The sequence below is a fragment of the Cupressus sempervirens genome, chromosome 8, assembly GCF_028749045.1.
Source record: "Cupressus sempervirens isolate cs-2001-9-10 chromosome 8, ASM2874904v1, whole genome shotgun sequence".
In the NCBI taxonomy this organism is placed as follows: Eukaryota; Viridiplantae; Streptophyta; class Pinopsida; order Cupressales; family Cupressaceae; genus Cupressus; species Cupressus sempervirens.
This window is the reverse complement of record NC_143125.1, coordinates 455,127,534-455,199,622: the sequence shown is the minus strand read 5'-3', so window position 1 is coordinate 455,199,622 and position 72,089 is coordinate 455,127,534. Positions and strand designations below refer to the sequence as shown.

General features: G+C 35.1%; 1 protein-coding gene across 1 annotated transcript; it reads right to left on the bottom strand.

The window, feature by feature from the left end:
- Positions 1-23,489: 23,489 nt before the first annotated feature.
- Positions 23,490-52,053, bottom strand: LOC149543193 (26S proteasome non-ATPase regulatory subunit 7 homolog A). The gene is made up of 10 exons (XM_089798066.1): positions 51,773-52,053; positions 47,752-47,844; positions 47,540-47,621; positions 47,290-47,386; positions 47,103-47,178; positions 39,798-39,856; positions 39,564-39,686; positions 24,215-24,272; positions 24,040-24,125; positions 23,490-23,954 (listed from the first exon to the last, which is right to left on the bottom strand). The coding sequence occupies exons 1-10, from the start codon at positions 51,957-51,959 to the stop codon at positions 23,883-23,885; spliced, it is 933 nt and encodes a 310-aa protein (XP_089654192.1). The 5' UTR covers positions 51,960-52,053; the 3' UTR covers positions 23,490-23,882.
- Positions 52,054-72,089: the final 20,036 nt, after the last annotated feature.

The following is a 72,089-nucleotide window of genomic DNA, read 5'->3' as shown; positions in this document are numbered from 1 at the left end:
AAGAGCATGATCAAGATAAAAGACATCTCAATTAATATTAGAGTTTTTGTATGTATGTATGTATGTATATATATAAATGAAAAACCAAATCATGAATGCAACACATAAGTCAATCCAAGTTGCAACCACTCAATCATCTCTCCCAACATGCTAACAACATAGGCTAGATCTAAGAATTGAGATGTCTTTTATCCTGATCATGCTCTTTGAAGGTGATTACAAATGTTGATGCAATGCCATGATTCATATATGTATGTATGTGTATACATACATACATACGTATGTACGTACATATAGACATCAATGACAAACCAAGTCATGAATGGAACACATAAGTCAATCCAAGTTGCAACCACTCAATCATCTCTCCCAACATGCTAACAACATAGGCTAGATCTAAGAATTGAGATGTCTTTTATCCTGATCATGCTTTTTGAAGGTGATTACAAATGTTGATGCAATACCATGATTCCACAAAAACCTAATAGAAAACCATAAAAATATGCATGGAAAAAGGTTTTTCAAGCTTACCAAAATGCTAAAGCTAAAGAATATGATGGGACAAAACAACTTGAATGATTTATGCTTGAACACTTAAGTGCTTGAATATATTGACATTGATTGCTTGATTGTGGATTGAAGTGTCTCTCTAAATGAGGTAGGGAAACTTATTTTTATAAGTCCAAAACATTTTGGGGTGGAAATTTTAGGACAAGCCAGCACATGTTTAAAATTCTTGCTTAAACAAGTTGAACATTATACACTTCCACTTGGGGATGAATTGATCAAGGCGCCTAAGAAACTCACTCCCTCCAATACAATCTCTAATTGGGATCTAGGGTCCAAAATTAAAATAAGTTATAATTTAATGCATAATTATGTTAGAACTAAAGGCACTGGGCGTGGGAGGCCATGTGTGCTAAAAAAGGTCCTTACTAAGCAAAAAATTGCATAGGGATGCAATTTACAATGTTATAGAATCATTTTTTGATTAACTATGGAGTAATGTCTAGTTTAGTTTACACATTAAAATCTTACAAATATACAAAAGATATCAAAAAACTCTATAGTATTGCTTCTAAAAGATGTGCATGAAATAACAAAACACAAAAAGATACTCATATAGTTTATTTGTCTAAAGATAATTAACATATAAGGTTACATGGTAATATTTATCTCCCCAAGTACCCACTAGGGTATCTAGAATGATCAATATAAATAGGATTTGACTAGGTGGGTTTAAGAAAGCCTCATATTCAAAGTGAACTTGAACCATGAGCTAGTAACATGCTAGAAAGAAAAAATAATAAACCATTAGTTGATTGCAATGAGTGAATGCTTTAAACAACCTCTATAAGGCAAAATAGCCTATGGGAACTACGTATAGGAAACAAACAAGAGAAAGTGAACCACAAAATAGGAGGACCATGTTGGTGCTGATAGGGGGGCGAATCATTACTAACTCTAAAACTGGTTACTTTTTCAACTGCTCTAATGTATTAACTTACAAACACTTGAATACTAACATGAATGTGAATGTAGTAAGATAAAAGTAAACAAATTCACACACAAGAGCATTCATCAATAGAAACAAGGGTTTCGTACGTGGAAACCCTCGATGTGAGGACGAAATCCATGGTGGAGATAATATACCCACTAGCTTTTTACTATAGATAAAAGGTTGTCCAATTATGAGCTACAACTTGTTCCTGCTAAGATTGCATTTTTTCAAGAATGTTAGTAACCTATTAGGATTAGAAATGGTTTCTTAAGGATACTTGGTTGCAGGATTTAGTACTCCTTTTGAGAGGCACCTAATTAGAGGATTTAACTTATCCTTATTGTTGAAGCAAACTTGGTTAAGAGCTTAGAAGATGATATATTTTGTATTACTTGGGCACACTTGATGGTATCTTTTGTATTACTTGGCTTCCACTTTTCTACTCAGCCTTGACTACAGTGTATACTACTGCATCTAGTTGGATTTGGCTCTTTGTCTTTGGGCTTCTCCTTAACAACTTTCATATATTGTTCTATTCTTCCTTCTCACTGATCTTATTGTAACATTCTACCTTCTTTTTGGTCTCTACTATCTTCTCCAGATCTTAATCTCTTCATTTCAGCATTCTTACTTATTCATTCCAACCACACACTTGAGTGCATGAAGTCTCCTCTTATTTATGGGTGTCAAAAACCTAGGAGGATATCCCATTCAAATAAATGAACTCAAAATTTGAATTCAAACTACAAAATAGTTCATGAGTAACCTGTAACACCTATGATGTAGGTTCTAGACTAGTGGTGTAGTCTATCTACTATGGGTCTCATCTGAACTCAATTGTCCTTTATGTGCTCTCTCATTCTTGTCAAAATACTAGCTATTTTTAATTCTCACCATAATTGATCTACCATGTCATGGTGATGACCCCTCATGCTAATTATATATACCTTTACTTGATTGGAGTACTGTAAAATCTTTACTAGTGAGTGGACTTAACCATTTGTTTGTTCCTTTTGATGGAAACTACAATTAAAACAATTTTTGTGTTGGCATTGATGTCAAACCTATTGGTAAGACAATTTTTATCTGATCTATGTGTCATATCTATTTGATTGATGATGAGGATTTGAGAAGCTACTCATAAAAAAAGCACCTAGAGGAAAGGTTGAGTTATGAAAAGGAAACCAAAAATAGACACTTAATTAGTTAGAATTTGAAAAGATGTATTGATTATGTAAATCATTTTACAAGAGGAGAAGATAGTAATGTACAAGACTTGAAAGTCTGAACACATATAGATCAAAAGTATAGGCCCGGCTGAGTAACAAAGTAGAAGACTAAGAAAATTTGATGAACATGCCAAGTGATGCTAGTGTCAACCAAGCCATAGTAAGTGTAAAGAAAATTTAGTATTGACTAAGCATTAGTATCGACCGAGTGATACTATATGTGCCAAACAAGATGTTTAATAATGACTGAGTAACCCAATGATGACCGAGTGTCAAAACTTAGTGGTTGTCAAGGAACAACATTTTAACTATTTGTGAGGAATAATAATTTCCAATCAACTAAATTGATTTCTTGGGATATGGAAAATGTGTTGAAGATAAGAATTGGTGAGTTAGCTTATTTAATTCCATGAAAGGATTAGGTAAACATTCTAAGAGATGGATTCCAAGATAAGTTTCTAGAAAAGAAAAGAAAAACAAAATGGTGAACATATACAATGTATTTGACAGATCTAATCATAAACCCTAAGATCTATGATGGTGTTTAAGCATAAAAATATTAGAATTGCCTATTTAAGGAGGTATAGACACAAACTTACAGCGTTTGTGTCTATGTGTGTGTTAGTATGTAGATGCTTGTGAAGTTAAAGTTGTGACTGATGTTGTTCATTAGAAAATATAAGCAGGAGGCTTAATCAATTTAAGAAGAAGTGAAGGGTGATTGCTTGAAGAGTTGCACAGAGAATCAGAGATTGAGATGACAATGGAGTCCACATAGTGAATCAGTACATGAAGAGAAGAACATAGATCTATACATGCAAAGTGAGTTGTACTTAATAGATCAAAACATGTTGTTACTTTCTAACCATTGTGAATAATATTTGAAATCTTGTAATCAAGGTTGACCTAACAATCATAGTGACTTAACAATCTATGTAAATCCTTTAACCAAGTGTCATTCTAATAGACTATTCTAAAATCATCTAACAAGGCCACTCCTAATAAGGTGATTAAATACTTTAACAAGGTCACATTCAATAATTTGTATTGTAACATTTAACGGGGTTGGCTCTTAATAGGGCTCACTTTAGAAGAGTGAAAATTGGTGACATATTGTTGGTGGTCTTTTCCAAATTGGGTTTTCATGTTAAATCCTAGTGTCAAACTTGTGTGGATGTTATTATGATGTTCTATTGATTAATGTTTACATTTGATAAGTTAGTTATTTTAGAATAGTGGACAGCTAGCTAATGTTGATAATAATCTACAATAGAGACCGAGCATTGAGATGATAAGATCTAAAGTTGTTTAAGTGTTTTTTGTTTGATTGGTACATCTAGACCTTGGATAATTTATTCCCCCCCCCCCCCCCCATAGTTATTCTAAATATTCTAATAATTGGCATCAAAGCGTTGGTGCTTGTAGAGAGAAGTTTGAAGGTACTCAAAGCTAAAGGTCATGGCATACAAAAGGGACGTACCAAAGTTGAACAAGGAATATTTTCCTACATGAAAAGTGTTGATGAGCCTACATATATCTAGTATTGGTGATGTTGTATTAAATTTTTTGGATAATGCATATGTGAAAATTACAATAGTCCCTCTAATTGGTCAACAACTAAAAGAAAAGAAAGAACACAATTAGACAATGTTGGAGATTGCTTCAGCCCTAAGCTATGTTGAATTTGATGACATAAAAGAGTGCAAAAATTCAAAGGAAATATGGGATAAACTAAAGACCATCTATGGAAGATATGATAGTGTATTAAGAGCCAAATCAGAAAGTCTGTGAGGTAAATTTGATGAAATGAAAATGACAGAAGGTGAGAACATAGTTCAGTATTCAACAAGAATCAAAGAGGTTGTCAACTCTATTCAAGGAGCTAATGGAAAAATTGAGGATGAAACAATAATAAGAAAGGTATTGAGAACTCTCCTTCCTATCTATGTAATTAGAGTTTCTGCAATATAAGAATTGAGATGTACTCCAAGTAATGACCTAACTCTAGAAGGTGTAATTGGTAGGCTTACTACTTTTGAGATGTCTAATTTTGATAATTACACTCCTGCTACTGTTGAATCTTCTTTAAAATCACAACTAATTCTTAGCAAGAGAGAAAAAGGAAAACATCTAAAAAAAGTGACAGTGATACTTATGATGATGAACTTGATGAACTTGAGGCACTTATTGTTAGGAGATTTCAAAGAAGCAAAGGCAAATACAAAGGTAAACTTCCCATAATATGTTTTTCATGCAATTAAGTTGGCCATATTGTTGCAAGGTGTCCTAACAGAGAAGACAGGGATGAAAGGAGGGAGAGAAAGTAAAAAGGAAGAAGAGATGATCGAAACTTCAAGAAGAACAAGGAAAAAGATAAGAAATCTTGTTATATTGCTAAAGAACAAACTAATACTAAATCTAAAAGTAATGATGAAAAAGTTTTTTTTGTTTCTATGAAAGATGATTTTGATGAAGATGAGAAAACTACTTTAATCTCTTATGTGAACAAAAGTGATAGATAGATAATTGATAGTGGTTGTTCTAATCACATGACTAGTTATAGAAGTAAATTTGAGGACGTTGGACCATACAAAAGTGGTTGGGTTCGATTTTGTAATGATGTTCCATGTCTTGTGAAGTGGTAAAGGGTCAATTCAACTAACTAACAATATCAAATGTGACAATGTTTATTGGGTTGAAGGACTTAATTATAATCTGTTTAGTGTTTCACAATTAAACAAATTAGGTTACAAAGTTGAATTCCACCACAGAAAGGCTAAAATATTTGATGTTGATGGTAAACTGATTGGAAGTGGTGATCAAGCAAGAGATAACTTGTTCTATCTAGATTTATATAATGAGACATGTCTATTTGCACAACATGAAGATATTTGGGAATGGCACAAGAGATTGTGTCATGTAAATTTTGACAATTTAGTTAGCATTACTAAAATGAGAAAAGTAAGAGGTTTATCAAAACTGAAGAAACTTGAAAATGCTATGTGTAGACAATGTCAATTGGGAAAAATGACAAAGTCTAGTTTCAAGAGAAAAACATACTCATCTAATGATATTATGGAATTAGTTCATGCTAACTTATGTGGACCTATTGGAGTTCAAAGCTATTGTGGAGACAAATATTTCATTGTATTTGTTGATGACTACTCTAGAATGATGATTGTGATGTTTCTTAAAGAAAAATTTGATGTCTTTCAGTTATTTAAGTGGTATTTAGCAAGAGTTGAAAAAGAGACGAGAAAGAGTCTGAAGTACTTGAGATCTGACAAAGATGGTGAATTCATTTCCAATGAGTTCAACATATTCTACAATGACAAAGGAATCAAAAGACAAATGTTTGCACCTAGGACCCCTCCTCAGAATGGAATAGTTGAAAGAAGGAATAGATAAATCATGGATTGTTCTAGAACATTGATGATGGAGAAGAATGTGTCATATAAATATTGGAGAGAAGTTGTAAGTACAGTTGTTTATACTCCGAATAGAGTGCAAGTCAAGAAAGGTACAAATGCTATGCTTTTTGAATTATGGCATAAATATGCACCTAATGTGAAATATTTCAAAGTGTTTCGAAGAAAATACTAAATACTTAAAGACAATAGAAATGGAAAACTTGATGATAAAAGTGATGAAGATATATTCCTAGTATATTCCACTAAGAGCAAACCTTATAAGTGTTTGAACTCTAACACTAACAAAGTTGTGGAAAGTGCAAATGTGAAGGTTGATGAATATATAGAGAAAAGTAAAGTTGAAAGTAAGATAGAAAATAAGGACTACATTTCATTCATATATGTGAATGATAATGCTCCAAGCACTCCACCTAAATAAGAAAACAAAATCTCAAATCCTCAATACATTGGGAATGTTGAGTTGCAACAGCCAGTTATCGAGTAGCAGATTGTGGGTGTTGAGAAATAGGGAAATGATTTCAAGTCACAGATAGAGGAATCGAACATCAGGAAGGCAATGTCAAGTATGCAGAACATGAATCAGAACCTGAACATGAGAGATAATGAGCTTGAAATTATCTTTCAAGACGAACATGTTGAAGAACAAAGAAGAAAAGAGCTTGCGTTAGAAAAATATATGAGAGGACATCATGCACCTGAACAAATCATTGGAGATAAAGAGTATGGTGTTACGACAAGGAAAAGACTCAAATACATGCTTATTTTTTGAGTTTGAGACCAAATCTATGAAAGATGCTTTGGAGAATGAAGATTTGATACAAGTAATGAATGAAGAAATTGAACATATTGAAAAGAATAAAACATGGTCCTTAGTACCCATACCTAAGGACAAAAATATTGTTGGAACCAAGTGGGTATTCAAAAATAAGCTAAATGAAAAAGGTGAAGTTACAAGGAACAAGGAAAGATTGGTATGCAAAGGATATGCACAAGAGGAAGGTGTTGACTATGGGGAAACATTTGCCCCTATAGCAAGACTATAAGCAATTAGAACACTACTTTCATATTATTCTTATAAAGGATTTAAGGTATATCAAATGGATGTTAAATATGCATTTATGAATGGTTTACTTGAAGAAGAAGTATACATATAGTAGCCTAAAGGATTTGTGGATCCCAGCAAGAAGAATATGGTATGTAAGTTGCACAAAGCTTTATATGGATTGCAACAAGCCTCAAGAGCATGGTATGAAAGGTTGCATAATTATTTGGTGAAGATTTTTTTGCAAGAACAAATGATAGCGGTAATCTATATTTGAAGATTAACAAGAACAATGAGGTATTGTTATTCAAATTTTTTGTTAATTATATCATATTTGGAGGCAAGGAAGCATTATGAAAATATATCATTGATGAAATGAAGAAGGAATTTGACATGTCAATGTTTGGTGAGATCAAAAAAAATTTTGATTTACAAGTATATCAAATGAAGTAAGGTATTTTCATTTCTCAATCCAAATATATCAAGGAGATACTAGAAGCTTTTGGAATGGAAGATTCAAAACCAATGAGTACACCTATGTCTACTAGACATAAACTATCTAATAATGATGATTCTACTAATGTGAACCAAAAACAATATAGATCAATGATTGGTAAAATACAATATGTTGTTCATAGCAGACCAGATATTACATTAGCAGTTGGGATAGTTGCTAGATTTTAAGAAAATCCTAAGGAGAATCACATGATGGTCGTGAAAAGAACACTGAGATATATGAGAGGAACGTATTACTATGAATTCTATTATAAGAAGAATGATATTTTTTAATTGAAGGTATTCACTAACTCTAATTGGGCAGGGAATTTTGATGATAGGAATAGGAAAAGTGGTGGTTCATTCTTTCTAGGAAAGAGATCGATTCCATGAATAAGCAAGAAACAAAACTGCATTTTCCAATCAACAACTAATGCTAAGTATGTGGTAGCAACAGTGAAATTTTCAAATATCATATGGATCCAACAATTGTTAAAAGGTATGAAGGAATAAATTACTGATACAATGGTTATCTATTATAATAACACAAGTACTATTAACATATCAAAGAACCTTGTTATGCACATAAAGACAAAGCACATCACTATCAAGTATCATTACTTGAGAGAGCTAGTTCAAGACAAAGAAGTGAAATTGGAGTATGTGAACACAAAATAGAAAATAGTTGATATATTCACTAAATATTTACCTAAGGATGCTCATAAATATATTAGAGGTAAAGTGGGGATGATTCCCCTAAACAAAGCTACTTAAGCAAAAGTGAAGCATTGCATCAAGTGTCCTGATCAGACTATCTTACACATTGATACAGACAGTTCTACTTTAGGAGTTACCTAAGGTAGTAGTAAAGAAGGACATAATAATGGATTAGTCATATGAAGATATCAAATGAAGAATTCAGAACTAAGATGAAGGCAACTACATGAGAAGGATGTATGAGATAGAGATAATGTCATTGGCATTGTTGTCAAAGAGGGAGAGAATATCTAAAATATAATGAGGGAGAGAATATCTATGACATCATAAGGGACAGATTATCAAAAAGTGGAAGCTGATAGAGATACCTAAGTAAGAGGGAGTGATTACTTAGAGGGAGTTCATAAGATTTACTCGAGGTGTTGCCAAAGATATGAGTCAAAATGAAACTACGGATATTATTGAAGATCTGATACATTGAGAGTGTTTTTCTTGTATGTAAAAGTTTTGGATTGTATGGTAACTTGAAGTATTCCTAAAATATTTTAATAGGTGTTTCCATCAATGTCAAAGAGGGAGAGTGTTGGAAACTACAATTGAAACAATTTTTGTGTTATCATTGATGTCAAACCTATTGGTAAGATAGTTTTCTATCTGATCTAAGTGTCATAACTATTTTATTGATGAAGAGGATTTGAGAGGTTGCTCATACCAAAATCACCTAGAGGAAAGGTTGAGTTATGAAAAGGAAACCACAAATGGACACTTCATTAGTTGGACATTGACAAGATGTATTGATTGTTTAAATCATGTTACAAGAGGATAAGGTAGTAATGTACAAGAGTAAATTGATTTATTGGGATATGGAAAGCATGTTGACGATAAGAATTGATGAGTTATATCATTTAATTCTAAGAAGTTATTAGGTAAATGATCTAAGAGATGGATTCCAAGAGAAGTTTCTAGAAAAGAAGAGAAAGACAAAATGGTGAATAGATACAATGTATTTCATGGATCTAATCGTAAACCCTAATATCGACGGTGGTGTTTAAGTGGCAAAATATTAGAATTACCTATTTAAGGAGGTACAAAGGAAAACTTATAGTGTCTGTGTCTGTGCATGTGCCTGTATGCAGATGCTTGTGAAGTTAAAGTTGTGACTGATTTTGTTGACTGGAAAATCTAAGTAGAAGGCGTAATCCAGTTGAGAAGAAGTGAAGGGTGATTTCTTGAAGAGTTTCCAAGTGAATCAGAGATTGAGATGGCAATGGAGGTCAGACAATGAATGAGTACATGAAGAGATGAACAAAAATTTGTACAGGCAAAGTGAGTTTTACTTAACATATCAAAACCTATTGTTACTTTCTAACCATTGTAAATAGTATTTAAAATCGTTTAATCAAGGTTGACCTAATAGTCATAGTGACTTAACAATCTATGTAAATCCTTTAATCAGGGGACATTCTAATGGAATGTTGTAAAGTCCTCTAACACTCCTAATAGGGTAATTAAATCCTTTAACAATGTGTATTCTAACCTTTATCAGTGTTGGCTCCTAACAAGGCTCACTTCAGAAGAGTGAAAATTGGTGACATGTTGCTAGTGGTTTTTTTCGACATTGGGTTTCCACGTTAAATCCTAGTTTCAAAACTATGTGGATGTTATTGTGATGTTCTATTGATTAATGTTTATTATGCAAGTCAATTATTTTAGAACAATGGACAGTTAGCTAATGTTTTTAATAATCTACAATAGAGATCGAGCAATGAAACGATAAAAGTTGTTCAAGTATTTTTTAAGATCACTAATGTTTGCAATCTTGAGTATGTGCCCTAGTTGATCAATAAAGATTAGTATTAGTATCATATTGCACATTACCAAGAACTCTTCTAATTGGTGTCCTTGCCTTGATCAAGGTACCTGCATGCCTCTTTCTTCGACTCTCTTTCTTTGTTGTGAGTTTCTTCAACAAGCTATTGTGGCAATCAAGTTCCTTACCACTCAAAGCCTTCATTCTTCCAACATACTGTCCAGTTCAGTTCAAACTGACTTAGGATCCTCTACTTCCTAATCGTGCCTCTCATAAATCTCTCCTTCATCTTTAGAGCTTGAAGATGATGACGATGATGACGATGGTTTTTTTCTCCTCTTCATTCTTTTCCCTTTGGATTATTTGGATGCAGTGCTTTTAAGTTGCAACTTCCTTTTTGTAGATGTGGTCTTTATGAGGCTTTGGGACTTCTCTGTTCTGACTTTGTAACTAGTCAGTCATCTTGTTATCTTCCTTCTATGCATCCTCTTGTTCTTGTAGATATTTCTCATACGTGTCCTCTCTTGGTCTTATTTTTCCTTTCTCCTTCTATGACCTTTTCTGATGAGACTTCCTATGTATGTGTACTCTCTACGGGCTTTCTCGGTTGATCATTTCCTTCTTCCCTTCTTTATTCATGTTGAGTGGTGCATGATGTACCTATGTCTAATTTTTGTTGCATCATATTTGTCTTGGGATTGTTTGTTGGTCTTGGTGTCATTGAAGTGTCTTGAGGTTTTACCAGCCCTAGTGTTATTTAATGCTCTATAACGATTGTACTTCTAGTTGTTGCATATCTAGCTTCTCTTGGGGAGGTTAGAGAGTTGAAGTTAATAGATTCTTCATCTATTTCTTTTACATATCCCTTGAATTCTATTGGTATGTTGGTTCCAATAAGATGAGATTGTCTTTTTCTCACCCTTATCCTTTGGATATGGTCATGTTAAGGCTTTTGTTTGTTCTACTGGCCTTTTTACACACACTAAATCTGCTTGGTTTGTTAACCAATTCCATATTTTGATTTCCTTGTCAAACATTTTTCTTTCCCTTCCTGTTGTAATTAATGCAGCATTAGCTTGTGTTAGGAACTCATTGATATAAGCTTCTATGTAGATTTGTTTATTTGAGGGTGCAATTTCTAGTCTAACTTTTGTCAATGCATCATCAAGAATCTATTTTAGTTGTGCAATGTCAATTCGCCAATTCTTGATTATAATATCTACCAATTCTTATGGTAGCACCTTCTTTACCATGTCTCATGTCCTACTGTAAGTCCTCATGCTTACTAGTATTGCACTTATTACTTTGTTCTGGTCCTTTTCACTCATAAGTGCAAATCTATACCTTAATGTATTTTAGTTTCCATTGTGAACAATATCACTAAGTATGTCATCAGTGGAGAGTGGAGGAGTGGGATTGTTACTTCTTCCAGGCTTCACCATTCTTGATGATGATTCACCTGTGGATGGATTTGGTCTTTTCTGTACCAGTGTCAATTTCTCATTGACCACTTCTTCAGTTTTCTTCTCTTTATTCTCATCTTCCTCACTTGACTATGGTTCTAGTGAGGTTGTTTCCTTTCCTAAATCAATATTTCCTTCTTCATGTTTCTTCCTTTTAGGGTTCTTCACCTTGGTTTTGGTTGACTTCTTTCTCTTGCTTGCTCTTTTAATCTATTTCTTGTTCTTCCTTATCCTTTTCTATATTGTCTATTGTACTCCTTACTATGCTAGTACCTCATATCGATAGCTTGTTGTCGATAGGTATTGACAATATTAGATCTATGGCAACCCTTTCCTCCTTTTTTGTTATTTCATACTAGAATATGATGAGCCAGTGGGTTCTTGGCTTCACAAACTATATCATACATGTGTCTGTCCAAGCTAGAAAACATATATCATTTATATATTCTTCTACTAAAGTAAAGGGTATCCTTTCCCTTTTCCTCATTATGTCCCTAAAGCCCTAAAAATGTCTTCTAAACAGATTATACTTATTATCTCCTAACATCATATAAGACGTACATACTTGTTCACAAATTGTATTATCTTAAAATCAACTGATTACACCTTGTCCAGGATATTGATATGCAAAGTAGAAAAATATACATACCAGAAGAGCTCCGAATATGAATGGGTGAACCTTGGGGTTTTCTTTGATCTTTGTTAGGTTCAACACTAGTTGTTCATATAGCCACCCTCTTAAGTCAAGTGGAGGACCTTCACAAGTGATTTGATATGTTGTGTGCATGCAGTTGGACCTTCTTGAGAAGTAAAATTGTATGCAATTTCCATCGCGACATACATCATCTCAGGGTCAGGAATTTCATCAATTGATAGTGCTCACCCTACATTCTTTGTTCTATCAGCCTTGCCACTTCATCGAGTGTGATCTTGCTTGTGTTTAACCTTGTCCCTATGTCGTTCAATCCTTTTACCTTTAGGATGACTCGTTTAGTGAGTTCATACGGCTTGTCAAGATAAATATTTATTTTGTGTACTCTGCTCAATAGAAATCTTACCCAATCCTCATGACTGAAATCAGAGATTTCTATTATGCAATGCAGTGTGCTCATTAGGTGTTGTCATTCTTTCTTCAATACACCATCATCCAAGAATGTAGAGAATTCCTTATACACTTTGTCTACTCCTAGCTCCACAATATTTGCCTTTAGGTATGCACCAACATCTTCTACAACATCTACAGGTAGTGAGGATAGTGCAACTACCTAGTTCCTTGTGTCACCCTTCAACGAGGTAACCACATATTCTGGTTTTGAAAGTTCATTGTTGACAAGCTCAATCTTATGAATTCTATTTGCCATGGTGCCTTTTTGTTCTTCTGTGATTGTTAGCTCCACTGAATATAGTTTTGCACACTTGTTGGTTCAGATATGTTGTTGTTGGCAGAAATGGCACACAATTGATCAACTAGGTTATTCTCATAATTGTTCTTAGCTTGAGACTTGGAGTTTCCAAAGTGATTAATCACTCTTTTCATCTACTTATATCTTTGATGAGTCATTTTTAGTTTAATCGTTAATGAGAAATGGCTAGGACAACGCTTACCTACATGTTCTTTTGCAATTAATACAAGTGGCCCTTGTAGCAATGGCCATAATCTTGACATTTTTTGCATCGATAAAGGCTCCTTATGCTTGTTTCATGTATTATTTTACCAATTTGGATAGGGGGCTAGTGTATAATATGTCCTTTGGTATGCAACCCATTCTAATCTTTGATTAGCTTAGTCGGTCACAAAAGTCTCACCAGCAATAGGTGAGCTTCTTACTTTGTCTGACTTGGCCTCTTTCCTCACATCTGCATTTCTTGCCCTTATCTTGTTGAGATCATTTCTAACTTCCTCCTTGACTGCCACCTTACTCTTCCCTTTGTGGTTCAGTTTGTGTAGTTGGGTTATTTTGATTTATCTAAAATCTTTGGCGGAATGTCTTATCTTGTTGCAGTAGTAACAAGTCATGTATAATATTCTCCATGGTCCTAAGCAATTTCTTTGACCAATTCTTATTTGGCAATGCTCGGTTGTATGTCCTCTGTTCTCACAAGTTGAGCACGTAGGTGTGTTGAACTTTTTTGTCCAGCCAGGATTGAAGGTTCTCTATGTCTTTCAATTTGTCCATTGTCTTGGTATGCATACCTCAGCCTTGTGTTTGTACTTGTTACAATAGTTACAAAGGTTACAATTGTTGAGAGGGGTGACCATACTGGTGTGACCTGCATTCTTGAGAGGGGTGACCACACTAGTGGCATGTAGTACCCATAGAAACTAGATTATTCATTAGATGCAGGTTTTATGTGCCAACATACATTTGAGGTGTGACCTATTCTTCCACAACAATGACAGGTTGGTTTCATAGGTTTCTTACCTTGAGACAATGTTTCCCCTTGTCTTTGTTGGGCCTAGATCTTGCTCTCAAATGTTTCACTGCTTTCAGTCTTATTGACTCCTTTATAGCCAAGACTGGTTGTGTCCTTAGTCCATCTTTGAGCTTTGAATTTCTTAGATATCTTCTAAAAGTTTTCGTTGAACCTTCTCAATGTCTTGTTTTTTTCGTTGGTGCTCTTTAGTTCCTCTGATAGTCTTTGAATCTGCTCATCATTTTGTTTGATGTTCTCCTCTTATGTTCTCTTTTCTTCCATGGCTTCACTTGGTGCTCTTTCAGTGTTTTTCAATGTCAATGCAGCATCGCTTTTCTCCTTTTTTGCTTGACTCAATCTTTCTGACACTTCTTCTAGCTCTTTCTTCAGCTTTGAAATTGACTTACTCACCTTCTTGTTGTCAATAGTGAGGTATGAGATGGTTTCTTTGGATCCATCTAAGCCACTTTGCTCTTCCATCTGCTCAATAATCTCATGGCTCTCACTAAATTTCTTTACAAGCTTCTTTGTTTTTGCTATGGACCTTTTCCTCTTTTCCTTCAGGTCTTATATAGTCTCAAGAGACTCTTTGTATAATTTTTTGTACTTCATGATTGATGTTTGATCTCCCTTCAAGCTATAAGGCATGCAACTATTAGGGTACAGGCTCTGATACCAATTATTGGTCTCAATCGATACTAAGAGGGGGGGTGAATTAGTACAAACTCTAAAACTGATTACTTTTTCAACTACTCTAAATGTATTAACTAACAGCTACTTGATTGCTAACACAAATGTGAATGTAGTAGATAAAAGCAAACAAATTCACATGCAAGTGTATTCATCAAGAGACACATAGATTTTGTACGTGGAAACTCTCGATGTGAGGATGAAAACCACGATGGGGATAATATACCTACTAGCCCTTTACTATAGATAAGAGGTTGCCCTTTTAAGAGCTACATCATGTTCCTTCTGAGAACACATTCTGTTAAGAATGTTAGTAACCTATTAAGATTACAAACAATATGTTACAGCACCCTGGTTATAGGATTTAGCACTCTTTCTGTCTAAGAGGCACCTGGCTAGAGGATTTAACTTATGCTTACTGTTGAAGCATGCTCAGTTAAGAGATTAGAAGATGATTATAGCTGTAAGAAAGCAATCAAAATGTGATCTAGAATAAATAGCACTTCCTTGCTTGATAGATCTCCAGTGTATACCTCTCGAGATATTGTGTTCTCCCCCTATCACTTGGGCCACTTGATGATATATGTTATATTACTTGGCTTTCACTTTTCTACTCACCCTTGTCTACATTGTATGCTACTACATATGGTCAAATGTGGCTCTTTTCCTTTAGTCTTCGCCTTAACAACTTTCATCATCATTCTACTCTTCCTTCTCACTGATCTTACTGTGACATACCTTATTTTTGGTCTTTGCTATCTTTTCCAATTCTTGATCTCTCTATTTCAGTTCTTAAATCATTCCAGTCACACACTTGAGTGTGTGAAGTCTCCTCTTATCGATGGGTGTTGAAGCCCTAGGAGAATATATCACTCAAACCAATGAAGTCAAAACTAGAATTCGAACTGCTCAGTGGTTCACGAGCAACCCCTGACACCTACGACACAGGGTCTCGACTAGTGGTGCAGTCTATCTACTCTAGGTCTCATGTGAATTTAATTGTCATTTTTGTGCTCTATTGTTCTTGTCAAAATACCACCCATTCTGAATTCTCGCCATACCTAGTCTACCACATCATGGTGATGACTCCTCATGCTGACTATGGTAGCTTATGTCTTGTCTTATTCTCATGTGCAGATCGGTGATCGATACACATGAGATGATGTGTTCTCTTCGACCGGATGCCAATCAATGAAAACACACTCATACCAACTCTACTAAATTATGCCAATGTGACTAGTTGGGTCAACAGACCCTACCAACTATCTCTTTTTCATTTTTCTAACTTGGATCTCTTATTGTGTATCTTGGTCACGGTATTCGAAACCCTTACTATATTTTCTTCTTCAAACAACTTACTCGAGGAGTTCACATTTAGTGCATCAATGTAATTGATCTAAATATCCTTGAAGGTTGAACACTCTGTGATGTAAATATCATTTTGTATCCATTGTGGGCAACAGTGAAGAAAAAAAAATTGTTCAGTCTTCTTTACATATCGCCCATCTTCTAGTTTCACATCTAAGCTAGTATAGACTAGCTCTTGTCTAGGCAAATAATATTTTTCTTTCCATTTTATTTTCATTCCTATGGATTTCTTTTAAGTATGATCAAGTGTGAGATTAAGATGTTTGATGTAATGCTCCTTTTCCCTCCCATAATGCCATGTCCACATGTTTCACTTAATTTTCTTCGAACGTATTGTATTATCTCCTCATCCATGCTTGGGTGCTCTCTTATTTTTTAATACTCTACTCATTCAACCATGTGTTGTTTTGCTTCATCCATGTGCTCTTGCTTTTGTCTAATTTATCTTGTACTACCATTTCTGGTCAATGAAGCAGCTCCATGTTGTCTAATCTTCTTAAATAACTTAGCAATCTACATACATCATCCACTTCAATAGGAAAAGCCTCAACCTCTACCAAGACATTTGATAAGGAATAGATTATTTAGTCCTCAACTTATTTGCGATTAGATGTCTTTGTAATCACTCTATTTGTCTATGCTTACTTGCTCAAGTGTTGCTACCCCATACTTCATAGCCATATAGTACCACTAGTATCACTAGAAGCCCAGAAAGAGTTTATTGATTTTTTAAGTGCAAGGTTCTCCATCCTCTTTGTAATTGTTTTTCTATATATGTTTTCCAGCTTCTTATGGATACCAAGGCCCAAGGCAAGGAGTTGTCTTTGAACCTTCATCTTCAAAGTAAAGATCGTAAAGATCATGACATTAGTTTTGCTAGTGTTCACTTGCATCCCTATGTCATGACAAAATAAATACTAGAGCTTTCTACCATTCTTCAAACCTTGTGTTACTTTTACCATTAAAACAAGGCGATCTACATATACCCCTCTTTTTTTCAGTCTTACAAGACTTGTATATTTCCTACTACTACCCACTATTTTGAACATTTTCTTTGTGGCTTTACATTCTCATACTACAGGTTGTTAGAACATTTTGTTTGTTGCTTCTTTCAAGTTTACAGATTTTGCATGAACTAAGGTCCTTTAAAATTATTGATGTCAACATGTTGCTTCCTATTGCCTTCTTATTTAAAAAGGCTACCTCATTAGCTCCCACTTCCAGCAGCTAGGTTTTTTTAGCATCATGTGTCGAGAGGGTTGAATGTAGTTTCTTTATTTTCATTTGTTTTTTATTGGATAAACAAGTTTTACAGGGACCCTGAAACCCAAAAGTAATTACAAAACTATGGTTGATAATAAGCAATTAAAGCCCAGCCAAAAAAGACATGTCTCAAGGCTGACAATAAGCAAAAAGCCCAGCCAAAAACAAAGGCCAACGAAAAGGCCAGAAGAACATCCAATCAAAAAGCCAGAACAATAAAAAGCTAACAAAAAACAACAATCATCAATCAACAAAAGACAAAACAAGAAAATTATTCTTCTGTCTTCCTCTCGAGCTCCTGCATAGTCTGAGCAGCTTCATAGGCTTCATGGGTCTCCTCTGCCATCTTCTCATGGGTCTTCTATGCATCTTGATCCATACTGGTGAAAGTAATATCAGCAGCCACGTCCTCATCAGTTTTGGCTCTTCCTCTGTCCTTGTCATCATCCACATCCAGCATACCTCTGGCTTTTAACACTCCACTCAGGGACAGAATGTTCTCATTGATCGAGTTGAGAATGGAAATCATTTGATTTGCCAGGTTATGGTTGTAGTTTTCCAGGTTTTGAATTCTCCGCTCAGCCAAGCTGAATCTATCCTCTTGGTCCTTCTAAGAATCCTGACCTGGCTCTTTCTTATTTCTCTCCATATGTCCAATCTTATCCCTGAACTCCTCCAACTCGTGATAGAGCCACTTGATTGATCTGAAGTTATCAATCATGTTGTTATACAAGCATAATTCAATAAATTCATACTCGTCTCCCTTGCATTATCAGTTATTGCCACAATTGCAGGATCGATGAGGTCTTCAAACTTGGGTTGGTCCTGATTATCCACCAGAATCTCGAGGTTCATAACCTCTCTTACAATACCCATTGTCGCAATTCTGACTTTGAAGTTCTTCCAAGCTTTTTGCCTTTCCTTCACTACCACTTCACCACCCTCACCCCCAATATCCTCCTTTTCCTGCTCCTGGGGTTGAAACTGGGGATGAACAAGGGAAAGTGGAATAGTCGAAATATTCGGCCCATGGCTCAAAACCCTCTCCTCATCTATACCTGTTTCCCTCTTTCGTTTCTTCCCTGCAAGATCTTCCATTTTGATAACCTTATCCTCCTTTCCCTCTTCATCAGAAACCATGTCCTCCCCTTCCTCATTATAATCCTTATCATCCTGAACTGAAATTTTTTGCCCATGTCCTTTGGGACTCTTCCTTCGAGGGATTATGGCGGAAGGTGACTTTGTATCCTTTCCTTTAACTCTCTTACCTAAGGAAGTGTTCTCCTCCCCCTCTGAGCTAATACTCTGGATGTCATCAAAATCATAAGAAAGACTAGAGCTACCCATGTCTACAATAGCTTTTGTATCATGCGAAAGGTTATTGCTAATTGTCTGAGCTTTGAAACACTCATGAATTAACAACAATAATCCCTCATGCAGAGTAGGATTCACTAAGGGTTTCTTCTTGAAACTAGAAATAGCCTTACTCATAGATGTAAATAAATAGTACAGAAAGGAAATTTTAATATCATGGCAAAAGTGATTAAGAAGAACAAAATGATAAGTTCTCACTCGATCAAATCTAGTATCAAGAGTGATGTACTTGATAACAGCTCGTAAGACATACCTCCAAAGTTTCTTGATGGACTCCATTTCATAGTACGTCTCGCATTTTACCAAGTCGTTCTTCTCCTCTGAGCTCTTCACAAAATCCTTCACCGCATTCGTCAATAGCTTCTTATCTCTGAAGAATTTGAAACCCTCGGTCGGGATTTCAAACACAATAGCAACCACTTCCTCTGTGACTTGAAAAGAAACACCATTCACTTTCACCTTCCCATCCTTCCACGAATTCACCATGTTGTTTGTAACATCTAGGTCAAAACCATGGAGTTTTGCAATGTAATTTGCAATACCTCCCTTCTCCAGTTTTTCCCAAACTTTACCCCTATTTTTCCATTTTTACACATCCCCCACAAGCTCCTTCCTAATTCGTTCACCCACCATCTCTTCACTCTCAAATCCAGCGATTCTCATAAACTCTTCTCTCTACAGACCCTTCTCAAACCTATGGAAAATCTGGTATCTGTTCCTCTAAGAAGCGCCAATTTGTTTTACATTACCCCATAAAAAGCAGCAAAAGAAAATTTCGACCCACAATACGTGTCGAAATGACATAGATAACCTCAGTTGCTTGCATTTTTCATAAACGTCTTTATTACTCGAACTCATTCCCCAATATCCATAAATAATCATAATAGCAATTAGATCTCCATCGTACACCCTTGGATATTTTTCTAGTTCGATGAGACTCTTGGCTTCTATCGAAATATTCCTTCCCAAATGCCATGTCAACAACTTGTCTAGCCTGACACCCTCGTTGGCAAACCAATCCGCCACAAGGTTAGCTTCCCTAAACACATGTGACGTGGACACTTTCAAATTTATCAAGCAAAGCACGGGTCTCTTCAACTAAGTTGGCAATAGACCAAGAAGGTTGAGAAACACGATTAATACAATTAATGATATTTTTAGTCCCCTTCTAACCAAAGTTTTCTTATACCCAAATCAAAGGCCAACTTAACAGATTGGCAAGCAGCACTAGCTTCGGCAAAATGATTGGTTTGGACTCCCAAAGGAATCCCCTTCTAAGCAAAGTTTTCTTTTCATTTGTTGCATCTTCTCTTGGTGCTCATTATCGTTGTGAATATTGATCTTTACATATATATTGCGGTGTGATCTGGTTTCATTTTCATGGAGCAGTTCTTGTCCTCTAGGCTTTTATTAGGCTTACCATAAGTTTCTTTGAGCTTTATAATATAATCCACCACACTTTGAACATTGTAGGTGTGGCACAAAAGGTCCATGCTACATGAAAACCGTGACAATGGTAAATAAATAAGAGAACTGCATAATACAATCATGATACGGTCAAGAAAAGATCAAACACAGTCGAGAAAAAATCAAACAATCATTTAGGAACTCATCATTGTCTATCCCATAAGGTAAGCAGACCACATTTTCCCTTCTATAAACATGTAATTCTACAATGCTCAATATGAGTATTATTTGTTCTCCCTCACACTCCTACAAAACAACTATTGACAGTCATCAACTGGGTTTCCATCGTTCCCAACCATCAACCATAAATGAGTTGTCTCTTCTTCCCTCTTTACTACTAAGGCAAAAAGTTTGGTTATTTTTGTTCTAGCATTGAAATCTCTCGTCGATATGCTTTCACCTTTGCGCATATATCCTTTTTCAAGGCTATGTAAAGATCCTCTTTGTCTAGTTTCCTCTTATAGAATGTTGAACCACAAGGAGCAAAATAGCATGCTGCAAGATAAATTATGAGCTCTCTAGCTTCTATTTCTATCCAAAAATACTGCTTGTTGGGCCTTCTCAATTTGTATTACTTTTCCCCAAGATTCTCTTATATTGAAAGTTATCCTTCATGACCTTTCCCATTTTCAATCATCGCAGTCCAAATTGATACCTTCATGTATCTTTTGGAGTTAATGATCTTGCAACCTTCATGCTCATGTTTCAACAAGGACAATTATGTCCTTTGCTATGGGCCCTAAACCAAGACCTCTCCTCCAAGGGTAACCTCTACAATTCCAGCTTACCATTGAGAGGTATGCCTTGGGGATCACCTTCCTATTTACCAAATGACATTTTGTTGTTGATTTGGACTTCCCTCAATAAATCTATGTTCAAACTCCAATTTTTATTTGTTACAGTTCATACTTCATGGATGACATTCCTTGTTGGCCTGTTTTCAAGTTAACTTGTAGTATGGCTATTTCCCCGTTGAAAAACATGATTCCTTACGTAAGTTTACGGTTGGCATCCACAATCTCTTGCCATTTGCTATATTTCGTTCATTCCAATGTTTCCAAATCTCCAATTTTCATCTTTAATCCCATTAGCACATTAACATACAGATCTGAAGACCAAATTAGCAGGGTTGAGTTAGGGTTGTATTTGTCAAGCTTGCCTTCACCATCAACCTCTTCTATTTCCACCTCTTGCTACTCCATTCCATCAATGCATTTAAGTCAGTGAAGTCAAAGGTCTATTACCTTCCTAGCCACCTTAACCTTCTAGCTATCTTGGACTGCCTGTGTTGTAGAATCAGCTTAAACTGTTTAGCATATTTACAAATGTCAGTTGCGCACTTGTGTCTATGACTCTGACTTGCATGCAGGTGTGAGGTTCCATGTTCCTTGTGGAAAAAGTTGAGATATACGGTGTCAACATATTTCACTCTCCTGCATCCTATTTACCTTTTAAAAAACCTACCGACGGGACTATCTTCCGTGTCTTACTACTTTCCCCCGTACTATCTGAACTTGACTTTGTTGATTCAGGGTCTAGCTATAGTATCGGGAAACCAGAGCTTTAGTTACCAAAGTTTTATGGTGTTGCCAAGATTTTGCAAATATTGTCACAGTTTGAAATGCTTTGCAAAAAAACAGATGCAATACTCCAAGTTCTGACAAAACCACCACCAGGAGAAATTGACAATGAAAATTAGCTCTTTCTACTCGTTTTTGGTCTTTGACTCTGTTGTGCCACTTTTGGAGCCCACTCTGTCTAGCCCATTTTAATAATCCCCCTGTTTTGTCCTCTGCCCCACAGGAAGGAAACCATCTCATAGAAACTTCTCAACTGGCACAAGAAACCATTTCATTGGGAACCCTAGTCTGGCCCAGGAAACCATTGCATTGGTCTCTGCATTGCAGTGTCCATCTGTGTGTGTACTATTTGTTGCAAGGAGACCTAAGCCATTTGCAAAATCCATCTTTTTATTATGTCCTTGTTAAGCTACTACTATTTAAATATACAAACCTTGCCCTCTGCATCTTCAAATGTGAATTCCCATAGAACTACTAAAGATCATTTGAACAATACATCTCTTTGAATGCATGATCTGCCAAGTTTAGCCCTGAACCATCCTACTCTCCTAGAACTAGGTAACAACCCATAGAGATGTTTGTCAACGTTTTTGAATTCAACTGTAAATATACTGATGTTATGGATCATACTCAATGATCCCTTACTAGGATAAACAGAGAAATCAGATTTGGATTGCAGGTTTAACATTAATAAATCAGGAAGGGACAAAGGAGTGACAAGGTAAACAGATAAAAAGGGCAAGAGAAGAGGAACAAGGGAAAAAGGGGTAAAAAATATAATCACTGACGACCTTTGGACTAATACACCTCCTAAGACAAGCATGTTGCTACTTATATTTTAATTTTTTATTCAAAGAAAACTCTAAATCAAGTTCAAATACTAGCAAATTCAAGCACTTACCATGCTGGTGATTCATACATCTCCTGACCTGTCAAACTTACCTATCCTAATAGTTATCAATACCTGATCACTGTAAAAATTGATGATGCTCACTCACAATGCCTTAATATTATATTGGCAAAGAGGAACAGTTTTCCCAATGAATATAAACAAATAGCCACACAAACCCTAAAAACAAATATTACGACACAAACTCTTAACTCAAACGTCTGCTAATTTTTCAACCTAATTATATAGAAACTTACCATGATAGATAAATAATAGTCAATAGCAACTGTTCATCGCCACTATAAATACTTTTGAAGTTTGTCTTAAAATCTCCTCGGTGAAGTGAGATATCAAGAAATGTGCTCAATGAAACTGTTGGCTGAAACCAATGTATATTTTTGCAAGGCTGAGAGAATCTATCAAGGGTCAGTCAAATTGTCAATTTTCTTTATTAAAAATCTAGTACGCAAGATTCTCTGGCAACGGACAGGCTCCAACTGTTTAGTTTCTAAGAGATGACCAACTACTGGAACATATACAGAAATTCTGATCACTTGGCTTTAGTATTCTGTTTATAGGTACCAAAAGTAAAAAAATACTGAATGTTTCAAATTTTCCTCAGATAAGCCATGAAATGCATAAAAGTTTATAACTTCTACAGCACACATTCTACTGCAAATTAACTAAGGGTTTAAATGGGCACGTTCAGCACCCCAAAAACTTCAAATGTACTTAAAATCCCCACGAAGGCGAAGTGGAGAGCAAAATTAAGTTTTTTTTTTCCTTCAATTTCACCAACAAAATACTTGTTTGGTTAAACTCATTTTACTTGACATGTCAAATACAAACGTTACAGCAGATTTAGAATGAGCTAAGAAGTTTTTAATTGTTGAATTGCAAACTGGAAGGACCTGTTGCCCATTAATAGATCCAAACAAGAGGATGTTAAATAATTCCGAACTGCAGCTGGACTAAAACACCGTAAGCTTAAAAATTGATAGACATACAGCTATATTAAGCAAATAACATGTGAGTTCACAAAACATCCGTACAAGCTCATTCATTTTGAGCTGCAACAGGCAAGCTACGGAAAGAATCCAGCTACAATCTGTATTCCTAATAATATGCAAGCACTTATAGCCATGACTTTAGCTTCCTGCTGCAGCTGTTATTGCTGAAGATGACGCATCTGCAAGTTTCTCATGCTCCTTGTTCAATATCTGAAAGAAAACCACATATTAGCATAGCTTACAGAGATGTGTCTGCCCGCACACCAAGGATACCAGGTGCTGCACTAAATATTACCTTGTTGTTTATGAGATTATGCATAGCAATGACACTCCGAATTAGAGATGACAAATAAATAACCAGCATCATGTCATTTGTTTTCACTGCAAAAAATATAACTACAGCTTAGCACACATACTAAAACTCAAATTCATTGATTTATTACAATTAGAAACCACCAAAACTAATGTACCTGCAAAAGCCTTTACTAGCTCATTAACATTCAAGTTTGGCAGCAGATTGAATACATCCTGCATGAGAGATAACATTGAGAATCATGCTTAAAACAAAAATGTGAAAGGACAGGCAGTTGACATCCAAACAAAACGTACATAAGACTCGCAAGTAATTAAGGACTCCATAATTAAAATAGCATTGAATGTTAATAAAGGATGCAAGATTGGTTATTTATTCACATCGATTTTAATTTTTTTCCACTCACTTATGGTTCAGCAACAGATTGAATGCAACAAGTACGTAAATAATCTTGAGAGTCTTGAGGCTCTGATTAGAATGAAACTGTGAAAAGAAAAAATTCTATAACTATCAAAAATTTTATATTGTTATAGAATTGATCATTTGTTATGCATTGACATTAAATTTATTTTAACTCGTTTATATTCAACTTTGGCAACAGATTGAATATATCCTGGATGTAAGATAATCTTGAGAGTCAGAAACTCACAATTGCAACAAAACTGAAAACACAAAAAACCATAATTAACAAAAATGATATACTGATGCCTCAGGCACCAAAGTTACCGGGCTCTCTCCTGCATGTAAAATAATCTTGAGAGTCAGAAACTCTCGATCACAATGAAATTGCAGAAAGGAAAAAAAAACTGTGACTAACAAAAATGATATACTGTTGCCTCAGGCACCAATTTTATCAGGCTCTCTCAGAGCACAAGGCTATAATAACACCAGAAAAAATTTGGTACAAATCCTGGTCCTGGTACATAGTTCAGGTTCACCCATGCTCCAGAATGTATATTGATTTTGTTATCATTCAAATTTATATTTAGTATTTGCTATGTAAGGAATAAAATCTTTAATTGAAAAAAAAATGTTTTAATATTGCCGCCTTGAGAAAATTCCTGTCTCATTAAGACAACCCAAAAGCCACCCAGTATCCAAACCACTTTGGAACTAGGTACAGATCCCAGTTCCAGTTCTGGTTCTGGACCAGGATGCCATGGGGTTTGGCCCACACACAAACAGCTGCCAATATTAAAAAGCTGAAAATCTTTTTTTTAACTAAAACAACAGAAGACTTGAGAAACATAATGTTTCCTGGAGTACATGCCATTCCACTCCTTTTTCTTAAAATTCACTCATTTCTGCCTCGATTAACATTTTAGAGACCAAAACACTATTTTAAAATAATTCTTAGTTGTCATTTTTCAATCTTGAAGATATTAGATATTTCTTCGAAGTAGAAACTTGCAAAATTATTCTACCATGCTATGAAGAAAGAGCTTCATCTCAGGATTTATCAATCAAATGTAAGTTTGTCCAGTGTAACTTTTCAAAAATAAAATGAAATACAAAATAAGATTTTCAATTTTTTTCTTTTTTTCCCGAATCTGTTTGGAAATTTTTTTAACTTTTTGTTAGTATTGTAAAGCTTATAATGTTTGATTCCCCTTTTTCTAGTAAACGCAACATAGTTGTAATTGTTAGAGTAATATTTTATTTCCTTACTACTTAAATCATTTTGATTTAATTAGTTAAGTTATTACTCTTTAGTGCTTAAGCTTCCTCTTGGGTGCATTAATAATTAATTCTTTTATTAATTATTAATGTGCAACCTAGCTTTCTTAGGCTTTAGGGTTTCGTTCACCTTTAAGGTTGAACTCTTGTAATTGTTTTTTATCTCTTCCATTTCTGATAATACATTAGCATATTTTTTAGAGCAAAACCCTTGCCTCCTCTCGTCTTTTTCTTCTGTGACAGGTTTTTTGCATGCAGGTATTTGAAAGCTTTGTGGATTTGTTTTGATCATATCCTTCATGGTATCAGAGCCACATCTGTTGCAGCTTGTTCGTTATTTGGAAAAAAAGGAGAACGAGGGTTTGACAGAACAGATCTGGAGTTTTTCTGGTATTTCCTCAAAAAATAGGGGGGTCACTGATTTTCGGAGCAGCTTGAGGCTAAACAGACTTCACGGATGGATTCAGTAGGTGTCAGAACACTCGTCTCCATATGAAGTTTGTCCATTTTGGACAATGATGCTCTGGAAGGCAAAAAAAATTTGCACAGCAGGGCCATACAGCCTCTGCACGTGTTACAAGGCAATATTTTTTTTTAAAAATCAAAAAAAAAAAAAAAAATTTGCCGAAAAAAAACAGTTTTCCGGCCCGCTTGACTTTTCCGGTGCCAAAAAACTATTTTCCAGCGCATCTGGGACCAGCCCAGCACCGGCTGTCGCGTTTTAAAAACACCGATGGTCGTTTTTTATTCCACTGCCATGCTGCCCCATCTCGTCCGCTGCCCCACCGACAAGCCGCCCAAGCGCCGCTACAGATCCGCTCCACCTACACCGCTCTGCCGAAGCACCACGCCGGCCGAGCTCAGCTACTCCACCGCCCGAGCTCCGCTCCGGCAGTGCTTTTTTTGAATTTTTTTTATTATTTTTTTAAAAATAATAATAATTTATCTTCTTCCAGGGCCCTTGTTAGTTTTTTTGCAATAACTCAAGCATAGGAGGGTCTTTTTTCAATCCGAAAGAAGTGTCAAAAAGTTGATTCTGAGACAGAGATGGAGAAGAAATTTTTGAGATTTTTTTCCAGAGTGATACCTGTTTTGGTGCCTAAAGTCTGTTGATGGCTTTTATCTTCCGAGGGGCATAACTTCTTCGTTATAGCTCCATTTTCCGTTCCAAAAAAAGCGTCGGAAAGCTCTTCTTAAGCACTTTCCAAATTCTCGGACTTTTCACCAGTATTTGGTATCAAGTATTTTTGATTCATATCTGAAGCTTTTTTGCTCTTCTCTCGTTTACGCAATCTATTTGTAAGCTAGGGTTCGATTTATTGCATTGTGGAGGGCATTTTTATATTATTTTTTGTTATTATATCAGTATATCAGAAAGCATAACAAACCCTTTCTAAAACAATGGCCAAGACCACTTCTTCTCTAGAACTCTTGACCCCTTATAATTATCACACCTAAAAGACCTCGATGACTCGGCTTTTCCGGTCAAAAGGGTTGTGGTCATGTTTAGATGCAGTGCAGCCTGTTCTTCAGAGGCCTTTTGAGATCATGCAACATTGAAACAAAATGGATGAGGCAATCGGATTGATTGCATTACAGGTATTAGATAGTTTACAATTTCATTTGGACGGGTGTAATACTCCTCTGGATATGTGGACCAAGCTTCATCGCTTGTTTGGTACTATGAATGAGTTCAGGGCACTTCAAATAGAGACAAAGCTTACATCACTTGCACCAGATTCGTTTCCAACTATTGATGACTTCTTGATGAAGTTTTCTCAATAGAGATCCTTGTTGCAGGGTTGTGGAAAGACAAAGACTAATACTGAGTGCATCTATTTGATTCTCTCAAAGCTTCGAGGGAATTTTCAAATATTTGCTTCCACATTCTATTCCACCAAAGATGCTTTGGGGAATCGATTTGTTATGCCCTCTTTTGAGACATTTTGTGACAGGTTAACTCATGAACAGTCAAAGCTCACTCAAATGGATTCACTTACAGGTTCACAATCACAAGCATTGCTTGCCAAGTCACCTTCGGATACATAGAAGCCGAAGCAGATATATGATTCCTCTTCTCAGCACTCTACTGGTTCATCGTCTTCTTCTAAGAAGGAGAAAAAGAAGACTGAGACTCCCACCTGTTCCTATTGTTGGAAGGGACCTCATGATGAGTCACATTGTTTTCAGAAGAGATTTGATGGCTATGAGAAACAGATTGCAAATTTGCAAGCTCTTCTTCAAAAGAGCACTATTTCCTCTCCATCCTCTTCTACCTCACAAGGGTCTTCCTTTCAATCTTCTTCCATCTCTTCGACATCTACACCGGATTTTGGACAAGGTCATGCATTACAGCCATCCATTGCATCCCCCTCCCAGGTCCCTTAGATACTGGATTCAGGTGCTTCTAACCATATGGCATCTTCTCAAGGGGTCTTCTCCACTATTGAGGCTTCTCCCATTCCTGATATTCTCATGGAGAATAACACTGCCCTAACAGTCTGCGAGAAAGGTTCAGTTGGCATTCAAGCTGGCACATTCAATAATGTATTGTATGTTCCATCTCTGTCTGCAAACCTTCTCTCGATTTATCAGCTTACACGTAGTGGATCAGGGAAGACGGTTGAGTTTACTGCAAATTCAGTCTTCATTCGAGATAGTGCAACAGGAGGTCTTGTATCTACAGGGACAGTTGATCATACCCCCTGTCTCTACATCTTCTCGCACTTTGGTCCACCATCTCCATGGTCGAAGCATAGCTCTTCTCTTTCGCAAGAGCATCATATGGTGCAGTCAGGACACTTGAACCTTTGTATTGTTCCCAAGATCCCTGTTTTGACTACCACACCACATCCAGTTGAGATCTTTTCTCTTCAACAGGGTTCTTCTTTAGTTCTGCCTAAACCTCCAGCTCCTTTCTTCGAGCCTCCAGGTGCACTTGTTGAGGATTCTACAGAGGACATCCATCACTTGTTGAGGATTCTACAGAGGACATCCATCTCCTCCTTCATGACAGTGTCAGCACACCTGCATCGAGAATTCCCTTTCATGATACTCATGTTTTCTCCTTTGAGCATCAGTTAGGCCTTCCAGTCTTTCAGTGGTTTCCTTGTTTTGTGCCCTTGTTTCTTCCACATTGGAGTTCCATTGGTTCGTTCATTTCTACAAGGGCTCCATCATTCTGGGGGGGCTTTGATGTCTCATCTCTCTCTCTCATGGGGCGGGCTGGTTGTACTTATGGTTTTGAGAGTCTCTTGAGCCATTTTCTTTGTTGTCTTTTCATCTCTTTTTGAAGAGGAGTTTTTCCCACTGGGTTTTCTCCTTTGTCTCCAGTTTACAGAGATTTCCTTGTATGGGTACCTGATCAGGCCTTGTTGCCGGGACCCATTTCCTGCTTTCATAGTTGTGCTAGGTTAGCTTTTCCCCTTCACTTAGCTTAAGGGGGGGTGTTAGAGTAATATTTTGTTTCCTTACTACTTAAATCATTTTGATTTAATTAGTTAAGTTATTACTCTTTAGTACTTAAGCTTTCTCTTGGGTGTATTAATAATTAATTCTTTTAATTAATTATTAATGTGCAACCTAGCTTTCTTAGGCTTTAGGGTTTCGTTCACCTTTAAGGTTGAACTCTTGTAATTGTTTTTTATCTCTTCCATGTCTGAGAATGCATTAGCATATTTTTCAGAGCAAAACCCTTGCCTCCTCTCATATTTTTCTTCTGTGACAGGTTTTTTACATGCAGGTATTTAGAGAGGCTTTGTGGATTTGTTTTGATCAAATCCTTCAGTAATGTTATTCATTTCATTTTATTTTGAATTGCAAAAAATGTGAAAACGCGAAGGTGAATGGAGAAGTCGAGTATTTGCTCCGCGAAGCCAAAGCAAGCAATTGGGTAACTATTTGAATCCTGGCATCCGCTCTGCTCCTCACGATGATCACAATTTGTCCCTGCCACTGGTAGATAAATATGCAAACGTGGAAGCAACGATCTCCACTCGCAATTCCTTCTCTGCTTTGGATATGGGGATCATCCTGCTTCAACAAAAGGGGCTAGGGTTCCAACTGCTGCCATGACCAAGCGTCAAACTTATCAGCCTCCAAACAATATCCCTCCCAAACAACACAAGACTGATAATTTTCTGATTCCTGAACAAAGAAATCCTTCAGATCTCGGTAGAGGAGTAGCATGAAACAAAAAACTGGGGGTAATTTCTACCCAAATCCCGTCAATTGCATCTGCTGCCAATTCTATCCTATTGGGTTGTAGAATTAAAAAACCCTAATCCAAAAATTTCTCAACAAAAGAGTCACTTTAGAACTCCTAGGGTTGCAATTCTCAAAAATCGCCCGGCAGACTCCCTTCAGAAAACCCCACAGCAGCCAGATCAAGCGCCTCCGACAAATCTTCAAACCCTAATCATTAGCAACCCTCACTTGGATGGGATGTGGGATCTTTGCAATTCTCAGGGTATTTTTGTGACATGGAGTGGAGACAATCCTCTACCGTCCCATTTTTTTGTTTGCATGATCTCACTCTTGGAAGACCAAGTAAGTATTACTAACCTATTCAATAACACTCTCTTTATTACATGCAAAAATATTGCACTTAAATCTGCTATTCGGAAGTCCATTCTTTTTAGACGGTCAATATGTTAAATTCTTTGATTGGAAACCAAATTTTAACCCCCAAGCCCTAAACTCCCAAATTATTCCAAAATGGGTTTCCTTTTGAAATTTCCCTGTTGAACTTATTGATGAAGGCATTCTTCGTCAAATTTTGGACTCCCTTGGGGGTTCCAAAGGTTTGTTGGAGAACTATGCGGCATCCACAAAGGTTAAAATACTAGTTGACCTTAAGATCAGAGAAACATCTTTGAAACCCTTAAGCATCATTACAAACCACTCCATTTATTATTCACGGCCTGAGATTTTCATGGGTGTTTGTGATGGAAAACTATGGTAGCTCACATCTGAGGAAAACGCAAAGGAATGATTTCTAAAAATCAATTTATTGGGCAAGTGCTGAGGAATAAAGTCAATCAGCTTATTCCAACAAAAGATCCTCTTATCAACTCTCTGCCACATACTATTACTCAAACTACACGTCCTATAACCAATGCTTTCCTGGAAGGAAATTGAAAATCATGTGCAGGTTAGGATCATCCCGAAGGGTTCTCTCTCATCCATCTTTGAACATCACCTTCAACCCCAATGTAAGAGGCTTTATTATCATGGACAACCCATCCTTCGATGGGGGAAATATGAATGCATGTCTCTCACAGGTTTCTTCAAAGAATAGGGGATCGGGTAAGCAAATAGAGAAAAGAAATTATGCCCCTTCAATGAAAAAAACCAGCATAGACCTTCAACAGTCCTCCCCCTCTCCTGATATGAGAGGGAATAAGGTCCCTAATCTTGCCCCGGGCAGCCCTCCTATTCCTCTCGGTCCCTACTTAAGACATGAAGTTATATCTTCTCCTGTAACAAGGGAGGAGGATGTTTTATCCGCAAATAGTATCGGCTCCTACACCTCAAGGATGGGCGAGGAGGAAAAAGAGGCCTTTTGCGCCTAGCTAACTAAACAACTTCTCAATGTGTACTAAGGAGGCAGTCGAGGAAGGCCTAACAACTGAGAAAGAAAAAGTTATTACTAAACTATTGAAACTAGGAGGGGATGGATATACCCATGAAGACCTTCGCAATGATTTAATCAATATGAAAAACAAAGATAACCTACATGGATTGGGACAATATCTAGAACCAAGAGCCTCCCCAAATGTTAATAGGCTCCCATAAAAAAGAGGGAGGAAATCTCTAAATGAACTAAGGTCACAAGATGCAGAAGTTGTTGGTCAAACTAAACTCACTACATTGTTTAATGCATGGAAGGGGAAGTACCTCCCACGGGAAAATGAAGACCATTACATAGAATGTTAGGGGCCTAAATGCCCCTAACAAACAACTCTTATTAAAGTGTTGTCTTACTCAATAGGCCCCTAACAAACAACTCTTATTAAAGTGTTGTCTTACTCAATATAAACCGGATATTATCATTATACAATAAACAAAAATGAATCAAGATGAGTTAAATTCCCTAGAAAGAAAACTTGGTTCCAAAAAAATTTGTGGGAGCCCTACCATAGGAGCCTCTAGAGGGTTGGCTTTGATATGGAACCCCCTGTCAATTGTTGTCATACCTTTGGGAAAGGAAAGGTATTGGATGTCAATCCAAGTAAGAGCTCATAGTGTTCAATTTACCCTCTTCAATATGTATGGTCCAACTCCAGCCAATGACAAAAGCCCTTTGGTTGGAACTTGAGCACCAATTACAATCCTCATTTTCCCCAAGCATACTGGGAGGAGACTTCAATGCCATTACATCTTCATCAGAAAAAAGTGGGGTTATTTCAAAGTTATCCTAAACGTCACTAGACTTTAACAATTGGTTGCAAAGATCAGCACTATTATAATTTAAATCTAACGATAAATCCTTCACCTAGAATAATAGAAGACAAGGCTTTAGTCAAATTTCAGAGATACTTGATAAATTTCTCATCTCAGGTAACCTACCAAAAGAGGCTTCTGTTCTGATATCTGAGACTCTACCGTTCTCAAGTTTCAATAATTACCCAGTCCTTCTATCGATAGAGACTAAAATAACTCCTGCAAGAAATCCTTTCAAATTTGAATTAACATTGTTCAAGGATGGCTCTTTGATCCCAACCTTGGAACATTGGTGGGTTAATGCGAAAGTTGAGGGATCAAAACTATACAAGGTTGTCCAAAAGTTAAAAATTATAGAACAGAACCTTATCCATTCGAACCAATCCCACTTTGACAACATTTTTGACTCGAAAAGGGTGATTGAAGCAGATCTAAAATCTATCAATAGAGAAGTTATGAAAAGAGGTATGGATGAAGATTTATACATAAAAGACAAAAACTGGAAGATATTCTAGCTAAAGAAGAAGTGTACTGGAAGCAAAAATCCCAAGAAACATGGCCGAGTGAGGGTGATAGAAACACCAATTTTTTCCATAGTAGTACCAAACAAAGAAAGGCTATAAACAGAATAACTCTAATAGATAACAAAGATAACAAGACATTGGAACAACCCATTGATATTGCTAGTGAGGCAGTTTCCTTCTTTAAAGATACATTAAATAACTTGGAGGGATCTCCATTGAATTCTCAAAATGCCCTGCTTGATAATATACCCAAACTAATTACCAATGAACGAAATAAAGGACTACTTCAGGAAATCTCTAAGGAAGAGGTAACAACAACTCTATTTCAAATGTCCCCTGACACATCTCCAGGGCCGAATGGCTTTCCTACATGCTTCTTTCAAAAATGTTGGCATTTTATGGGCAAGGAAATAACAGAGGCTCTAGATAGTTTTAGAAACTCATGTGGGCTTCTTAATTAGGTCATTCAGACTTTCCTAGCCTTGATTCCAAAAACAAATTAAATAGACAACTTCAACGACTTTCAACCTATTTCCCTATGCAATACCCTTTTTAAGCTACTGTCTAAAACTCTAGCCAATCGAATGACTAACCTCTCCCAATTCTTATAAGTGAGGAGCAAACTGGTTTGTTCCAGGAAGATCAATCTACGATGGAATTGTTATTGCACAAGAACTGACCTATACATTTTATCTTAATAGAGCCCCTAGCATGATGATCAAGCTAGACATTAGCAAGGCCTATGATAAAATTGACTGGAGATTCCTATGCATATATCTTCAGGCTTTTGGATTTTCTAAATGGCAGATAAACTTGCTTTTTGAATGTATTTTGACTCCCAAGTTCTCAGGCCCTAGTCAATGGATCTCCTGAGGGCTTCTTCTCCTCATCTAGGGGACTAAGACAAGGAGACCCTATTTCCCCCTTCCCTCTTTACAATTATGTATGAGCCTCTGGAACGAGCCTTGAGCAATTTTCAACACAACTATTCCCTTAAAGGAATCCAGATCTCACAGGATGAAGAGGCAACCACCCACCAACAATTTGTCGATGATACCATGCTATATGGGGAAGCTAGCTGCAAGGAAGCAGAGGCTCTAAACAGTGTCCTTAGCTCTTACAACAGGGCCTCAGGCCAAGATATTAATCTCTCCAAATATGAGGTCTTCTTCTTCAATACCTCTGCTGCTTTGGAACAAAATATTAGTACAATCCTTAACATTAAGAGGGGTTCTTTACCTTGTAAATACTTGGGTGTTTTTTAAGATCTGGGTCAAAAAAAGGCATCCGGCTGGGAAAACCTCGTGAGTAAGGTAAGATCCAAGATTTAATCATGGAAGGGAATGTGTTTATCCCTAGCTGGGAGAATTACTATGCTTAAGCTTGTTCTATCTAGTATGTCGATTTATCATATATCTATGCCAGAGCTTCCGACAAAGTTTAGAGATGACCTCAATAAACTTTTAAAGAATTATCTAGAGCAAGGATCAGAAGATAAAAAGATAATTGCGCTAAGATAATTGCACTACTGGCATGGGACAAAGTCTACCAACCTAAGCAGGAAGGAGGCTTTAGCATCAAGAATCTGAAGGACCAAGCTTCGGCACTAGAGGCTAAGCTGATTTAGAAAATGATATTTTATCCACATTTGAAATGGGCCAGAACGCTACTTATCAAATACCTTCTTCCCAACGACCCTTTAAGTATTCTTAGAACAAAAAACCCTCCGAGGGGATCTAATCTAAAGAATTTCTTGATATCTTGTAGACCTATCATACTTAATAAGGTCACTTGGAAAATTGGAACAAGAGACCAAATTAGATTTTGGACAAATTCTTGGCGGGGCTAATTAGTAAGCTCATTTCCATTCAATCCACTAGAACTATTTTGGAAGACAGACTTGGGCATTTCTTAATAAATTATGTGGATGACACTAAGTCTGCACAGGGATGGAAATGGAAATCACTGTCCTCCTTCCATATCCCGCCAGAGGGAGAATCAATCCTCTCTAATATCCTGAAACACCAAACCATTACCTTTACAAGATCAAAAGATATCATAATTTGGGATGGATCCAAAAATGGAGAATATAATACCAATGATGGTTACAATTATCTAATCAATCTAAAACATCATCCTAAGGTGGAACGGCCTTATTCATTATGCTAGAACTCCCTATGTTTACCTAAAGTTGGGGCCTTCTCATGGCTGGCCCTTCAAAAAAGAATCTTGGCAACAGACAGAATAAAAAGAATTGTCTTTGAGGAAACTCCACGCTGTCCTCCTTGCCATCATGCTGAGGAGGATATGGATCACATCCATCCTTCTAACATGCACTTATTCATTCAAAGGTTGGTATTGGTTTTGAAATAAATTGAACCTTAAGTTGGCTGTCCCTAATACAACAGTCTCTCATGCTCCCTTGGCCAAAATTGTATTCTAACAGCATCTTCCATAGCCTATGGATTATCTCCCCTTCCATAATTCTATGGGAATCATGGAAGGAAAGAAACAGAAGAATCTTTAAAGATTCTAGAATGTCTTGGAAACAGCTAACCCTAAAAATTGAAGCCCTCATCATAGAAACCCTCAACAGCAAACTTTTAAACTCTAATGGCTCATCTAAATCTATGACGATCTAGGATGAAAAAATGTGTAACAAATGGCCAAGTCTCAAACTACCAACTTTCGATGGCAAAGATAGTGAGGATAGTAAATCAAAACGAGCCCTATGTAATTGGACCCCTCCAGTTGTTAATTGGGTTAAACTAAAATGAAGGAAAGTTGTTGGGCCAATGTTCGAAACCAATAGGTATAGCCTCGAATAATGAAGCAAAATTTAAGGCCCTCATTGAAGGGTTGTGGTTATGCACTAAATTAAACCTCAACCAAGTTGAAATAGAAGGAGACTCGGTTATTGTTGTTAATGCATTGGGAACCAATCAATGCCTAACTGGAGATTAAATTCCCTCTTAGCTAAGGCTCTTGACCTAACTAGATTCATAAAACATTCCACCATCAACCAAATATATCGAGTGGGTAATGCTGTAGCAGATAAACTTGCTAATGAGGGGACGGATGGTAAAGAGGAAACTATTCTCCATTCTCAAAACTAACCCCCTTATTTTTATTTATTTTTATTTATTTTTATTAACTTTAATCATGTTTTCTCTAGATAGTTGGACCTCGTATATCTCTACTTAAGGTTGCTTTTCTTTTCGATGGCTTGCATTTACTCTTCCTTGTCACATCTCCCACCAGATGGCGTCTTTACCAAGAATATTGTCCTACAATATACGCCATCTTTATTTCATTGATGTTAAGGGCAGTACTTTTTGGAAGTTTTTCTTAGTGATCAAATCGAATGCCTTTATGACATTTATAGCAACAGATCAGCAAGCATCCCTTCACCTATTTATCTCAACGATTGCCTTTCTTGGCTCCACTCTTCTTCAATGGATACTCCGATCAAGCTTTCTTCCCCATCTTGGCTCATGGCCTTTGACAAACCTATCAAAATAGAGCACATTATGCAGATTGTCAAAGTTGAGCATAGAACAAGGTCATTTGGCGTGTTGTCCTACATTGCTTAGGGACCCAATTTGTTAACAGCCCTAACAAATTCCAGTCCAACCCGAATATTGTTTCCATGTTCATTGTAGTTACTCGTCATTTCTATGAGGACCATGATCTCATTGCCACCTTATGTAGGGAATTGTTTGAAGATGTTATGCTAGTTGACTTGGACACTGCACTCCAAAATATTGGGGATGACCTTACCATCCCATTAGCAAAAGATTATAACATGCTTTATGTTCAAGGGGAACCCGTTGTCACCTACCCAATCATCTTCACAGAGAACCCAGCTAGCTTCTCGGTAGAAAGTGATTCCTACAAGAGGACCCTGTGTTTCCTCTTTTATTTCTGCTCAATCTTTGAGCCCATAGAAGAAGATTGGCTAGAGAGTTATTTCAAGGAGGAGGATATCCTATAGGACAGAACCCTCAAGGCTGCTATTGAGGACCTTTGGGAGGCCTTTCGAGTGGACTAGTGCCATCTTGTGCTTTTTGTTTTAACTTAATCTACAGAGCTCGCTGAAACTCAAGCTCTAAAACTCTCGTTACATTTTATTTTATTTAACTTTATACCCAATGCTTTACTTAAATCTTAGCATTATCGTTAAGCTATTAGCATAGAGAGGAACTATACTGACTATGGTTGGTTTTATTAGAAGTTAACGAGTCTTTGCTAAGTATAATGATGAACAATGCTCTATGATTATCCTGCAATATTTGGTTATTGAAGGGCTTTTATATCAATCAAATTCAAGTGAAAATTATAGCTAGTGTTTGTTTCTTCTAAAAAAAGCTATGCCTTGGGTTTCACCATGCAAATTCTTTGTACCGAGCCTGGGATCAAGCAGAAAAGTCTCCTTTATTTCCCAAGCCGTTGTCTGAGATTTCAATACTTAGTAGTGCTCGGATTATGAAATAGCTCTTTAAACTGAAGTCGTAATTCAAGAATACAATTGGGGCGTCTGATAGTAATCCAATCTGTTTAATTAGAATTTTTATAGTGGGCAAATAATACATTTTGATTAGGAAATGAATCTCTATTCTGGCTCCCCAGACACTATTGAAGTTGTTCAGGTTTATTATACTCTAACCCTATTCGATGTTATCTTGGCATTGTAGTTGTTCTTTGTGTGGTAGGTGGACTGTAGACAGACAGAGGGTTACCATCAAGGTGTCACTTCAACATTGCACTAGGTCTCTTTCAAATGTAAATATCATTTGTAAATAACCTGTAATGTACCATTCTTACTCATGAAATTCACTGTAATAGGGGGTATTCCCTCTAATATTTCTTGTGAAGGAGGGGATGCCCTCTTTAAGTCCCATTTAGGGCAAATGTACGTATACAGGACTACGGTCCTGGGCCACCCGTTCTTTTTTCCCCAGTGCCTGCACTTTGAACGGGGTTATATGTAAATATTTTGATATTAATAAAATGGGCATTTGCCTCTTATCAATCAAAAAAAAAACATAGCTGTTGTAATTTATACTAAGTAGGTGGCAGTTTTAGTAACTTAGTGGCTATAATTTATAATTTATGTTTTATAATCACAAAATATTGTATTGAATTTATAAGCAGCTTCAGCAGATTGTATGTCTTTGTTAATTAACTGGACTCACGAGTCCTTTATCCACTTGATTGAATGCAATAGATTAGCTGCAAACTAAGCCTGAGGATTTGGATCATGTACGCTCCAAATTGTGCCTTTTGTCACATAAGATGCTTACAATGGAGCGACATGGCATTGGAATCAAACTCCTAAGTGGGATACCTTAGATGCTTCTATTCATTAGTTTGTCATAATCTATTTAGATGAGGCAGACTCAAAATATGACATGACTAGTGGGAGTGGCACTAGAACTGATTGAGGTTCAAACAAACCAAATGTTGATCTTGATGGTCTCAATAAAAGAGCAGTATGAAATCTGTTGATTGAAGTTTTCATTTTGGATTGACATATTGAATCAATATATTATATATTAAAAGCTTCCTTCTATGCAGATTTATTAGATATTTTGATATTTTGGCAATTATATATATTTTTTGTTTACCAAAACGTAAAATGGCCACACTAGGTTCTTCCCAAGCAAAGTAAAATAAAACGAACAAATAATATCAAGGCTGTCATTCTTGATGCTAATAGGTGGGCTCATGAAGACCATTTTGCCCTTTGAGCCAATATTACATCACTTGTCATACTGACAAGGATAAACCACATTATCAACATAACATCTATTACTAAATAGGTGCACTACTAAAACAAATCAGAGACATCGTCACAAAAAAACTTAAAACTAGCACCCTACAAAATGATCACCAAGACATTGTGTACAATTTATCATTGCATAGGTACACAAGTAAAACAAATCAAAGATATCATAAGAAAAGAACCAGCAAACTACAAATATACATGTATGTATGTATATATGTATATATATATAAAATAAGAAGGGTTAAAATTTAAAAATATAGGATTCTAAAAATTTTAACATATGAATTAAATCTCTAGTACCATTGTGAGATACCAGTAATGCCAAACAGAACAGCACCAAATATAGATACTGAGATACTTGATGGACACAGAAAAGCCTTCACATAGATGATATAAAGTTCCAGCATATTTTAATAATTATAAAAAAAATTGCAACTTTTGCATCCTCTGAAGGAACTTATGCCAATATTAATGAAACTCACAAAAATGATGGCATTCAAGGGCAGATAAAAAATAAATGACCTAATGTGATGGAACTTTCAGCATGCATGATCAAACATCTGCAAAAAATGACAATCAGCCTTCTACCACAAATTTCTCATTCTGTGAATTGTATTCAAATTTAAATATTCCGTAATTTATTTATATTTGAATTTTGGCTCTTTGTAATTTGTGATATTACTTATTTTGTAGGTTGATTTCTTCGATTGAAAGGAATATGAGCACGAATAGCTTCATCTACCCTGGGAAATATAATCAATGGGAGCCAAAAAGCAAAGGACATTGTATATGTCCATTCCAATCTTTATCCATTGTCAATATCAAGCAACAAAGAATTTAAAATATAAATATAGCATCATATAGCAAATGGTTGTCCATGATGACTGTTGGAACTTACAAACCCCTTTTTACCCTCGGTCATGATAAACTATGCATAACATGAATGCACTAAAAAAGCCTATAGCCCACCCACATTGACATTACATGCTACATTAATCCAGTGACCAGTTATATGACAAACAATAAGTGATCTAGCCTTCTGAAAAAATATAACTAGAGAATTTCTTGCATACCTGCAGATGGTACAGAATTTCATGGTTAAGTGGAAGCCTCCCATCGACCACAAGATCCAAGTATCCATGTATCTCTCTCAATCGAGCCTCTAAACCCTTCAGGGCTGTCAATTTTCCACTAACCTGTTGTGCACAATAGTCAAATTGAGTTATGTTGCCACTAAAAACAAAAGAAGCAATAATAACTGAAGACTGCAATTGAAAAAGTGAGTCTAGGTAAGAACATGATAGGACCTCTGTTGCAAGTGTGCTAATTGTAGTGTCCTTGACATCCCTTAACAAATGCTCTACACCTGCAACAGAACAGAGAACAAACTCTGTCAAAACATAATAACATATAGAGATGTCAAAGATGTTAATGATAATCTCATTGTGGACCTCCTTCTGATGTTAAAAACATACCTGTTAGGAACAAGAAGAAGGTTGACACTTATAAATAGGACAAAATAGTGCATCATTTTGTATACTTTCTGGAAGTAGTATGATGATGATAGATATCATCATTTGCATCTTTTGTGAAATAAATATCTAATGAGTATTCAATTAATTGTTAAGACATGTCATCATTTGTGCTAACAGAAATCACTAAGTTGAGTAAAGTCCTTCCAGAGTAAAATGCAGGGCATCAGAATAGCTTCAAGCTATAAATTACATAGAAAAATAAGGTAATAATCTAAAAATCTGCAACATCTGGAATCACAGTATAGATAGTCCTGCAAAGTTCAAATCTGTTTTAGGCATTGAATCATAAAACAGGGGCAAATCTTATTGAAGCGATTGATATAGTGTGCCTCGTACGATATTTAAGAAAAATTGAGCAAATGGAAGTAGTTAGATGGCCTAGGGTCATTTCCAGTAACAACATGAGTGAAAGAAATAAGACATGGATGAAGCAAAACAGCAAACAAATGAGTAAAAGGAATATTTAGTATTTATTTGAATGCATGACCCACAATGAGAAAAGAGATAATGTCATGTATAAATTCTGCAAAAATATTTTTGGGGTAAAATGCTACGGAAAAACAGGTACTAGCATGAGAAGTTCAACCCCTTTTGCAATCATCAACAAAAAGCATAAATAGCAGTTAACAAGCCATAGAGAACCAAGATTCTTATTTCTCAACTAAGAACTAACTCCCCTCGTCCAATGGAAAATGGGCTGGTAGAAAAGATCAAACGGAGAGAAGAGCAAAGGAGTGAAAGGCTCTGTATTTTTTCTTTTTCTGTTGCAGTAGAATAAGAGAAAACACTTTATTATGCCCTGAAATGCCTTCAAGGTGCGTCAGGGACAAACATGCCAGTATCATGACTCTTGTCTCTTGTTAGAAGTTGGAGGTTCTCATCATCTCCTTGAATAGGAAATGGATTAAAATGCAGAAGACAAAAGCGGCAACGGCTGACTGTCCCATAGGCTATTTTGAGCCTCTTGGACGTTAAAAGTTGTTAATTCAATGATTGAAACCCTGAACTCAACTTTACACTGACCAATTGGACCCTTAGTATAGGTGGTATATTGCAGTGTTAACTAGTATAGGTAATATTTTGCAGTGTTAATCCAGATCTGAAGATTGTCAGAAATTTGTGCGAAAATCTTGTCAAATAAAACAACACTGACAGGTTTTTTGCTTAAGTTATAATGGAATTTTGAAATAAAATACACAAAGCATGGTGTATTTATCAAACAAAGCCATGCAAACACACTAAAATAGCATCCTGATTTCAAGTTGACCTTGGCTATTTACCTAGTCCTTGCACTCAGAGTTGCTGGGAAAACCAACGATTTATTGGCTGAAACAGGAAATGCATTTCCTTCTTATAATTATCACACTGAAAGATGGTTAATCCACCCGATGTGGTACTGGTAATTATACAAAGCCATGCAAACTAACTAAACTTGGAACATTGGATTGGAGGCAACTTCAAATTATATTCACAACGAAATATTTCCATTACTTTATTAATAAATTATATCCTTCACAGCAATCATTTCACGTTTCTTCACGTGAAATATTCTTTAAGTTTTTGTCAGTTTTCCCTTTACAAGGTTCATGCCTCCTTATAAATACATTTGACTTAGCTTTGGCATATATTTTATATTCTTCCAAAACTGACATACCACCTCTCAATACTTTCATAAGAAAGCATCAACTAAACATTACAATAGCACAAGGCAAGATAGCTAGTAGTTGCTTCAACATGTTTTAATGTGAAATTAATTTTCTCACACTTGGGAAAGTTGATGGTGGAAACAACCTTGAAGTAAAAAAATTAAACTTCAATTTTAAGATGGTGAAATTTTGCTGCTAGTATCGATAAGGAAAACAAGAGGCATTTGTTATGTGATTTGATTTCACATTCAAGTATATAAGCTTTTCCAATTTGTTAAAACATAATATTCTCCCTGCATGATGTCTGTTTTTGCTTCAAAAATTGAGTAATCCATTTCCAAAAAAGTTGTATTGGTGTTCCCCACGGGAATACCTATTTCGATAAAGTTCTCAATTCCTCATTTCAAGGTGATAGACTCGTACATTCATTTCAAACAAAGGTGCTTTATTGTAAAGAATGGGAAAAAGATCTTGAATGTAATATTGACAAAATAAACCAAGGATATGTTCAATCAACTAGAAGAATATATCTCTTCCAAAAAATAGCACACATTCATTGATGAGACAAATGACATCTATTTGAACTGATATGAAATCCAAAAAACACCATAGACAAACAAATTTCCTTAACATGGTGGCACTAATTAGTAATTGCTTACTAGATAGAATACATATCTGTAATGTCCCCATCTTTTTAGCAACTAAGTGGAGTTCTTGGCCTTCACGTTCTCCAAAGGCTAAGTGGAGAAATAAGGGGAAATTGATTGAATTAATTTCTTATAAAGTCACTAAATAAATTTAAATTATAAGGTGACTTTGTATTTAATTAATTATTGTATTACAAGGGAGAAGCTTCTAGAGAGTGCATTAATTATTGAGGGGGAAGCCTCTAGTAATTTAATTTTCTAGAAGCACAAGTAATTATTGTATTGCAAGGGAGGAGTTTCTAGAGATGTGCATTAACTATTGGAAGGGGGAAGCTTCTAGTAAATGCAATTAATTAATATTTTATTTCCTTCTAGAAGGGTGTAGGGGAAGTATAAATAGAGGTGGAAGCTTCATTGTTTAGCATCGGATGATGGTGAATTGCATTTGATAGGAACTTGGATGTACAGTTCTGTTCTTGGCATTAGAGGACGTCCATTCTCTCTTGTAACATTCTAGACGTCATTCCCTAGGGGTTTGGCCTTTGGAATTTATTGCTATCAACTCATTAATAGGCAGCTTGGACGCATTTCCAGCTACAAGTAGATTGAGTGTAATTAGTAAGTTGAACAGTTTGTTATGTATTTGATGATGCTGGAGTAATTAGTGAGTTGCTATGTATTTAATTTTATTAGTTTGAGAACTAATATTATTTCAACAGTAGTTAAATTTTCAGTTTGCATGAATTCCTTTTTGTTCATGTTATGCGGTTTAAATCTATGCAAAGACATTAAAATCTCTTTCAGCAATTCGTTTAGTTCTTGGGCATTTCTAGGGTGCCCATTACAGTGGTATCAAAGCCCATTACATGCCCACTCTATGTCATTATGCTGAAAAAGTCTCTGCATTCTCCTCAAGGAAACTACTCTGCAACTCCCATCTAAAAGTCCTCTAAGGGCCCATTTGGTTGCGGGGATAGGAATTGCAAAACGAGAATTGCTATTCTCAAATTTCTATTCTAGAATTGCTATTCTAGAATAGAAATGTGTTGTCTCTGTTTGGTTCAGCAAGATAGAAATTAGAATTTGATAGACACAGCCGATTCAGATTCGTTGATGCACTTTGTTCCCTTGCAAGCCCTAAATCATTTTGCTTTGGGTAATTTATTTATCTCTCCAGATCAATAAATCACGCCTCAATAAAACTGACATTTGGGGGAGACATTCTTTCACAACACTGGGAAGAGGTGGCTTTGCGACTGTACAAAGAAGTTCTTGTGGATGGCATGCATGTTGCAATTAAAAAGCCCAAATCGATTTCAAATGAGTTCATCAATGAAATCATAATTCTATCTCATATTAGCCACAGGAATGTAGTGAAATTGCTGGGTTGTTGTATGGAGAGTCAATTTCCGTTGCTGGTATACGAATTTGTGCCAAATGGAGACAGTTTTTCAGCATCTTCACTTGCAAGACAAGGAGTTGACACGGGAAGCAAGGCAGCAGATTGCCATTGAAACAGCAAAGGCAATAGCCTATGTGCAGTGGTGAAAGAGAGTTTACAAATGCATCCGCTAAGGCCTCTCCTATCATGGGCATGCTTCTGCACACGAGTTGTGTCCCTATCCAAATTCGACTGTGTTTTCTGGTCCCTCAACAGAGTTCCAGCGCTCACCCCAGATCAAAGCGGATTTGAAAACTTGACCAAATTTGAGAAAGCTAAAATGAGAATAGGAATAGCAATTCTAATTACAGGTATATTTAGAATGGACAAATGCTCATTTTGGGCTAAAATGGGAATACGTATTCCTATTCCCCATTCCCATTCCGCACAACAAACAAAAAATTCAAAAATATATTCTAATTCTCAATGACCATTCCCATCATATTCCAGCAACCAAACGGGCCCTAAGTGCTCCCACCTCTTGGGCATTTCTAGGATGCCCATTACAGTGGTATCAAAGCCCACCATCTTACAACAGGAACCCTAAGTTCAAAACGTCTGGATCACAAATAAATATATTTTAATTCTATTCCTTCTAAAAAACAAAATCAACTAAAAATCCTACATGGCACACTTAAGACCTGAATTTATAATTTTCCAGGACCACCATAAAATGCCAAAATCTGTGTAATGGACACCCTAGTAGTGCCCAAGAACTAAACCAACTGCTGAAAGATGTCTTTGCATAGATTAAAAACAACATAACATGAACAAGAAGGAATTTATGCAAACTGAAGATTGAAACACTGCTGAAATAATATTAGTTCTCAAACTAATAAAATCAAATACATAGCAATGAATTGCAGAGGCCAAACCCCAAGGGAATGACGTCTAGAATGTCACAAGAGAGGATAGACGTCCTCTAATGCCAAGAACAAATCTATAACTCACACCTCCAAGCTCTTATCAAAATGCAATTCACCATAATCCCATGCCAAGCAATGATGCTCCCACCTCTATTTATACTTTTCCTTCACTCTTCTAGAAGGCAATAAAATATTAATTAATTGCATTTACTAGAAGCTTCCCTCTTCCAATTATTAATGCACTCTCTAGAAACTCCTCCCTAGCAATACAATAATTAATTGTGCTTCTAGAAAATTAAATTACTAGAGGCTTCCCCCTTTCCAATAATTAATGCACTATCTAAAAGCTTCTCCTTGCAATAATTAAATTAATTAAATATAAAGTCACCTTTTAATTTTAGTTTATTTAATGACTTTATAAGAAATTAATTTAATCAATTTCTTATTTCTCCACTTAGCCTTTGGAGAACGTAAAGGCTAAAAACTCTACTAAGTTGCTAAAAAGATGGGGACATTACAATCTAGAGATGTAATCCAAAAAATCTATCATCAGAAAAAGCAGGAATCATGCAAATTACTCAAAGAGTATGAAATTTGCTGAAACTAGAAACTTTTATTAATGGCTTGAAAAGCCAAAATCAATATTCCTGACAAATTTAATGCTCTAATAAGACCAAGGGAGTATAGCCTTCAAGGGGGGGGATCAATTGTTTTCTACCCACAGCATTCTTTCTAAAATAAGCAAATTGAAATTAAAAAGTCATATCCCACAAGATGCAACCTATAAAAAAACCCCTGCACAAAAAAGCATAGGAGTTATCATCACCAAAGCCTCTCACAAATGGAGCATAATGTATCACTGGAGTTATAGATTAAAGAAAAATCTACTTGGGAAGATTTTATGCTAAGTTGCTGGTTCGGATTCTGGTTTGTATGCGGGTTTGACATTCGGGTTTGTTTTTGGACTCATTTGTACAGGATTTTAAAAAAAAACTATATATGCATATATATATATATATATATGTATATATATATATATATATATGTATATATATATATATATATATATATATATATATATATATATATATATATATATATAATGCATGGTTCATACAATATACTATATAGTAATATACAGTTATACAGATACTTATTGCAAAATCAAAAATAGTCTCTTAACCATATTCCGATTCCTACAAAAATGGTTAACTATTTTGTGCAGAGATTAGGCAGAATTACAGGAATATGAACAAAAGATATGTAAAGAAGACGTATCTTATGATCTTATGAGGGACTAATGAGAAAACTCATGAGGTATTTTGAAGTCCACAATTATGAAAAAAAAATTATATGCTGACAGAATATATATATATATATAAAAGAAAGGGAGCATCGAAGATGAGTGGAAATGAAATTCTCAGGTCTTGTAAAGGACTGGGCAAGTGCTGTATGATTTGAATAATTGCATTGGAGTATAGGTGTGAACATGTCGAACATCTGAATTGAAGAAAAATAAAACATTCATTGATCAGGGAGCGGTAGAGTTGTAGGCCCAACCTACAATATCACCGTTATGAATGGTACGTTTCAACCGGATATTTTTAGATTGTATAAACTTTATAACCTGCCATCTTCAGAAAGCTATCAAGTTTTCTTAACAATATGTACCAATAATCTTTCGAGATAATATCTATGGACAACGACTCTTAAAAGAAATAGCAATAATCTTTATGTAACATTAAAGTGCAGGGATCATGTCGACAGCATGAAGAAGTAAGTTTGACTTCAGTGGAATACAAATGTTCAATGACCATTGGTTCAAAGGCTCGTGGTTAGGGACTCATGTAATACTGTTACGTGTGCAATAACCATTCTTCTGGGTTTGACATGTATGCACAACAAGTTAAAACTCTGTTCCTATCGCTTCCGACAGTCCTCAAGATGCGTTATTTGCCCAAATTGCACAAAATTCATTCTAGGTGTACTTTGACCAGTCAAAATTCGTTGCAGATGTTTAAAAAGTCGTCCAGGGTCCCTTTGACTCAATTTCCAACAAATTACACAGGGAAATAACGATCTGGAACCGAATTTGAGGCGAATCAACTTTCAAATTCCATGGTAACTGGCCAAATATGGTAACTTAGATTTTATGCAATTTCATCTGATTTTAACTCATAAATTGTTTTGCAAAAAACTATTCGTGCTAGACAATGGCTACTTTGAAAAAGCCTACTTCAAATTTTGTTTTCCTTTAAATTTGATAGACTATTTTTTAATTCATTTATTTAAGGTTTAAATAAGAAGAATTCAAGAAACTCAAGATCTACATGCCTCATAATGCTTTTTTATTGTTAGCAAAGAGGAACAATAGAACCCATTGGAGCTAAAAATAGGTTAACAGCGGGTGATTCCAATTCCACGGCTTTTATTAGGATTCTGTATCATTTGAAGGAAAATAGGATTATATAGAATACCTATTTCCTCAACTTCATGAGCAGCAATTTCTGATTGCACATGTACAAATACCTTTTGGCTTTTCTGAGTTGCATTCTGCAAGCAAAGACAGTCAAGAATTGTGTAAGTCACACCAGCAGGAGAAAATAAAAACAGATTCCTTTCTCTCTTTTGCAGCCATAATGCCAGACCAGAAAAATCCAACACCTCTTTGACTTCTTCAACGGCATAGTAGGCCTTAGTGGGGATCCCTAGCTCCTTTGGCTGGACGTCAATAATCACCAATACTGGATTTGGAACATAACTGCATAAAGTTAAACCAAAAGTTTATTAAATCTCAGAAAGTTTGCCAGTTTAAAAACCACTTGTAGCAGAATTTTTGACTCTGAAGACACAAAACACTACTGAATGCAAGTTAAAAGTGAGATGAACATGAATGAGTTTAACGTGAACATACTCATGGAACAGCTCATGCACATCCAAGTCATTCTCCCGAAGCTTAGGACCAGTGCTATACCATCCTACCACATGTTCCTTTGCTGTGAAGTACAGTAAAGTTTGTTTAAAATTAGTAAAAGTCATAAATTTGTAACAAAAAAATTATACAACCATATAACATTTAAATTTTGTAGATAATAGAACATATCTGATGAAGTATTGTAGCCCTACCATTGATCCTCTTGAACATTTCAAACATAGATTCGTGATAATTATGGTCAAGAAACCAAATGCTTGGATCCTTGTCATCCTCTTCAAAAGGCACTGCACATGTAATTGACAAAAGTGTCATCATATGGTTCAAGACAATGCTTTTTATTACTGAACTGGAAGCCTTAATCACAAAATTGGATTCTAGAACCAAGAAAACAGAAGTATAAAATTATCTCACAAGGTAAAGTTAAAAGTAAATAACGTAATGTACATTGTAATAAATAACCAGCTCATTATTTATTCGATGTGAATCTTGGTCACATTAAAATGATCAATTGATTTCTAATTTTCAAAATCTCATAATACAAGAAAATATGGTGCAACCTGAGAAATAGATGATAATACTCTCCCTGAGAAAAGATAGAATAATGATCACATAAGAGCAGTACAATTGCAATTGTCTCATTCTTCCTAATTAGCAATGCTCATTAAAAACAGATTACATATAAGCAGCAAAAAGCAGAACAATACCAAAATCAAAAAGAGGAACTCACATGAATTATCAAACTGCATGTTAGTCAACAAATGCCTGGGACTACTGGAGAAATCTACATCATATTTCCTTACTTAAGTGTGGTACCATTGTCACAAATAAAACTTAGGTTCATACAAATTGGGATTCAAGTCCCAAACATTACATTTAGAAATTTTGACATAAACCCAGTGCTTAACATTTTGAAGGCTTGATTCACACCAAATCAAAAACATTGTGGTCATCCAGAAATTAAAACACTTACCAGAACTTCCACAAAGAAAATAACTTATTAATCCAACATTCTGGATATTTCTTCAAAATTTAACAAATAAAGGTACATTACATAATTGTAATGCTCTTTCTAAATCAGCATAGCCAATCCTCGATAATCAACAATGCTTAAAAATCTTTGCTTAAGAACTTGTACCACCAACCACAAGTTGCAGATTCACCCAGTACTTGCAGACTAAATGGGTACTTTTAAGGAAGAAAAAAAACAAGTGTTTTTCTCAAAAGGTGACACTGTTTTTTTGGATTTTTTTTACTTTTTTGCAGATGAAGTCATCCATTGAAACAGTCTTCAGATGCCAACGGATGATTCTAACATGGGAAAAAGCATTTAAAATGCTGAAAATAAATGGATTTGTACTTTCTAATTTTTTGAGAGTATCATGTTGTTGAGTTTCTTCTATGTTCGGGCACCTAGGGTTTATAGATGCTGAGTGAAGATTTTCCATGCACATGAGCAGTTAGTAACCAATTTATGTTTTTTAAGGAACCTGCCATCATGTAACAGGATTATTACATAATACAATGGTTTAACATAATTTTAATATTATTATAATATTCTATTTGTATGTGTTCCCTATACTACTTTTCCGAAACCATTTTAATAAAATTATAATCTATCTATATTTCTTTTGTAGATCTAAATTTTAGATTCCTGTTCCCTTCAACTTTCAAATTTTATAGGCTCAGGTTATAAATAATAATAGAGGTAGAGATAATAACGTGTAATCTGTTACTTAAATTTAGAAATATGCATGTTTTTAACGAAGATGTTCGCACTTTACAGATATGAATTTTTTTTTTTTAATGTTCAGAAAAATTGATTAAATTTTTGCCTTGTCCCAATTTTTTTTTTTTTAATAAGCTAAACAATTGCCAAGTCTCAGTTTTTCAACTATTCCTAGGAAATTTTCTTTCCTAAATAAGCTTGGTATTGCTTCAAGTCATTTAGAAGTAACAACAAACCAAAGTCAATTTCTAAATATCCAAGTCATTGGAAGTAAGGTCAACCCAACTCGAGCAATTTTGCATTCTAAAAGGTGTGCATTCATTACAATAACATCTTTGTCAATACTAGACTGCACCACACTTGACCAGGGAATCATCCACATGCCTGAAGAATTTACTTTCTGCAGTTAGATTCTCAGACAATGTTGAGCTGATCACAATATAGATTAAGTAAACTTCTGGTTGCATTTCTAAACCTACTTTAACAGTGTTTCTAAAACAACTGCCCAAGAATAGCTTCATTCATCAAGGGGCCAGTGTCCTATTCGGTATACTTTCGGTTGCAATTTAAACCTACTTTATCAGTCTTTCAGTGTTTCTAAGACAACTTCCCAGGCATAGTTTCATTCATCCAGGGGCTGATGCCTTTCTTCCTCACTTAATTTATCATCAGGAAAAGCAATTAAAAGCACACAGCATAGATTGTGCCACAGAAATAATTTATTAGGTCTCAGGTCTGCTCGGATAATAACTTCTCAGATGTCTCCCATCTTTTACATATAGCATTACTGTTGTTTCTGAAAAAGAAAAATATATCAAGAGACTAATGCAATAAAGAATATTTATAAGATTTGCAAAGAAGCCCCAAGGCAACAACTCGATTGAACTAACAGCCAACACCCTCCATTAATAAGATGAGCTACAAAAGATCCTGGAGTTCCCTATGTTCCCTTCGCCTAATGCTGCCCTAGCTAACATAAGTGCCTTTCTGAGGAGGGCAAGATTTTTTCAAGAAAGTTTCAACACTTCATTAGTGGGTTACTAGAGAAAGATAAAATACCTTATCAGGATTAAAGAGTAAATATTCACAGGCCTTTCATTTTCTTAAATCAATAGTGTCAAAAATAATATGACCAAATTGCAGTAATAACATAAATGTCTACAACAACAATCTAAAGTTCTATTTATCATTGTAAGCACTAAATTAGAAATGTCAGACAAAAGGAAATTTTGCATGGCCTAGTAAATTAAAATTAATTCGGTTGCTTAAGATGCATTCTGACGATGCTAGTTATCTGAAAATGATTTAAATAAGTTTACTTCTAAATTTATATAGGCTTTCAATGGTGATCTCTGTTAGCACTAAAGTCAGATCATATGGGCCAAACATAAAATTTGCAGGTAATTTACTTTGTCTAAGGTAATATAATTTACTATCATATTTGCAAGTAGACTACACTACTCTAATATTTGCAAGTAATTATGTTTTTACTTCAATCACAAATCGGATCATACATCCCTTCCGTCATTTTGAAAACTGAAAATTGTCTTTTTGAAGATTCGGCATGATCCCAAAAAGGCGTCAGCTGCAGAAAGCAACCTCGGGCCCAAACAGAAAACAGCTAATCACAACATAATAATCCCAAATTTCAATCTGTCTACCAGTAAGCTAGTAACAATGTGGCAAATAAACCAAAAGGCATGTGAAAGGTTGTGAATCTATGATATGCATGAGTTTAACATAATGTGACCAAGATAGTCCTGGTGTAGCGGGGCTGACAAGGCTTAAAACCAAACCGAAGGTGTAGATTAAACCTTACTTATAATAACACGAACCGCCAAACCCTAAATCAGCCCAATAGAATGAATCTCTTGATAAAGTTGGAAGACTTTGTCTACTCTGGCAAGGAGGCATAAAATAACAGGTGCTGAGACATAGACTTGAAAGTCTCAAAGGCACTCAATCGCACAAAAAGGAAAAACAAAATGAAAGAAAAAGAGCACACTGCCCCATGCCTCATTCCAACGTCACAGTTTCTCATTTAAGTGATGTTTACAGAGTGTATCAAAATGTGATAGTTTTTCGGATTCAACCAAGCGGTTTCAAGTCAGTTTCTCAGATTCCTGCAGAAGAATAATCAACACTTAATATAACATTTGATACACAAGATTTCTCTTTTCAACTAGTGATCAAGTTCAATGCAAATTTCGAACATAACAATCCACTGCCACACGATGTACAAACACCAGAGGGTCCTTAAACTTCTCTAATTAAGCCCTAGAACAACATTTACCGAAACCCTAGAATTAACTTCCAGTTTAGATCGTTAATACAAAAGTTGGCAAGGTTTGGGCTAATGGGTAGTGCTACATAGATAGACTGATGTTACTAAAGTGTAGCAAACGGCCCGTCAAAATCAGCAACAAAAATTTGTGAGATTTACGAGCACTTCGATATAAAACATTCAACGGAATAGAAATGAACACCTGCATAGCTGTTGGTGACATCTACTGTTCCACGGAAAGTTGTTCCGAGAAGCACACCAATAACTCTTTTGCGAGTGTCCCTCGCCACTCTATTGTAATTATCCACGATGCTCAATAATACCAGAGGATGCACTACCACTTTCTCAATTGGCCTTGCAGAGATCTGCTGTGTCTTTATCACGTCCATCTTCCTTTGTTTCTACAAGGCTGCTCCCCTTCTTCTTCTTCCCTGGATGTTTCTTTTAGGACACCCCTCTCTGCTCTGTGTATGTGCTTCCACTGGAATAAATGAGAGCCTTTTCAATCTACTTATATTATAAACTTTGAGACTGTTCAACCAACTTTATATATTACTCTTTACTTCCCCCTATTTCGTTCCAAAACAACGTTGCCTTCCTCGACACGAAAGGATGAGGAGCATACCTAACTAATTACCAGCAAATTCATCCCTATTTCTCAAAGCGTTTCCTCTCGATAGGCGCACCTACAAATTGTAGGTCCTTTTATATCATGTGTTGTGCTAAGTGTCCCATTTATTCTTGTGAGAGATGGATTCATGTTGAATCACTACTCATGAAACATGGGTCATCGAGTTTGACTCAAAAATCACACAGTTAAATTCTGATATTCACATCACAATATCATGTGTTGTTTTTATGTAGGGTCATTTTGAATTGATGGCATATTCTTATCACACTTTACAAATCTCTATATAAGGGAAAAAAAAAGATGGTCAGACTTCAATTTTATTAAGAAAACAAATATGGCCATTTTGAAGGGAACTTCTTCACAATAGATGCAATATGAGTTCTTAAAAGTCATTAGTCATTGGTTTTTTTCCTAGTATTAAATGTCATTATCAAATTTAGAAGAAAAAATTAATAAATTACTTTTTAAAATCATAATAATTAATTATAAAATAAGAGAATTTTAAGGGAAGTGAACATTTAAATAGAGGTCTTAGAGTTTATCATTTTTGGTACACAATAATCTAAAAGTTATATTAAGTAGTGTCAATTTAGACAAATTCGCTACCTTTAATTGAACTTATAATAGATGACTTGGATTTTCAATGAATCTAAAAACTCTTCCTGCATTAAACCACTCTATAGATGAAATTTTTAGATTTAATAATGATTTCATGTGTTTTATTATTGATATTAATAGTAGCAAAATCTAGCAAACAAATGATAGTAATATTAATACATATACAAGTAATAATTTTGACTAAAATAAAATCTTATAATCATGTAATTTTATCTATTTTTCATTATATTTATTTTACAAATATTATTTTCAATGTATTTTAAGCAATGAATAATTTAAATAAAAATTTGATTAAATATTTTTTATACTACTCAAAGATTTTTCAAAAAATTAATAATAAACAAACCAATTATTATTTTTCCAAATCCTTCAAAAAAAATCACAAAATTACAAGACTCTTCGACCTTGAAAACTATTTCATTAATTCAAAATGTCAAAAATGGCACAAGATATGCAATGTGCCAAAGCAATATCCAATGTTGCTTCCTTAGTTGCTTTTGTTTCTCAAAATAACAATTTGTAGATAAGTAAATCTTAAAAGTAAGACAAAACCTACCATATTGTGGATGATTGTATAAAGGACTTGAAAAGAACATTTGCACTACAATACCAAAGCATAGAATAAAGTATACTACGTAATGATAGTAAAGGGAAAATTGTACAAATTCATCCTCGCAACCTTCCAAAAAAATTTAAGGTGCCTTAGATTCCTTATTTGTACTCAGTGAAACACTCTACTGTCCACTTAACAATAGAGATCGTGACAATAAACTCAACAACTAAGAGAGCCAAATGGAAGCACAATATTGCCAACCTCACAATCATTTCCATCAAGTGGGCAACCATTTTAGAAATTTGTAGGTCAACGACAAGAATCATAGCAACTGAGAATTAAGATAACACAACCAATGAATCTATGATGAAAAATACATTAGGAGAAATCTTGTCACCCAAAAACCTTTCCCCAATTGTTGAGAGTTTTGGGCATTTCTTAAATGAGTGCTAAGATCCCTAAAAACAAAAGGATTGCCACTTGTAATGCAACAATGTTTATGTTTTCCAAGTTTCCATCTTTTTTTCATTGTAGGATTTTATTAATGAAATGTTGTTTAAATATGAGTATAAAGTAGTCATTAGATGGTTGAGAGAGACTTTTCTTTCATATGTTGAATAATTGTACATTGACACAATATTGTTACTAGATTAAAAAATTAACACCTATTAATTATTTCACTAAAATTAATCCATGACCTTCACAAGATCTTTTGAACTATTTAAAAGTTAAATACGAATTATGTTTAACTAAGCCTAAAAAGAAATAAGATAAGAACAAAAAAATAATAATGTTGATCAGTAAGTTTCTAAAGCATATTATTGTTGTTTAGAGCATGGACTCAAATGTTGTGGTGTTCATTCTAGAGTCTATTACTTCTTTCAAAGACAATGTTATTAACATGGTGAAGGCCATTATTCACCTTAAGCGTCTCAAATATCTTGATTGTGTATCTTTTCATGCGAAATTCTACTGAGTGTCACCTTGTTAACAAATGGGCTAATACTCCTCTTCTTTGTTCTCCCTTTCCTTATTTGATGAGGAAGCAGAGTTTTCTTTCTAGTTATTTCCCTGTGGAGTTATCGAACTAGTTATATATAAATAAAATATTTCAATGGCTTTGTCCATTTTTGTTGAAATTATAATAATAAAAATAATGTTGATAAAACTTAGGTTAATGTCACTGATAAATATGTAAATATCAGTGATATTAGTCGTTCAATAGAATAATTCAATATAGAACATAATCATGCACTATGGAATTCAATTCCATGAAAGAATTCATACAATTATTCAAGTAAAATTCAAGTATACTGACCTAGACTGCAAAATTATTTAAGTCTATTAAATTACCTAAGTATGAATTACTTAATAAAATATTGACAAAAAAGTACATAAATGTATTAAAACTGATGTGCTTATTCTTGGGCAACAATATAGTTTCATTATACAATGGATTTTCTTTACTTTTTCTTTTTCATTCTAGAACCTAGGGATTAGGTGTTGTAAGTAGGGAAATTATCATTGTAGAATTGACAAACCCTAGCATTGGAATAAACCTTTGTAGGCCTACACAAATATTCATATAATTGTAATGTGAATCTTCTTTACATATGGAAATCCCTTCCAACATGCACCCTTCCTTTTTTTAACCTTTTTTACTTCAATATATCATCTAACCAGCTTCTAGAAAAAATCCTTTTGAGTAGTATTTTAACTTGTAGAAACTTAGGGACATTGGACTAGTTGGTATTAGTGTCATAGAATACAACTTTTCCATTTTTAGCCTAGAAAGGGAGTATGTTATTCTTGAAGAAAGTCATTTTCTCAATAACCCAATGAATCTTCATTAGACCTTGGAATTGATGCATGATATTTGTGGAAGTTATTGAGTCAAAGATCATTGAATCCTTTCATTTTCCCAACAAGCAATGGATCATAAACCTATTATAGAGTTATATTCTACACAAATATTTGGGGTTTATGTTACATAATTTCTTCACAATTAAAATTAGGCCATGATTTTGGAGAGGCTAAAAATGGTGGCGGCCTTGTAGAAGAAGATGTTATTCAAATGGTACGTGTGTACGTTCACCAAATTGACATATGATAATTTATAGAGAGAGCTCGATGTCTACATTTTGTTCTAGAAACCTACCATAGGGTATTTCATGAAAAGCAAATCATTATTCTTCAGTCCATTTGCCTAGTGTATACCAGAAATCAAGAGTTGGTCAATTAAGAAACAAATTGGTATAAAAATGATATTAGTATCAAGAGCTAGTCTAAATCATAAGAAGGAAACTATAAATCGAAAAAATATTGCTCTTAATTAGTGTCTCATTGTCCTTTATCTCCAAGGACCTTGTTAGTCATGATATTTTCTCTCAACTGCACTGATGATTATGAAGATGATAACGTAGAAAGTGAGATTTTTTAATTGTATGAGATACATAGGTCCGAGTGATAAGTTGCACCATGATAATGCAACTAAGATGCATGATTTCCCAAGATGATATGAGATTTATGGATTAAAAAATTAAGCTACACTCAAGCTATGGATTAACATGATTTAAGATCCATGTGAATGCAAATATTGATATCAAAATGAAGCTAAACAAATATGAAGCACAATGTCAGCAATCTAAAATGAATATAATGAAACTAATTAAATATAAAGGAAATTAGTTAAAATATCTCAAACTAGGCAGAACCAATGCTCAAAATGCTATCTATTTATAGGACTTTTAAGGCAAGGAGTTTATGTGATAGGAACCAATGGTGAGGATTTGATTTAAAGAAATTAAGGGTTGGGATGAAGAGATATGATGATAAATATTCTCTCAAAGGCCAAATGAAGCCAAGTGTAGTTTTCATCAGATAATTGATGTCATGTGTCCAAGTTTGTTGAAATTAGAGGAATACTGGAAATGTGTGCTTAATATAGTTACAAACTAAGAATATTTGAGACAAGTGGCTAAAATGGTTGCTAAAGATAAATCAACAATTATGAATTGAAAAAATGAACTATTTTAGCCATGTGTTCAAGTGGCGGGGCATCTGGACAATGAGATAGAAAATAAATTGATTTAAATTTAAAATAGAAAGATTTATGTTGTAAAATATATAATTAAATTAATAAAATATAAATTAGAGGACTAAGGAAACATTGATTAAGTAAATAGAATTAAATTAAATATCTCGAGATAATTTTAAGTGATACATACATTTCGCCCCTCTTTGAAGTAATGTGTTTGTTGCACATTGGTTCAAAGAAAATTTGATTTTCACCCAAACCCTAAAAGTAATATGATAGTTGTACATCTACCCTTGAGATGAATTAGAAAAAGTTTCAACTTTTTTGCATTTTTGCACATTTTTTGTAATTTATAGAATTTCCAAAAAATTCCAAAAGTTTTGCAATTTTTATAATTTTTCAAAATTTCCAAAAGTTTTGAATTTTGTAAATTTTTCAATTGATCTCCCAAAAAAATGATCAAGTGTGTAATATGTGATGAAATAGATCTCCAAGGTTGAAAAAGAATTCGATATCATTTAATTACCATGTGATAAAAAGGACATATGAGGGGTAAAAGGTTAATTTCCACCTCATTTGCACTTACCTCTTTTAGAAAACTACTTTGGTAAAGGGGACATCTGTTGTGAGAGCATGATGGTCCCACATGATAGGCACATATTTGAGAAGGTTCATTAGTTCAAGCATCCAACCAATTATGATCCTCTGATATGTAACTCAAAATCCTCCTATTGATTTCAAAATTGAGTTGTTTGCATGTTTCGACTAGTTTTTAATTGTTAGTTCATGTTTTAGCATATATTTTCATGTGCATTAGTGTATATGTTGCATATATTAGTGAATATGACTCATGTTTTAGTGCAACTATGATGTAGATTAGTCCATATGAGTTTTCTTTTAGAAAATGGTATCTATTTTAACACAAACAAGAGGATAGATTATAAATTTTAGTTTTAGAACAATTGATTGAAATTTTAGCATAAATGTTATGAAAAACAACATGTATGTGTGTTTAGTGCAAATAATAGTTAAATAGTACATCTACATAATAGAGTAGTGAATTTACATCAAAGGATAACTTTTTTCTATTGTTTGATAATTAGTTAATGTGTTTGATGATTGAGTTGATTATTTTGATAGATGATTTTATGATTGAGCTTCTGATATAGATGAGAGTCAATGATAGGTCCTTAACAAGATTGAGTGAAATCTCAAGTGAGTTTATTAGATAGATTAATATATTAGATGTGTGATTGATTACTTGATCGCTTGATAGTTGACTTTTAATATTTTTGGGTCATAGGAGCAGTTAGATGTCTTGACAACTTAGGATTAGTATCCCAAGACAACCTATATGGTTCTCTTACTATTGGAAGTATATCACAATATCATTTATAGATGTTCTTGGATATGTGCTACTATAAGGTTAATAGGGAACTATTGATAAGATTAGCTAAGAGACAGTATAGTGAGCATAACAAGTTTCATTTTCCCACTAGTAAGATGATAGTAATACCAGAGGATGTCTACTAAAATTTGAGGATCTCATTGATGGGAGAGCTTGTGATGTATGATCTCAAGGACTAGGCAGGTGTCAATGCATTACAGAGAATTTTTTATGATGCAATTACCATGGCATGTGATGCAGTACAGGGCAGGTGCATCCCCAAAGGAGATGACCAAACCCCAAAAAAATACAGCACAACAAAAGTACACAAGATATAATTGCAATAAACACTTATTATCAATAGATTTTCAATTACTTCAATGATCCACATACATTCCACTGATTCATAAGACAACTTACATGATAAAATATATTATATACCATGCTATAAGGCCTTCCTAGTTACAACCAATATACATTCCATATTATAGACCCAAGTTTGTTATCCAAGCTTCCTCTAAATATACTCTTGAAATGATACTCCTTCTATGATACTTCCTAAGACACAAGGACATTACATATATAGCCATAAAGATACATAGGTCGACTTGAGCTCACAATCTCCAATAATAGGAAACATGTATTACATTATAGAATTGACCGTCAATGAATTAATGACTAAATGCATAATACATTAGATAACATTATGCAACCTCAAGTATAGGTCCACATTTTAACTAAGTACCTAAATCTAAAAACTCGTAAGCTAACTCTTAAATATAGAATCGTGCCAAATTAAATATCAGGCCTCGCATGAAGAGCAACATAGGAAATCAACACCTGAGAAGATAAAGCATAATTTCTACCAATTTCCACATAGGATTATGCGCACTTTGGATAGTGTTCCATGAAATATCTCCAATATGAAGCCAAGCACGTAGAATCTAGAAATAAGAAACAAGAGTTTATCAATACAAATTGTCTGATAGATAACTATAAAGCAAAAAATAACAAATATATTTTTTGGTGTTTCAAGATTGTCAACAACCCATAGATACTCCTACATCAAACGCCCAAAGTGATAAAAAGGACTTATGAACATCTGAAAGAATTTAGAACATAAGTCACATGCTCATTCTTAATGCACAAATCTTATTCATCAATTATCACTGAAGTGTATTCAAATTTAATGTTGCAACCAATTATATCATCAACAATTTCAAATCTACTGCTGCTGCAACTATCAAGATAAAATGAGTCATACTTTTTGCATGCCTTCATTTGATTCAAATTTTTCTTTCTCTTACCTATATTCTCAATCACAAAATCATATAACTTCAGGTCAGACTGTCTAGAAACTTCAACCACAAGTTCTTCTATTTTTAAATTGAAAGTCTTAAAAATACTCAATTTCTCTACTTTGATAAATTCTTCATCCTTCAAAGGAATCAAACCAAAATTCTTACCATCCTTTTAACCTATAACATTATTCTTCATGTAATCATGTATTACTCCTCTATCAACTTTCCAATCTCTACTAAGTAAAATATGACAAGCACTCACATCTACTATATCACATAAAACTTCATCCTTAAAAGGTCCAATACTAAAATTAACAAGATTTACTCTCTAAATTGCATCCAATGATCAATTTAAAACCAAATGTTACCATAAGGAGTAGGATTTTGTCAATCTTCACAAACCAAGTTTCCTAACCATATTTTTGGAAACAAGATTATCAGTACTATCTCCATCCATAATAACATTACAACATTTATCTCCAGACTTACATATAGTCTAGAACAAGTTACTTCTTTGCACTGGTTCAACATCATGCTTAGATAACATGATTTTCCTCATCAAAAGAGATTCTCTAACTTATGGTGAAGCCAATTAACATCATAAGATTCTACTTTTTGTTCTTCCTATACTACCAAGTTCTATTTGTCAACTTTCACATTAGGACATTCAAAACCATGGTGTCCATCCTTACCACATTTAAAACAAGCATCTTTGAAAATAAACTATTTTAAGAAACAAATTGCTTATCCTTGTCAACTTTAGTAACACGCTCACCTTACTTTCTTCCTAACTTTTCTTCATCTTTTAATGCATACTGAGAAGCATCTTCAACTAAACTAAGTTTCAACATACTCAATTCATCATGAACACTAAATTTCAAACCATTAATATACCTTGCAACTTTCTCCTTAGAAAAAATTCACATTGTCCTGATATGATTTGTATCTAGTAAAATTCCTCAATAAAAGATTTCACAAACATATATTTATGCTTCAAGTTCTACAAATTCTTAAACAATTCAAGTTCATAGTCTTGAGGAATGAATTTATCCTTCACTATAGAAACTATGGGTTTCTATCTTGTAATATTAGGTTCATAATTATCTTCTCCATCCTTTTTCAATTCTTCCCATCATAACATAGTATGACCTTTCAACTTAGTTTGTACTAGCTTGACTATTTGTGGATCTACAATATTTTCAAACTCAAAATAATCCCTGAGTTCATTAATCCAATCTCTTAATTCCTTAGGATCTAAAGAACCAAAATAATTTGAAACTTATATTATATGACTCTTATCAACTTGTGTCATAACCTTCAATAATATTTCTTCTTCTTCAGGGATCTCTACTCTAGGAACTTCAAGATCTTTAGCAACTTCAACATATTCTTCTTAACCCATTCAAGAGATTTTGGATCACATTCCTCATATCAGCTTGAATTCTTCAAACATATTATCTAGCCTTCTAGGGCTCATTTTTGTACATGATATACTGACTACAGCAAGGTACTAATGCCTTAAACTTCAAAGATATGTAACCGACAAGGATCAACAAGTCTATAATAGGACCCAAATAAAACTTGAACAAGTCTTCTACAATTATGATCTAGAACTTCAACCAACCATATCATAAGTAAGGATTTCAAGTCTTCATAAGCTCTCCAAACTTAACCAAGATTAGATCAACAATGATCAGATTCATTCCATCTCTCACAAGTCATAAACAAGATCAACCTCTCGCTCAAACAACCAGATTATAAACCAACTCTAGTACCATTGTGATGCAGTACAAGGTAGGTGTGTCCTCAAAGGAGATGACCAAGCCCCCCCCCCCAAAAAAATACAACACAAAAAAAGTACACAAGATATAATTGCAAGAAACACTTTATTATCAAAATATAATCAATTGCTTTAATGCTTCACATACATTCCACTGATTCATAAGATAAATTGCATGATAAAATATACTACTATATGTCAGGTTTTAAGGCCTTCCTAGTTATGACTAGTGTATATTCCATGTTACAAACCCAAGTTTTCTATGCAAGCTTCCTCTGAGTATCCTCTTGAAATGATTCTCCTTCCATGATACTTCCCAAGACACAAGGACGTTACATATATAGCCATTAGGATAGATAGGTCAGCTTGAGTTCACAATCTCCAATAATAGGAAACATGTATTACAATATAGGAATGACCCTCAATGAATGAATGATCAAATACATAATACAACCTCAAGTATAGGTCCACGCATTAAGCAACTACCTAGATCCAAGAGTGCATAAGCTAACTCTTAAATATAGAACTGCACCAAATTAAATACCAAGCCTCGCATGAAGAACAACATACAAAATTGACATCTACGAAGATGAAAGCAAAATTGTTGCCAATTTCCACATAGGATTATGCACACTTAGGACAATGATCCATGATATATCCACAATATGAAGCCAACTGTATAGAATATGGAAATAATATACAAGAGTTTACCAATACATGCTATCAAACAAATAATTATAAAGTTAAAAATAATAAATATACTTTTGGGTAATACAAGATTGCCAACAACCCAAGGGTACTCCTACATCAACATGATGTGGTGGATATGTATCAACTACTTCTATTCATTCTTTCTAGGTGGATTAGCAACTTTTCATGCCTAGATAGAGATCACATGATTTACATGTTGGTTGGGATCAAGTGTTAAAGAGAATGCTTATTAAGGGTACCATGTATGATTGGGGATCATGCATGTTATCTCATCTACATCATGGTCTTTATTAGGTGGTCTTTGACAAGGATGCACCTTTATCTTTTGGAGTCAATTTGTTACAAATTTGGGCATAGGAGCATATTCTCGTTTCACGTCAATTGATAGAGTGATATCAACCAACAAAGAGGAATTATGTCTATGCTTATTAAGGAATTGTTTTTAAGCGTAAGATGGGAAGCCTAGAGTATTAGTGTAATGTTTTGGATGACCTAGATACTATGGTTTGTAGGCCTCAATTAGATTGTGAGCATTGGTTAGAGGGTTATTTGGAGATTCCTTTTGTTTTGACATCTCAACATTTTGTAGGCCACACGCTATACATTATTAAGACATCCAATATTTTTGGAGTGCTCGGGCAGTATGATATCCATAACAGGATGTTATAGAGGACTACCTCGCATACTTAGACATACAAGTTGAGATTAAATTTGGGTCCCTTGATTTCTTATAAGACAATGTGCGTAGAGAATGTGGCACTTGGAGGCCAAACTTAGGACTTGATTGTTTGTTGAAATGATGGAAGGAACACTAAAAATTATTCAAAGTATATCATACAACATCCACTCCCTAAATTGACCTATCCCAATGAACCTCTGTCAATTTTTGATGATAAGGTCCATCCACACTTAGGGAGGTAGAGAATAAGCTATGGGGAAGATGGTAGTAGGGGTGGTGAATATAAGGGTAGAGATGGAGGTGGCCGTGTTGGTTACTCAAATTCTTGGTTGAAGTCCTATGAGCTTGTGACTCAGTACTGGAATCTTCAACACAATTTGGCTAATGAATGGGCTTGATCCTTCGAGAATCAAATACTGCTACTCGTCAAGCTCTACAAAACCTAGGTAGGTGCACCTCTAATATAATTTATCAAATTGATTTATGGATTACTTTTGAAAACTTCTTAAATTGATACTCTTGAAAATGACAAATATTTTTCAAGGAGAAATCAAGGTTATGAATGTGGAGAGAATTTATGGAATGTAATGCCCTGCCTAGAGATCCTTGGAACAAAGATAAAACATGGACTGAATATATATAAAAATATAAAAGATAAGTTACTTAACAACTACCTGAAGTAACCCAGTGCAAGAGTGAAACATCTAAAACATGTAATAAGAATAGGGAACACATCTAAGATCACATGTTTATTGACACTAGCGGAAGCCTTCCAAACAATCCCAAAGATCCCCAAGCACTAAAGATAACACAAACCAAGAAAATACCCAAATGAACTCTTAGATAACATCTACAGATTCAAAGAGGGAATATAAATCTAACAATCTTGAACAAGATACTCTTTTTAAACCCAAAGAATAAGTTCCTAGCACGGTTAAACATACAAGTCCATTTCCAACTAACCATAGCATGATCAAGAATTACAAACAAAGACCAACAATGACCACGCATAGGATGAGGGCTCGAAGTTAAAGCAACTCATATACTAAACACCATATTGGAAGATAAAGGCAGAATCCTAAAATTTGGCTATCTGAAATCCTGAAGCCCTGAAATTTCCTAGATTCTTTATCTTAACTCTAAGAGGTTTGAAACCTATCTCAAATGAATCTTTGCATATATTAAAATATATCTTAAGTATAAGGAATTAGTTATACTTAAACAATATATTTTAAACCCCATAGAAAGACTATTTTGAATTGGAAAGGTGTGAAATCCAACAAGGTGTCCAAAACCAACTTTCAAACTTTCCTCGGCCAAGCCTAAATGCCACTTGTTTCTCACATGAGGAAGTGGACTAGTCTCTAGTCTCGCACGAGGAAGTGCACCAATCCATGCAAGAAACTACCCTCTCACACAAAGGAATACCTGGTCCATCCACCAAACTCACAAAATTGGTGTCAAGGCTCACGTAAGGAAGTACAAAGAACCATGTGAAGAATGTAAAGAGCCATGCCATGAAATGTAGAAAGCCATGCAGAACTTCACACTCTCATGCAAGGAATCACAACATCAAGCAAGGAAAACTAAAGATGAAAAGAAAGGTAAAATTGTTCCTCCACACTAGGGAGTATCAAATCCACAAATTGAGGCTTAGACACTCGAACACCACAACCGAAAGACGAAAACTACATCTAACCACTTGAAAACATAGTCATAAAGGAAATGTACTAAAAGTAAAATATCAGCGAACAAACATAACAAAATTTATGTGTGGCTCCTCCCAACCATAATAGCATCATGAGACCTCGAAGGCCCTAGCCATCCCTTGGGCATAATATCCCAAACTGCCAACAAGATAGAGCTATCTTATGAGGGCATCACTACTAAAATGTAATAACAACATAAGAACAAGAAATCTAACTTGCTAAACTAATAAGAAATAGATACTCCAACTAAGTAAATCACATCATCTAATCATATGCTAAAACATTATAATATATAAATGCATCAAATTAACTACATCATCTAAACATGATATCCAAGCATTCCAATGAAAGTATAAATCACGAGCAAACATAAACCAAAATACCAAGTGAACATCAAGCATTGGTCACATTGGTAAGAGATTGTCTTTTCTACACCAGTCCCCAATAGTGGTATAGGTAGCTACACTCAACCACATGGAACCCATAGGTCCACTCCCATCGTGCTGATGGAGACAATGATCCAACCATAAACACACATAAAATGCATGTCCATGGCTATCACTCACGCCATAAAGTAAAGATGACTAAAACCAAGATCATGAGACAATGCAAGTACAATAGGTCCTAGTCAAACACTCTATGGGTCAACTATGTAGGGGTTGACAACATGGAGAGTCACTTGGCATAAAAAAGCCCAAGTTAAAATCGTGTGTGGAACAAATCCCTCAAGAAACCATCACACTAAAATCAGGTGCGAAACAAATCCCTCAGGAAACCATCACACCAGTGCAAAATGAATCCCTTAGGAAACCATCACACCCATGTGAAATGAATCCCTGAAGAAACCATCATGTCATGCCTTCAGAAACACCAGACATACATTCACTTATCTAAATTAAGTTTTATCACCAATTGATTAATTTAGTTATCACTTGTTTAAAAACTTCTTCATGCCAACTGGGAAAATAGTCACCAAGGTTGCGAGAGAAGCCCCTTCACTATCTATCCTATACACCCATGCTCATTACATGATGAGTGCCCAAAGGCAATGCAAGTTCCCAACCCAACCTCAATGAACATAACTCCACCAAAATACAACCAGGAGTTCAGGCTTCACAAGTCAACCAACAAATGCATATGCATGTGTTCGTGTGTGGTGCACCACCATCGTGAAGATCATAAAATAAGGGTTGGATGAGAACATAAGCAAAATAGCACTCAACTGAATACAGGCTCATGAGTACATATTCTACATGAATCCCAATGAACAATAAAACTATTGTATGTGTGAAAACCTAACCTGTCGGGAGCACACGTAAAAAATAAAATGTTAGTAGCATATGCATAAAACCATATCAAAGTCAAGAAACTGCTAACTAATATTGTGCTTTAAAACTAATGCAACCGATAGACAAGAGTCCTCACACAACCTCAAAGCAACTCAACAAGGGCGCCCATAAGAGGCCTTGTTGGCGTGCTTAAGTGTGAGGGATGTAGATGTGCTCTCCCAAACACAACTATGAATGAATCCCTTGATGATGAAAGTGTGTGAATATGATATGAATCTAAGCTATATGAGTGAGGAATGCTTCAAGAGGAGGCTATGGAAGAAGCCACCCTTAAAACATTCTAGGAAATGAAGATGAATGCAAGAAAATAAACTAGATTATTAATGCAAATGACATGAAATCTAGCAACTACCAAAGGTTAGTAACAATGCATAAGTATACTAAAATCTCTAGAAATCTCTAACTCTAAACTAGTATGATAACAATGCAAATGAGGAAGATGGAAAATGCTTGAGACAAGGACTCTATTATAGGTTTCAGAGAGGCCTTAGGGAGGTGGCATCTATGTGGCATCATAGATGCCACAAGGGAGACACATGGACTAAAGGACAAGCCATGCGAAAGTCAAAAAGAGTCTTTATGGTTGAGAGGCTCAAGGTGTGCTCACACATGTGTGAGCAACCTTGGGGAAAGGAGTGGGGGACAAAGGTGTAAGAGTACCTTTTTGGAGAGTTTAATGAAAGGAGGCTCCTTGAGCCTTGTTTTTCTCACACACATGTGAGAAACCACTTAATTTCTAAAGAGTTAATTAAAAAAGGTTTAGGATAATAAAGTGAGATTAACTAGTGGGTAGGCTTAGAAAGATGAGAGTGATGGGTGTAGACTAGGTTTTAGGATGGAATTCAGATTAAATTAAATAGGATTTAACTTAATCATAGGATTAGAGAATTTAATAAAGTGGAGGGAATTAAATAAATTAGAATTTATTTAAAAGGGGATTTATGGAGCACTATGCATTAAATGAATTTAATACATTAGAGGTTACATTAGGGAAATGAACCTATTTAATTAAATAAGTAGAAGAATATGACAAATATAATTAATTAATTATAATGTCAAAGGAAATATTAAATGAATTAATATAGCGTTTGGGATGATTTTAAGTGTCTACATTTTGCCCCTCTTTGATGTGATGTCGGAACAAAATTATATCAAAGAATAGAAAATATAGGTTGCCCTAGATAGAATAGGGGTCCTAGGAGTTGTGTTGTAGCGACGATAGTAGAGGAGGGTGCCCCCTCAAGGAAATGAGGTGAAAAAGGAATATATTTTGCCCCATTTTCTCAAAAATAGACACAGGAAGGAAAAGAGAAGGAAAAAGGCTTAAAAGGAGGCCTTGCATGACTTGTTGGTAAGATCAAAATGAAGTGGGGTGAATTGGATAATGATTAATCTAAATGCAGCTAGCTACATGAATTCATGGGATTTGGTTATGTTAAGATGGGAGAGCACACCCTAGTTTGATATTACAAAAGGAGTTATGCATCAAATGCTATAGTAGCGTAGATAATAGGATTCCTTTGCATGGACTAGACTCTTAAAAATAGAGGCTTTAGGAAAATAGATCTAGTTTTCATAGTCATGATGGAACAATTGACATATACACAGTGGAGAGGTCTAGGCACACCTAAAGTCTTTTTGGGGATCTTGGTGGAAAGTGTGCTAACCCATTGCCCCCAGGGAGTAATGCATAACCATAACTTGAAACCAACATAGATGTGCTAAAGAATCATGAAAATAGATCATATCACAAAATGACCCATGTAATCAGGTTAAATCATTCAAATGATACCAACATATTGAAGATCGAGGCACACTTGGAGAGACTATCGCTGATACACAAAGATAAAATCAACAAAAGAACTTATGACCAAGTAGTCATTCAGTCCATAGTTCTTGCCATGAACTTTATTTTGATGGTGAATTTGTTAAGCCTATGTAGGAAGTATTCATCCTATAAGGTGAAAATTGATTGTTTGATTGAAATGTATTGAAATGTTTGTGATTGTTCACTGACAATTGTGTGAAAGGAAAAAGGTTCTCAAATCATGTAGTCTGAATGTGAAATTGTGTAAGTTTGTTTGCAACCACTATTTTGACAAGCTCAGTTTGTTGGGGTGAAGCTCAATGTCATGAGATTAGATGATGAACAGAATAATTTGGACAATATGTGATCAAATGATGGAAGAATTTGATTGAATGGAAGAGGAATGTGAGAGAGCAAGTGATAAATGTTCTCTAGAGGAAAGTTTTCTTAATGGAAGACTAGAAATTTGATCAAGGTATATGCAAATAGATGGAAAAATGAAGGAATTGATGATGGAAATTGATTTGTAGGAAATGATTGGAAGAAGGGAATTTGATTAGATTAGAAGATAAATGAGTTGATTGAATTGAATTGGAAGAAGGAAAAATTGATAGAAGGTGAAATAGATTATAACTAATGACAAGGGAGAACCAAGGAATGATAAACGAATGGGAAGGGTGGGGAGACTTTTATGGATGGGATGATATATGGATAAAATGGAAGGTGCAAGAATATGGGGGACCAAAGTATATGGTATCAGAAAATGGGGAGCCAAGGACCATGTTTAAAAGGAGTTAAAATGCCCCATACCCAAGACAAGAAAATTGAAGGAAAATATGGTGGGAAAAGATCCATGAACATGGAAAGATGGTGTGAAGGCTATTGTATGGAGGAAGTGAAGGCATGTATATTTCCAAAACATGTATGAACATTTTGTTGTGGTGCCACTAGTATTGATCATGAGCATAGGGCTCAAAGTGGAATGAATAAGGGATATGGGAGGGAGGACAAGAAATAGGGATAATGATATGAAGAGTATGAATGAAATGTGGGACATGAAACATAGGCAATGGATGGGATAACCAATACCAAATAAATATGAAAGGAGCATGGAAGTATGTAGGATTATGTATGGCTAATAGAGGAAAGAAAAATGCGGAGAAATGCAAGACATGGATGGGATGTCAAGATCGAATACGTGAAAGTGGAAGGAAATATGTAGGATAATGAATGGATATGAAAAGTAAGCATGAAGGGATGAACAAAATAGGATAGTCAAGATCAAAGATGGAAAATGATCGTGAATGATAGATGAAAGTATGTAATACAATGCAATATGGATAGAGCTTGACCCAAGTGTAGAGTGCAAGTGGAAGAGGAATAGTGAATGGATGGATAAATGGAATCAGAAGACATTGGATACAAAGGGGGGACTCAAGCATCTAGATACATGGATGGTATCCCTTGACATTTATTTTTCTTTCTTTTCTATTTTCAAGGAATTTTACTATTTTCTCATAGATTTTGGTAGGATAGGGAAATAAAGGATTAAATGGGTTGGGGAAACTCATGAAAAGGTTTGGATTAAGGGGGTGAAGTGGTTGGGAGTAAGACATGGTTGATTCTAGGTTGGGAGACTTGTGAATGAGTGGATGAAGGAGGTGGAAAGATCATCATTGACACACACCTTGAAGGGTGATGGTAAGGAGGAAATCTCAGAGGATATGTAGGAGAAAGTTTGAATTTTGGGATATAGGGACCCAAAATGGATGAAGGAGATGATGGATTTAGGATGGTGGATTTTGGAGCATAAGGACCCAAAATGGAGTTGGTAAATGGAAGTTTGGAGGATTTATGAATGAAGGAAGCCTTTGGATTATGCAAAATTGGATGCAATTTTGATTTTTTTTTGGGTCATATTTTTCTTATCTTGATCATGTCTTGTATGGGTCACGAAGGTAAATGGTATGGAAGGATTATGGATGGTGAACATTGGAAGGAATTTAAGGATGTGTGCCTTTGTTGATCTTGAGGAGGAGCATGAGGGAATGAAGTGGAATAGTTGGATATGGTGTATGGATGTATGCAAGGACCCAAAATGGATGAAAGGGATGAAGGGTTTTTCTTTGGAATGTAAGGACCCAAAATGGATGGAAATGAGGAAGGGATGGGAATATGGATATAAGGGCCAAAATAGACTTGGAATATGGATGATGGGAACATTTAGGTTTGGGTCAAGGATTTTTGGGTTTGGAAGGAGTGGAAGGTGTACCAACATCTTGAGATATTATTTCTTCAAATGGATACTTATCATTTTCAATACAAGATGCGAGTCCATGTAGATGGGGTTCATGAGTCGATTGGATAGGTGTGATAGGATCATGTGGAGGATTAGGATTATGAGGATTATGAGGGATAATAGGATCTTGATATGGATTGGGATCATGAAATGCAAATGAAGGGGTACTTTGATCCTGACTTAAAGGAGGATCATGTAGTGGGATGGAAGAAATTATTGGATCATCTAGTGGAATAGGATCATATAATGGAGTGATTTGATCTTGACATGGAGGAGAGCTAGTGGATTCTGTAGAAGTAACATCTTCATGAAGTGGAGAATCTATGGATGCTAACTCTTGAGATGGAATGGAATCAGTAATGTGCACGGTACATGGAATGTCTTGATCTTGATTAGGAAGGGGGTCATGAGATGGAATAAGAGGGATAACTGGATCTTGAAGGATAAGGGAATAATGGGATGGATAATTGCTCAAATCTAGAGGAGAAAGGCAATCCATAATGACATTCTTTGGAACAAGGTCTTGAGATGGAATTGGGTGTATGACTTTGGGTGACTGGATCATTTTATTTTTAGTTTTGTACTTAGACAAGGTTTCTAGTGAGATAAACCTATTACAAGGTGGGGATAATGTTGATTTTGGAGGATAAGGATTGTGTGAAGGTGGAGGTAGGGGTAAGGGATTGGGATGATGGTTTTGGACATTAAGCTCAAAGTATGGGGAATTACATGGAGGATTTGGGTTGAATGGGACATAAGGATTATGGTCTTCAAAGCATGGGGGAAGAGGACATATGTATTGTTAAGGTAGATTTTTTCTTTTGATTTGCTAAGCTCAAGATAGAACTCTTTAGTTCCTCAATTTCTTTGGCAATGGCATTTCTGTTTGAGGAATTGTGTGGGCTATGAATGGAACCACATGTGGTTGAAGGATGATGAAGTGGATTTCCCTTGTCAAAGGTAGAAGAATAATGAACATGAGGTGAATTAGAATTAGATATGGAGTTTTGAGGATTGATTTGATATGGGGCTTGTGTTCGAGATGTGACTCCATATTGCCTTTGAAGGTCCCCAACCATTTGGTTAAGCCAATTTTTATCCATGGAGCTTTAGATGAGGAGTGATGAAAGATTTGATGATAAGTGAAATATGACCTAGGACTAGGAGCAATTTTGGACGTGCTTTAATTTGATTTGGGTTGGATTTTGACTTGATATTGATTAGATTCGATTCGATTCGATTTGATATTGGATGAAGGTTTGAGATAACCTTGATAAGATTTGGGTCATTCAAGATAACTTAGATTAAATTCCAAGTATTATGATGGTGCTCCTATGTCCAAAGTGGAAGATTTTATAAAAATTGAATTAGAAGAATATTTGAATAGATGACGAAAGATTGATTAATTTCGGATGAAGATGAAAATGGATTGAATTAGGAATTGATTAGAAAGGAATGAATTTGACAAGGGATTGGATTAAGAATCATGAGGATGAATCATTGGATCTTGATGTGGATTACGAATCATGACTAAGATGAAGATTAGGAATTTGATTGAATGATTAAGAAGATGAGGACATGATTAGGATGGTTGAGGTTTTGAAAAATGTGATGAAATGGATGAATAGAAGAAGTGATGTAGAAAACAAAAGATCTTCTTTTGTAATTTTGAAATGTTTTTGGATTTTGAACCCTTTTTTATGATTTTTTGGATTTTTCTGAAACATAATATGCAAAGCATACAATGAAATATATATATATATATATATATATATATATATATATATATATATATATATATATATATATATATATATATATATATATATATATAAGAAAATTTTAGATGGTGTGTCCCCTTCAAATGGGGAGGTTTTTGAACACTTAGCACGTCGAACAAACCAACAATCCTATAAGGTTTTGACTAGGATATACAAGATCAACTATGGGTGTCCTCGATATATGCAAGGTATGTGAGACCCAAATCTATAGACGAAAGAAAATAATGCCACATAGCCAGGAGGAGATGGTAACCCAAATCTCCAACTTCACTTCCCAAAGGTATAAAGTTTTTTAGGGCTTAGCCAAGAGTGACGAGATTTTACTTCCAAGAGAGGTGTCTTTCGATTCACCTCTCGATATTTATACTCCACTAGAACACTAGAGTTGAGGTCATCCCAAGGGGTGATGAAATCCCCAATTAGGCCTCCTAAAAAAAATGTAAAACAAGGCCACTTATTTCTTGTGCACTCAAGATCATCTGAAGGTGCGAGAGGAGTGAATACGTAAGTGATCTTAGGTTTAAAAGACACTTGTTCTTTCCTAATGGAGCTTTAGGTTTTGTAATCTACTTTTGAAGTCAGTCATGTTTACATCATATAATGTTCTTTCCAACTTGAAAATATCATCAACATAATAAAAATCAAGAGTTTGCCAACATAAGAAAATCGAGCATCGTCAACATAAGAAATTTGATACGAAAATAGTCAATTCCTTTATGCATTCAAGATTGGGTGAGTGTTTGTTTTAAGCCCAAATTGAAATATGTATCATAGCATTGTTCTTTAACCTTTATGCATTCAAGAGTGTATTCAATAGCATGCATTCCAATGAAAAATGTGTTTTCTTTAGGGCACTCAAGAGTGTATTTTAGCATTC

What these genes read in the sequence shown, in the direction of transcription:
- LOC149543193 (XM_089798066.1), bottom strand. Translation starts at nt 51,959, where the DNA reads ATGGACGTGATAAAGACACAGCAGATCTCTGCAAGGCCAATTGAGAAA. An exon ending in CCGTTGAAGAAGTCAAAGAG is followed by an intron (nt 47,179 to 47,289) that starts GTGTTGGATTTT and finishes CTTTGCTTGCAG; the next exon opens with AATGCAACTCAGAAAAGCCA. An exon ending in GCTAGTAAAGGCTTTTGCAG is followed by an intron (nt 24,126 to 24,214) that starts GTACATTAGTTT and finishes TATTTTTTGCAG; the next exon opens with TGAAAACAAATGACATGATG.